This window comes from Mus caroli, unplaced genomic scaffold, assembly GCF_978045245.1.
Source record: "Mus caroli unplaced genomic scaffold, Mus_caroli_1 scaffold_4, whole genome shotgun sequence".
In the NCBI taxonomy this organism is placed as follows: domain Eukaryota; kingdom Metazoa; phylum Chordata; class Mammalia; order Rodentia; family Muridae; genus Mus; species Mus caroli.
The window spans coordinates 115,532,643-115,603,790 of NW_028227259.1; the positions used below are offsets into that span (position 1 = coordinate 115,532,643).

General features: G+C 52.3%; 1 protein-coding gene across 1 annotated transcript; it reads left to right on the forward strand.

Annotated features, from left to right (window-relative positions):
• Positions 1-4,566: 4,566 nt before the first annotated feature.
• Positions 4,567-43,470, forward strand: Mn1 (MN1 proto-oncogene, transcriptional regulator). The gene is made up of 2 exons (XM_021162757.2): positions 4,567-8,322; positions 41,095-43,470. Exons 1-2 carry the CDS (start codon positions 4,590-4,592, stop codon positions 41,268-41,270), a joined length of 3,909 nt encoding a protein of 1,302 aa, XP_021018416.1. The 5' UTR covers positions 4,567-4,589; the 3' UTR covers positions 41,271-43,470.
• Positions 43,471-71,148: the final 27,678 nt, after the last annotated feature.

Below are 71,148 nucleotides of genomic sequence, written 5' to 3' on the forward strand. Positions count from 1 at the left end.
GAGAAGGTAATATTTTGCCCAAGGTAACACAGCCCACGAAGATAAGAGTTAAACCCATAGGTCCACGAAGGACTTCATCTTGGGGCTACTCCGTGGCAAGATGTTGGATAAGCAGGCTCCTCCAGACCTTACAGAGGACAAAGCCAAGTGTCCAAGCTCTAGAGTGCATGGGAGATGCGGGGAAGGGAAAGAACATTTGTTGGGAAAGGATCCAGGGCGGCCATGCTAGCTTAGGCCTGGCAGTAGCCCCAGGATACTGTCTGTGGACTGGAATTTGGGATCTGCTATTACCTTGCTCTGGGCAAATTCCTTGACCAAGAGAGGCATCTGTCAAATAGGTTAGGTCTGGACCTTGAAGGCACCGGGAAGATGAAGTCAGACTTTAGATGGAAAGCCCCCTGTACACAGCCAGATGAGAGGACACCTCACTGGCCTGTCTCTAGGACTGTCTCCTGTCTGTCTACTGTGCGTGTGCTGACAGGCACCCTTTGGATTCGTGTGGGCTGATAGGCAAATACGAGCACTGTGTCTTCTGCTCACAGGGCCGTGCATTTTGAGCATGTGTATTTTTGTATGTGGACTTCAGAAGCTCTTCTTCAGCCCCAGTTGGAGGCTGTTCTGAGCAGCTAAGGGGACATTCCAGGCAGCTCCTCACATGTTACCAGCTCAGAGCACCCCCAAGTAGCCTCAGGGCCCCAGCCCATCTGTGTCCCTTCCTTCCTTTGCTGGTGCCAACATGCTCAGTAGTGGTGGTGTTGGTGGGGTACAGGAAGGGGGAGAGGAAGGAGAAGGCCCAGCTAGATGCCTGAGGCTCTGCAGCTCCTGGCTTGGTGCCGGCAGGGGCTCTGAGTCCGTTTGAGCACTAGGGGGCAATGTGTCTGTTTGAAAGAAACTTAGAAGCCAGCTCCAGAGGTGTGTGCACACACAGGCATATACAGGGGTGCCCACACCACAGAGGGTTTACGCTGCGGTGCAAGAGGCCCCAGGCAGAAGAGCATATCCTCCTGCCAGTAGGACATCAGACACACAAGGGCAGGGGTGAGGGCACCCAAAGGGCAGAGGCAACTGCACAGAGATACATAGTTGCACACCCAGAGAGAGGTGGGGTTGGGAGCAGACAACATCCACTTGAGTGCACACACACACACACACACACACACACACACACACACACCCCACAGTGACCTCCAAAGATGCATGCATCTGCCATATATAGAAACACACAGGTGCAGGCTAGCCTCCTGGGGCAAGGACAAATGTAAGCGTAGTCCATTTATAGTGTTAAGGAAGGGGACCCTATCCACCCTCTTTAGCACCCTCTTTGAGACACACACCCCAAAGTGCTGACTCTGGGAAAGAGCCTGGAAAATATATGCCCACCCCTCCTCCCTTCAGATGTGGGGGCCCTCTACCAAAGAGTATGGAGTGACACTCCAAACCCTCAAACCAGTGCTTCCCAGACAGCAGGCCTGTGAGTCTTTCTTCCCAGCTCCTAACATCTCTTCCCTAGTGCTCCAAACAGGTCCTCCCCCCCACCCCTCCCCTCCAGAATACAAGACATTCCATCTCAACCTACTTAGAAGGCTACTGTCCGCAAGACAGTGGCACAGGACCAGGTGTCCCAGCTCTGCTACCTGGGGTCTCCTCCTCTGGGCCTGGAGGGTTAGTTGGGGGTGTCTAACGGGGTGCTCTTTCCTTTGTGCCTACACAGGCAAAGCCTCTGTCTTCTCGCTGGCTTTCCTTCCCTGTCACTTTGCTAAGTAATAATTTCCATGTCCAATTCCATTTCTTTTCTAGTTCTGAAACCTCTAAGCTATCAGCAAGAGGATAGTTCGCATGAAAACTAATTACACAAAATCAATATTTAATCACAGACCAACAACCTGATCCTGCAGAAAAATCCTTTTAAAACTCCACCACCCTGCACAAATACTTCTTCCCAATGCTTATTTATGGGCCCCGTTTTTTGGTGGGGGTAATTTTCATTTTTAATTTCAAAAGAAAAAAAAATCTGTAGACTGCAGGAAAAACCCGAGCTTGTTGCAGCTTCCTGAAAGCTTTTATTTCGAGTGTGTGAGGGTGGGGGTGGGGTGTGTGGGGGTGGGGGTGAGTGTGGGGGGGATGGGTTTGTGTGTGTGAGAGTGTGTCTTGGGTGAGTGTGTGTGTGTGATTTCTTGAGACGTCTCTTGGGGCTTCCTGGCCCCCCTTCCTAAATCGAGCCCATTTTCCAACGTTTCTTTCCTCAGAAGCTCCGGGGAGTAATGAATCGGCCGCGAATGACACGGTAACTTTTAACTCATGCCCGCGACAGTGGAGTGCTTAATCTGAGGTTTTTAAATAAAAAGGGCTCCGGGTTGGTTTTATTATAACGTTTATTTCATTTCAGATTTCATGCGTAATTTAGCAAACGCTAGACAGACTTGGGCGATAAACACTTTCTTTTGTGGGGGGAAAAGGCATTTTTATACACCGTGCTTAATTTTATTTAGATTTAATAGCGATATCGGGGGCACTTCAACGAAAGTTTTGTTTTTTTTTTTCTTTTCCCCTCTTCTTTTAAGAATCCTGGCTTGCCAGCAAAATTGTCTCGCTTTATTTCATGACAAGGAAAATTAAAAGCCTTTCCGCCCCTCCTCCCCTACTTACACTTTGCGAGGAAAACTCGCACACGCATGCTGGCGCTTGGGTGCGCGCGCGTCCACAGAATAAACACCTCCACCTCCTATCACCTCCAACTTCTAACTTTTAATTGCAAGATAGATTTCAGCCTCTACTCCGTGAGGAGTAGAAAGATCTAAACAATTTTAAGTAAGATTATTAGGATAAATATTCCATATGAAATAGGGTAGGTATTAAATCACTCTTATTGATTTTAGTATCACAATCCAATTCTGTTCTTTGACCTCTTCAGTTTAATTGATCTCTTAAGGAGGCCAACTTCGCGCCCTTCGGGGCCTGGGCCTGCCCGCTTGTGGCCGCAGCAAGGTGTCGCCCCCACCCCCGCCCCCTCCCCGTGCGCCCTTTGCGCGTCGCTCTCCTCAGGGTTTCGCATTGTCTCGCCTCGTCGCTCCCGCGCCGGGCTCACCCGAAGTGGCTCCACAAAGCGGCCGAGGGTGCGTGGCTTCTTCCCGGTGGAGCCAGCGGCAGAGAACCGGAAGCCGCGGACGGTGGGAGACTAGGGAAGGAGCGAGCCAGTCTCTGGTCGCGGAGACAACCTTACTTCGTGTTTCCCCTCGGCGATCACCTCGTGAACTTGCCAGGGCCGGCTCCCTGGGGCGCCGCCCCGGGCTGCAGCACAGGCGACCCTTAGCGACTTTCCCTGGCGCGTCCGGGGACTCTGCCAGGCTACCCCATTGTCTGTGCGCCCCGCACAGCTCACCGCCCACCTCCCCGCCCCCTGCCCACCCGGCAGGTCGCGCTGGCTCCGGTTGGGGGTGGGGAGTTGAGAACAGCGTGAATGGGAAGGGGGCGGACAAAGCCTGGCTCCCGCCGTCGTCCTCGGCTCGCGCCCTCCCCAGTCGGGGGCACCTGGGGCGCACCCCCAACGCCGTAGCGCCGGACCCGGAGTAGCGCGGGTCGGTGGCCGGGCCTGCGCAGCCAGGACCCGGGACCACCTTAAGAGCGAGCCCCGCCCCCGGGCCCGCTCGGGCGGCGCTGATTGGTGCAGATGTAATGGCTGGAATGGATTGCTGAAACGCAAAACTTGTTGCTGCTTCTCCCGGCGCCGGCGAGAGGCAGACGCGGAGCGGAATCCCGGACCTCGCAGCGCCTCGCCCGCCCCGCGCGCCCTGCTCGCCCGCGCGGCCCATTCCCGGGTCCGAGGGGACCCGTGGAGTGCAGAGGCGGGAACCACAGCTTCGGAACCGCCGGCCCCACGCCTCCCCTCCGGCGCGCGGCCCGAGACTCCCGCGAACTCGCGTGGCGACCGGCGATCGAGCCCGAGCCGCGGAGCCGCGCGTCTCCCGCAGCCTGCGTTCCCGCTCCGGCGCCCGCGTCTCCTGCTGCGGAGCCAGCACCGGCGATGAGGAGCGGAGCAGCCCGTCTTCCGAGCCGCTGAAGCTTTCGCCGCCGATCGCCCGCGGCCGACCGGAGTTGCGGGAGCCGGTGCGGCCCGGGAGCGGGGACTCGGGGCAGGGGAAGGACCAAGGGGCTCCGCTACGGCCCCAGCTGCCGCGCCGCGGACTCCAGAGGTGATCATTCTGCTCTTCCGTCCCCTTCCCTCCCCCCTATCTAACTTTTTGTCTCAGCTCGTCGGCCTCCAGGTCTCCTCTCCGCATACCCACCCGCGACCGTGCCATCGGCCCGGGGCATGGGCCCCCCGACAAGGCTCCAGGAGGCGCCGCGGCCTCGCAAGACGTGAGAGGCCCGCTTGGGTCGATTTCGAGGTTCCGAAGAGCAGAGGAGAGAGCTCCTAGCCAGCGCCCGCGCGCTCGGCCGGGCGGCAGTGAGCGCTGCGCCCCGCGGTGCAGAACGTCCCGGAGCGCCGGAACCTCGGCTGAGGCGAGTACCTGGCCGGAGGCGCGCGGCGGAGCAGGCTGTCATGCCCTATTGATCCCCTCCCGCCCCCCGCCCCCCGCCCCCCGCCAAGTATGTTTGGGCTGGACCAATTCGAGCCCCAGATCAACAGCCGGCACGCTGGTCAGGGCGAGGGGAACTTTAACGAAGCCGGACTGAGCATGAACGCCCACTTTAAGGCTCCTGCCTTCCACGCCGGGCCTCCTACTGGTCCCGTGGACCCTGCAATAAGCGCCCTGGGCGAACCCCCGATCTTGGGCTTGAACATGGAGCCCTATGGCTTCCATGCGCGCGGCCACTCCGAGCTGCACGCAGGGGGGCTGCAGGCGCAGCCTGTGCACGGCTTCTTCGGTGGACAGCAGCCTCACCACAGCCATCCCGGAGGCCATCACCCGCACCAGCATCACCCCCACTTTGGGGGCAACTTCGGTGGTCCGGATCCAGGTGCCTCATGTCTGCACGGGGGCCGGCTGCTTGGCTACGGAGGTGCAGCGGGCGGCCTGGGCAGCCAGCCTCCCTTCGCAGAGAGTTATGAGCACATGGCGGAGAGCCAGGGGCCGGAGGGCTTCGGCCCGCAGCGGCCAGGAAACCTCCCGGACTTCCATAGTTCGGGCACCTCGGGCCACGCCGTGCCTGCCCCGTGCCTGCCTCTGGACCAGAGCCCTAACCGGGCTGCCTCTTTTCACGGCCTGTCCGCCTCTAGCGGCTCGGATTCTCACAGCCTGGAGCCCCGGAGGGTGACGAACCAAGGAGCCGTAGATTCCCTGGAATACAATTACCCGAGCGAGCCGCCCTCAGGACATTTTGACATGTTTTCACCCTCTGACTCTGAAGGGCAGCTGCCACATTATGCTGCGGGTCGCCAGGTTCCCGGGGGCGCTTTCCCGGGTGCTTCTGCCATGCCCAGAGCCTCAGGCATGGTGGGTTTGTCCAAAATGCACGGCCAGCCACCACCGCCGCCGCCACAACAGCAGCAACCGCAGCACGGAGTGTTCTTTGAGAGGTTTGGCGGGGCCCGAAAGATGCCTGTGGGTCTGGAGCCTGCAGTGGGCTCCAGGCACCCGCTAATGCAGCCTCCCCAGCAGGCCCCACCACCCCCGCAGCAGCCGACCCCGCAGCAGCAGCCGCCGCCGCCGCCACCGGGGCTTCTGGTTCGACAGAATTCTTGCCCTCCTGCGCTCCCGCGGCCCCAGCAGGGTGAGGCTGGCACACCCAGTGGCAGCCTGCAGGACGGGGGCCCCATGCTGCCCAGTCAACATGCGCAGTTCGAGTATCCCATCCATCGGCTAGAGAACCGGAGCATGCACCCATATTCTGAGCCTGTCTTCAGCATGCAGCATCCCCCTCCTCAGCAGGCGCCCAACCAGAGGCTGCAGCATTTCGATGCGCCCCCTTACATGAACGTGGCCAAGAGGCCGCGTTTTGACTTTCCGGGCAGCGCAGGCGTGGACCGTTGCGCCTCGTGGAATGGCAGCATGCATAACGGTACCCTAGACAACCAACTCTCTCCCTCTGCCTACCCAGGCCTCCCAGGCGAGTTCACACCGCCTGTGCCGGACAGCTTTTCCTCGGGACCACCCTTGCAGCACCCGGGGCCGGACCACCAGTCCCTGCAGCAGCAGCAGCAGCAACAACAACAGCAGCAGCAACAGCAGCAGCAACAGCAGCAGCAACAGCAGCAGCAACAACAGCAACGCCAGAATGCGGCCCTCATGATTAAACAGATGGCGTCCCGGAACCAGCAGCAGCGGTTGCGACAGCCCAACCTGGCCCAGCTAGGCCATCCTGGGGACGTGGGCCAGGGCGGCCTGGTCCACGGAGGTTCCGTGGGCGGCTTGGCCCAGACGAACTTTGAGCGCGAAGGGGGCAGCGCAGGTGCCGGGCGCCTGAGTGGCTTTGAGCAGCAGGCGCCCCACCTGGCGCAGGAGAGCGCGTGGTTCCCGGGTCCACACCCTCCCGGCGACCTGCTGCCCCGGAGGATGGGCGGCGCGGGGTTGCCGACTGACTGCGGCCCGCACGACCCTGCTCTGGCGCCTCCCCCTGCTCCGGGTGGCTCAGGGGTGCTTTTCCGAGGCTCTCTGCAGGAGCCTCTGAGGATGCCTGGAGAAGGCCACGTGCCCGCACTGGCCTCGCCCGGGCTGCAGTTTGGGGGCAGCTTAGCTGGCCTAGGCCAGTTGCAGTCGCCCGGTGCCGGTGTGGGACTGCCAAACGCTCCGTCGGAGCGACGGCCTCCGCCTCCGGACTTCCCCGCGCCAGCTCTCGGGGGCCAGCCGGGCTTTCCATTCGGTTCAGGCAGCCGGCAGGCCACTCCGCACAGCGCTCCAGGCGTGAATTCGCCCCCGAGCGCGGGTGCGGGCAGCGGCAGCTCCGGTGCTGGCGGGGGCGCTTACCCGCCGCAGCCGGATTTCCAACCCAGCCAGCGCAACTCGGCCAGTAAACTGGGCGCACTGTCGTTGGGGTCTTTCAACAAGCCCAGCTCTAAGGACAACCTGTTCGGCCAGAGCTGCCTGGCTGCGCTCTCCACTGCTTGCCAGAACATGATTGCCAGCCTGGGTGCTCCTAACCTCAACGTGACTTTCAACAAGAAGAACCCACCCGAGGGGAAGAGGAAACTGAGCCAGAACGAGCCCGACAGCGCGGTTGCAGCCGGTAACCCGGGCTCGGATTACTTCCCCGGAGGGACTACTCCTGGGGCCCCTGGACCCGGAGGCCCTTCCGGGACCAGTGGTGGTGGCTCCAAAGCCTCAGGACCGCCCAACCCTCCCATCCAGGGGGACGGCACCAGTCTCTCCCCCAATTACACCCTGGAATCAACATCGGGTAACGATGGCAAGCCTGTCCCTGGGGGCAGTGGCCGGGGAAGGGGACGCAGAAAACGGGACAGTGGTCACGTGAGCCCCGGGACCTTCTTCGACAAATATTCCACAGCTCCAGACAGTGGGGGCGCACCAGGGGTGAGCCCAGGGCAGCAGCAGGCTCCTGGCTCAGCTGCTGGGGGAAACTCAGTGAACGAGGCCCGAGGCCCCACACCCCATGAGAAGGCCCTCACGTCCCCATCGTGGGGCAAAGGAGCCGAGCTGCTCCTTGGGGACCAGCCGGACCTCATGGCGTCCCTGGACAGCACAGCCAAATCAGATGGTAGTTCCCCGCACGTAGGTGAGTTCGCCTCTGATGAGGTGAGCACAAGTTATGCGAACGAGGACGAAGTGTCCTCCAGTTCTGACAACACTACAGCCCTGGCCAAAGCCAGCCGAAGTCCCCTGGTGACCAGCTCACCGAAACTCCCTCCTCGAGGGGTGGGCGCTGGGGAACACACACCGAAGGCTTCCGCCCTGGGCCTGGGCATCCTGTCTACCTCTACCTCAACCCCTGACAGCTATGGTGGGGGCGTGGGCACCGGACATCCCGGCACACCAGGCCTGGAGCAGGTCAGGACCCCAACGAGCAGCAGCGGTGTGCAGCCTCCTGACGAGATTCATCCCCTGGAGATCCTCCAAGCCCAGATCCAGCTGCAGAGACAACAATTTAGCATCTCGGAGGACCAGCCCCTGGGGCTCAAGGGCAGCAAAAAAGCCGAGTGTGCTGTAGGGGCCTCGGGAGCACAGAACGGTGACAGCGAGTTGGGTAGCTGCTGCTCCGAAGCAGTCAAGAGCGCCATGAGTACCATCGACTTGGACTCCCTGATGGCAGAACACAGCACTACCTGGTACATGCCACCTGACAAGGCCCTGGTGGATGGTGGAGACGAGGACAAGACGCTGGCGCCCTGGGAGAAGGCCAAGTCCCAGAACCCCAACAACAAAGAAGGTATATGTATGCGCCTTCCTTGTTTTCTGGTGCCATCCCTAGCCTAGGCTGGCCTTCTTCATCGCCACTCAGACTCTCTGGTTGCACCCTGTTGGGCTGTCAGGTAGATTTTGGCTTTCCTGGTGGCAAGAACTTAGATTCCCCCCTTTGGAGAATCATCTATAGTTATGCCTTCTACCTCCTGATTTTTTGAGTTTTTCAGGGTTCAGGTCTTGGAGAAGCTGGGCCCCTCCTATTTCACACCAAGACCCTTGCCCCTCTGCTTGGGACCCCTCTCTGCCAGGACATCTGGAATGCCGTGGGGCTGCCACCCTGTCCTCCTTAGCCTTCAGCTGGAGTTGGCTTGGGTGGTAATACTTTTGCAAAGTCCCCGCCCTGGTGTGGGCAGCGTCACTCGGAGGCCAGGCCTCATTGGACATTTGTTTTTAGAGAATAGCTCTTTGGGTGTTTAAGTTGGAGAGTTTCACCCGGGAAAAGCAAAACACCTGGGGACCTGCCCAGGGTTCTAGGCAACCACCACAGTCTCAGGTGTATCTGTTTGACAGTGAGTATGAAGGCTGGGCTAGGTTCTGCTTGGCAGCAACCACAGCACTCCTTCAAGACATCATTTGTGTTTGGGGTTGTGACTATGTATTCCTAAGGCACAAAGGACTTTCGTTTGTCACTATCTCACTTGGCGTTGGTGACAGATGTCCAGTCCCAGGTCTCATTTGCATTCAGAGCACCCCTTCTCCTCCAGGCCTGGAGGCCTTTAAGGTGGTAAGGACAGGGGCAGGCTAACCGCTTTTAAATCCAGAGATGAATAGGCTGCAGTAAGTTTTTGTTATAATGGGGCTTTTTTTTTTCTCTACAAAACAAAAAAACAAACAAACAAACAAACAACCCCCTCCCAAAAAACAAAACCACCACCACCAACAAAAAAAAAACATAGCTAGTAGCTTTTAAAAATTGGTAACATTGTTTTTTTCTCCTGTCCTTACTTTGTTTCTAAATCCTAGTTAGCTTCTCCAGGTTTTGCTAGGTAGTCTATTACCAGGGTGCCCACGTCTTTCAAAAATGTACCCTTGCTCACTGCTCTCCTCTTCAGTTTTCTGCTCGGGTTGCACCCTCCCAGAGTCTACTATGTCTTGAGTATATCCTCAGGAGGGTAGGTTTTAAGAAAATGTGATAGTCCCATTTAAGGAAAAGGAAGGTGAGAGTTTGGGTGATTTGGAACTCTGTCTGGGTCGTCTTCCTTAGGTTTCTGGTTCATGAGTGTGGCCTGGCTGCTTTTCTCTTTGTTCCTCCCTACTGCCCAGCCTGGGATGCCCAGACGCGCGCTCTCATTTGAAGCTGGGTGTTTAGCATGCACGGCAGACACCAAGCCCCGCATCAGCATTCTACAGACTACTTCCAGGCAAGGCCAGAAATTGGTTAGTTTGGGACCCTCAGCTTCCCCCTCCCCACTCTGGCTCTGAAAATGGAGTTGGATGGGGTATCCTGCCACCCCCTTATTTTCTTGTATATAACATCTCGATCTAGCACAATCGATAGTCAGTTAGCAGAGAACTCAGCCCTATCACTTCTGGCCCAGCCTGCTACCTCCAGCAATTAAGAACATATTGGCCAAAATGGGGTGAGAAAAGTTTTTTTAAAAAATTAGAGAATTAATAAAGAAAACTGGTTAGTATTTCTCCTTGCAGTCTTTGGCAGGACTTTAGTAGATGGAGAAGAGTTGGAGGCTTTATGAGATTTTTTTTTTTTAAATGTAGCTTCACGCCTCATTCTGAACAGGAGAGGCGCAGCCTGGAAGCACTGAAATGTGGATATAGAAATGCTTTTTAGCTTGTTTCAGTGTCCCAGGATCATACATTTATGGATGCATGTGCCAGCTGCTTTTGGGTTGATTCTCCCTGTAAACTGGAGGAAAGCCCACCAGTGTAAGGAGTTAGAGACGTTCTTGGTGTCCAAAGGGCTGGCTGCCTCCCAAGCCTGGGGAGGGGGCACCCACTGGATCTCCTTTGTTCCCAACTCTGATGGAGGAAGGCTAGAACCCTAGATCGCTCTGGGAAGTGAGGTTTTTAAAAATGCAGCTGCATGGGCTGCAAGCTGGGGCTTCATAAGGTCTCTCAGACCCTGTCTCCCTTACTGGCAGTAAATAAGGATGATTAAACTTTTCATTACGATAACACCCCACAGTTCCATCCATACAGGTTGTATAAATAAATAAACACGGCTTTCTGTCAGCCTCTGAGAACCCTAGCTGAAAACCAGTGAAGAGAACCACTTTGAAATAAGTCAGGGGGAATAAAAAGTATGAGAAAAATGTTCTTTTTTTTCTTAAAAGTCCTGTAGCCCCATTAGCTGGAGTGGGCATACCCAGAGGCCTTCACCTTACAGCCCAGAAAGGGCTTCCCTCCACTGCCCTCTGAGGCAAAGGCCATTTCTGTAATGATATTTTATTTTGTCTTGCTGTAAAACACGCCAGCACTAATGTGATTAAATATTAACTCAGTTTCTGAAATTCTCTGCTCAGATGACAAAATACTAAGTCATTGTTTTACAAAGTGATCCCTGCTGGAGAAGTCTCAGGGACATCACAAGTAGGGAGCCGCAGCCATGTATGTGTCCTGCTGCTTCTTTGGGCTGTAGACGGTCCTTGGGAGAAGAGCAAACTTGACTGGTCCATTGCAGTTCTTTAAAAGTCTGGACCAGAAGGTCATGGGGTGATGAGACCAACAAAGCTTCTCTAGATGACTTGGTTCTTACTTCTCTGCCAGCGGGACAAATAACTTTCCGTAAGGAAACGCCATGCCCGCGCGTGAGGCTTCTTCCACGGAGTTGGAGTGGAGGAAAGGTCAGGGTGAGCCAACCTGATTTTGAGGTGATTCAGGCTTCTGTTATGTCAGCAAAGACAACACAGAGTTTAGATAGTTAGCCAGACCTCTACCTATGTGGAATATTGTAGAAATGGGGTATTTCAAGACTCAAAGGAAGGGAAACCGATAGGAGATAGGCCATGGGTACTGACGTGGGGAAAAAATCCGTTTCCCTCTCCCTTTGCTCTGCATGATTATCAAGACGGGAATTATCCTCCCTCCGTACGGAGTCTGTTCCCACTGAACTTTCCTCTTTCTGCTGGCAGCTCTGAATGTCAGACCCTGTGGTCAGAGGGTCTTCTACACACGGTGAGGTTGCAACCGCCTCTGCATGCATTCGCACCCAAACCTTGTCCGGTTCCCCAATCCTTTGGAAATTGCGTGTTTTTACAGAGACTCCGGAGACATTTTTGGAATTTCATGCTCCTCTGTGTTCCCCTAGGAACACAAGCAGGGCTGAGAAATAACCAGGCAGGCGGGAGTGGAACTCTAGATTTTGTTGGACGTAGGGTGGACTTGAGAAGGGAAGGCTTGCCCTGGCTAAGCCCTGGCTTGGGGGCACCATTTGTCTAATCTTCCTGCACTAGAGACAGAAATTTGAAGTCTCATTCGGAACTTCCCTGGGAAAGTCAGCCGGCATTGAGTTGCTTTTCCTCCGAAGTATTACCCAGCACAGTCTGGATGCCTTCTGAGCCTTAGGAAGGTGAACCCACCCGGGCTCCTCAGGTGCTAAGCAAGGGTACTGTAAATTGATAGGGGCCCGCTTTGTGCAGCCAGTGCTCCGGCTGCCCACTCCCTGGCTAGTGGAAGGCCTATAACTACTGTTCTTCTACGCTTGTTTAATATTTCATGGCTGTAATAAACCTGTCTTCCTTGCCCGCCTCCCGACATAAAACCCCAAGTAGCACACATCTGCAATTATACATTTCTACTAAATATTAATAAAGGACAACGGCTTTTTAAGGGGCCAGCGCTCAGTAGAGTTGAACTTCTTGCCATAGACCCTCTTTCTGCACGTTTCTGATATATATATATATATATATATATATATATATTTAAATTTATTTATTATTTTTATTTTAAGGGTCAGTACATTCCAGGAGGCGCCATTTGCTTATAGTTGCACACAACCTAGGCTGATTGAAAAGCCTTCCTCATGATGGCTTTCTCTCATATAAATTCATTTAGATTTCTTGTGGGGCCCCTTCAGACCGGAAGTGAGAGGCTGTTGAAATGCGCTCCTGTTTTATTGAGGGCTCTAGGAAAGGCGCGTGGGTGGCTTAATCTCATTTCTCTTTCTAGCAATGAAATTCTATGATTCCTGATATGATTTTGTTTGCCTGACAGAGGTATTTAAATTTCTACAAAGAATCTTAATAGGTCCTGAGAATACAGCTGCCCTTGCCAACAAGCTGCTCGATCCTCCTCTCCCGATATAAAATATGCGCCTTTAATACACAGTGCTAGAGGGCCAGGTGAATGAGAAGGCTGAAAATCTCCTCTGGGTGGAGGGGCTGGATGAAGGGGATCAGGGACTCTTCAACACGGTGGAATCCAGCAAATCACTAGTGGCCCGTTTCTTTCCACTCAAGTGACAATAACATTGGATTGTGTTCCTTGCCCAGGGAGCAATCTGCCTTGCCAAACCCATTTAGGAGATAAATACTGTCAGTTAGGAATACTGTATTTACCTCTGTTTGGCTAATTTTAGAGATGAAAAGCCTGCAGCTTTGTATAATGGGATCAAATGTCTGGGGACAGGCAGGCAACAGGAGGAACCGCCAACTCCTCCCTTGCCCAAGGGTCCTCAGCTAGCGTGTTTTCCTGTAACCAGCATGCCTATTTGGCTAATTCTCTGTTTGTTCTTTGCCCAGGAGGCGCTGGCAGAGCCCGGCTTCCTCACCTTCAGTCAGGGTCTGTCTGGTGAGGTAGGTTTGGTAGGATATTATCTTTGGTAGATAGAGTTGAGTGTGGGATTTGATTGCTCATGGCAGACAGGTTGATAGATTCCCTCCATGTGTGATGGAGCAGCGTTTGGAGTTCCCTGGCCTCTTCATACATGCTGCAGCCGGAATAAATAGTCCAGGGGCTTGTTGGAGAGCGTGTAGCCCAAATGGTATTCAAGTCCTCTGTCTGGTCTCAGGATGAAAAGCAAAGGAAAGTCCTGGACCACTTCTCCCCACATATAGATGTGTGCGCGTAGCCAAGTGTCCCCCCACCCCCACCCCACCCCACCCCCAGGTCTGTGGCTTCTTGTCTGCCGTCCCAGAAGTGAGCTAATCTACATCTCAGAGGCCACAGACAGGTTCTGATTCCATAACGGGATGGAACGGACACAAATGCCAGAACCATTGGTTTTGAAGGTCCTGATGACAAAGCCCCTGGCTTTCGGGCTACTCTGGCCTGTGGTGGCTTCCAACTGCACTGTCTCAGCAGTAGACACAGCCACTGTTAGCTGGGTTTTGTGTGTGACCATGTGGTGTGGAAATGTCTTCCCAGCCAAGTTCAGCCAGGTCTGGTTTCCTATGAGGGGAGAAACCTTTGAGTTGGTGATTCCCCCTCCCCTAAATGTGGGCATCGGATGCTGCGGGTTGTTTATGGAAATTCCAGTCTTTTATTATAATTCTTTGGTGCCAATGATGTGGCAGAGATGATGCCGGGCTTTCAAATTAGTCATGGTTCAGCTCTCTGGGACCCTCTGTGTCCAAATGCAGCCCTTCACATCGCCAACATCCAGCTGTTGGGGAGACTGCAAAGCTCAGAATGGGGCTCTAAGCTCAAGCAACTGCTGGGATCTGGCGCATCTGTCTGGATGGGTTGCCAGTCCAAGGTGGCAGGCATTTCCTGCCATCTTCCAAGGGCCTGCATATAATACCCAGTCTCATGTGGGGGGCAACTGCATGGCAGTCCAGTTTGGGGACAACTGATTGTTCTGTTGAGTGTGAGTGCAACGAAGCCTCTACAGAGATGTGCCCAGAAGTAGGGAATTGAGTTTACTCTTCTTGGGTGAGGAACGGGTTTGAAAGCCATCATTTTCTTGGGGTATAAGTGTCCAGAGGGAGCTGAGGCTTGCTCCGTTTTCTTGACTGTATTTTAATCAGTGGGCTTGAAGTTTTGGAGGCCAGTAGAGAGAGTCTGCCATAGTGTTTGCCCTACAGGGGTCCCAGGTCCAGGAGGCACCACCCGAATCTTGCAGTTCTTCAGTCATTTCAGCTTGGACCTAGCAGCCTTATTGGTAAATACCCTATATACAAAGTGGGGCTTGGACCTAGTCACAGCGTTCAGGGCTGAGGAAGCTGGGTGGTCTGTGTTATCCCCGTTCCCTTGTGGAGCTAGATCAGAAAGAACTTTATAGCGATTGCCTGTGAATCCTTCCACGATTTATACATCATCGAAGGGACCCAAATGCACTTTAAACAGAAGGCAATGGAGGTCTTAGCACATTCCTTTTCAATCGCTGGCTCTTTCTTAGTGTCCCGGAAGAGACATCTTATATGAAATGAACTGCTCTGAAGGAGGAGGGTTAAAAACACCCAGGCAGTTTAGGCTAGTGCAGACCACGTCGTGGGCAGCAGAAGCTGTCTCCTGACAGTCTTACCCTTAAACCACGGAGGTTCAGCGCGTCTGCTGTGCCGTGTCCCCTCCAGTTTGGGGATGAGCTGTGTGGCTAGAAATCTCCATCTTCCTTTTCATCTTTGACTTCCCCATGGAGAGTTCTGGACTCTTCGCAGAACTCTCATCCCCTAGGACTCAGATGGCTGTCAGACATCGGTTTCGGGTTTGTGGTCTCATCTACCTGGGCTGACACTTGCTCTGGGTGAGATAAACTGGGTCGGAAAAGCATACTGGGGCCAAGTTGCCTTTGAGGGTCTTTGTAAAGCTCGCTGCTTTAAAGACACGTGGAGAATTGTGCTCCAGAACCTGCCCCAAGTCCCCTCAGATAGCAGATGACCTGGGGGAACTGTTAACTGACTCCGAGGGAGTCCCAAGCCTCTTGTCCTTTCCCTCCTCCCTGCACTCCGTATTTGAGCTCCAAGATTTAAAATTACTTTTTCTTCTAATGTGCTGATAGGTATTTAAGGAGTCTTTGGGCTGAAAGGTTTTTTCTTTTTTGACCCTGAGGCATGGGAAAAGCATTTTCCTGGGGCTGACAGACAGGATGTTCTGTTTTTTCTGATGCCTTGGGCTTCACATGGAGTGAATGGGACCATGAGTCTGTTGTGGAGTTGGGGACCCTAGTGTGCTTTGTCTAGCTTTCCTGGTTGGGTTTGGGAGTTCGTGGAACGTGAGGTGATAATTAATGAATTCTTCCATGCATGTGCTCATTTGGTCTCCCCCCCCCCCCAATACACACACACACACACACACACACACACACACACACACACACACACACAGAGTTCTCTAGTCATTCAGGACACAGGGCCTAGGACCTTTCCCAGTTACCATGGCGTCCTTGGATCTTGGGACCCAGCTTTGTTAGATGATTGACAGTGGGCACCAGGAATAAGATACTTGCGAAGATCTCTTAGATCTGAGCGGGTGGGTGAGGCTGCAGAGACCCCCGATCATCCTTGGGAGGAAGCTAGCCAGAGCTGAGATTCTGCTAGAAGTTAGTGGGTCCTCTCCTGTTTGAAACTCTTAACTGCTTTAAGGCTGTGGGGTGCTGAGACAGAGGGGGGGGTGCGGGGGTGAGGAGAAAGCTTTTCCCAGTTTGAAAGACTGTGGTATATAGCATATTTTCTTACAGTGGGAGGAGTGGGGGCCGCAGAGGGATGGTCAGACTGAAGTGCACCCTAAGAGCACAGTGTTATTTACTGCGCCTCAAGATTTAGGTGTGGAAAATAATTTCTAACAGCAGGAGTCATTTCCACCTCCCGGATAGAGGCAAGGGTATAGTGACTGAAGTACCTACCCATCAGGAACGACAGGGCTGAACTTTCCCTACAGGGCCGTGGATGTGGAGGGGCACAGATATGGAAGGTCTTGCTTGGAGGGTCTGTTTGCAGTCGGGAACCACTTTTGTGTGGTTCTCAGCCTCCGGTGGCTTGAGCCACACCACAGAAATATCCCCCTCAGAGATGTCCTACAGATGCAATGAGATGAGAGGATGTGCCGTGGTCTGTCAGTAGTCAGGGACAATGGGATGGGGAGTGGCTTTTCCCCTGGAGACCTGTGGGCTGGCCTTCCCTTCCTCAGTCCCTGAGGCAGGCGCAGGCCTGTCACAGCTCCCACTGACCTCCCACTCAGGAGATATTTTTATCCTTTTTTTCTGAATGGTGAGGCGAGAGGGAATTTAGCAGAAGGGAGATTTCCTGACTTGGGGGTAAAGCAGGTATAGGAAGGGGCCACACCAAAGGGACCAGAAACCCTCACACCCCGGTGAAAGGCCTGGCCGGCTGAAACTGCTTATCATTTTATCTCTGTTGCATAGCTTGCTAGTGGCTGAGAGAAAGGCCAGGATTTGGCTTTTTTTTTTTTTTTTGAAGGGGAGTGATTGCCTGATCCTTACGCTCCAGATATATCTAAATGATTCGGGATCTCTCTCTCTCTCTCTCTCTCTCTCTGTGTGTGTGTGTGTGTGTGTGCATGTGTGTGTATGTACATGCATGTGTGTCCTTCTGAGCTAAGGCCTGAGAACTCTTACTAGGAAATGGAAAGATAATTTTCGCTCCTCAAAGCTCAGACAAAGTTCTGGCCCCCATTCGGTGTGAGGTGGAGGCTCACTGATCTCCGTATGCTCAGGTTTCGCTGAACTGGCTATACTGCTGGGCCTCTGGGAGAGGGCCGGTGAAGTTCCTCGTGTGTTTCAGTATTATTTGGCTCTGTTTAGTGTTCGAGCATGTATTTTGTATTTGAAGTGCGAGATGCATTCGTGAGCACGTGTGAAGTTAGAGGGGTCTGCGCACACACGCACGGGCGCACACATGTCCACACGCACGCGTACATGCATGCATTAGTGAAGGAATCCAGTCATTGGTCACAGAAAAGGACCTCCACGCCCCCATCCCGTCACAGGCCAGGAAGAGGGGACAGTGACCTTTAGCTGTACACTTTTAGAGAAATGGTAGCTATTCTGTTGTACCCACTACCTGGGGGCCTTGGAGGTAGGCATAGAACACAGCCTCTTCTGATGCCCCCATCCTGGGACTCTGGGATGTTCGTGAGCATTAATTCCTAAAAGCCTGGGAGAAAAGTGTCATGACCCCCAAGCCTGGGGCATCTCACAGTGGTTTGGGGCACCCTGCTCATCTCTCACTGTAATGAGCGGTAGGAATGGTGGTATGTGGGCCTCTGTGTGTGTGTGTGTAACTTCAGAAATGTGTGGGTGCACTTCCAAAGAAGGAAGGGAAACCATGCCGGGGCCTCTTAAGCCAGAAGGAAGGAAGGAGATGGCAGACTGACCCAGAGTCCTTCTGAACACAGTCTCCACAGGGTGCACGTGTCACGTTGACGGTGGGCGCTTCAACCACTGCTCCTCTTTGTCTGTGGGCTCCTCATCCGTGCCTGTCTCTGAGGTGGTGCTTGAAAACTCCACTTTCTGAAGCTACTGCCACCATAAAGCTCAATTAGGTGATGACAATTCTTGAGCAAACATCTTCCTGAGACGGCCCCCCTGGACACCCCCCCCTTGCTTTGACTCTCCCATGTTTCCCTCCGAGGCCTCGTCTTTGCACAGCCAGACCCAGTCTGGGTGTTTTTTGGCACTGTACCAACCTTCAGTGAACTTGAGGCTCCAAGGAAGCGGGCGTTTGGAAGGATGAGGACACGATTTCTTTTTTTATGTGGGTCTGTTAAACTCTAATGGACATTGGTGTCTGGCTTTAAATTTGGAGAGGGTCTTTATCTAACCCTTAAAACCGAAGTTATTTCCTGTAATTACAGCGCCCCATCTCCCTTGTTTGGGGTACTTTGGCAGGGTGGGGGCACAGGGGTTACTTTTCTTAACTGTGACTATGACATTTTGAGCTCCTGGTTGGTAATAAGAATTTATGGGCCAGGACGTGCCAGAAGACGGCAGCCAGAGGCACGATAGTGAGGGAGCCCCACGCCCTGCCTCTGCCACAGCCTTGCTTCTTTTTAATGAATTAATTTAGCTTCCCATACTTGGTATTCAGTAGTTATTTTGGGAATCCAAAGGAGAAAACTGGAGATTAAAAAAAAAAAAAGACACTTTGAGAAAAGAGAAAAAGAAAAAAAAGTGCTGTTTTTGAAGTTTGAGCCAACTTGACACGAGATGGCGTGGGGGACGAACACGAAGCCAGAGGTGGCCCCGCTGCCGACCCCACTTCTGGTGAGCTTTCCGTTGTTCCGAGTAGCAGGGTTCAGAACTGCCAGGAGGAACCTCTGTGTGGCATTAGGTGCTACTGTCTGCATGCTGTAGGCTTCCACAGCTAGAGAAACGAGGTTTAGTGGGAAACAGCCGTCTTGCCACCTCACCTTGCTGTTTTTGCTCCGTGTTTAAAAATAGTTTGTTTTGATGTTCTGAATTCCGTCTTACCCTTATTTGCTTGTTTGACGAGGTCGTGCCGTACTGCGTGGATCCTGCACAGGCAGGGTTGGTTGGATGGTTGGAACCACACAACCAAAACTCAATGGGGATTTGGTGTGGCAGCTGGTGAGAGGGGCATTTGATTTTGGTTTTAACTATGGCCTCCTGTCTTCCTCTGATTTCTCTCCTGCTCAGCAATATTTTGTTTCTTCCTTTAAAAAAAAAAAAAGGATCCCGACCCTTTTGCTGAGTCCCCCCTCTGAATAGCATTTGAGGGGTTACAGTAATTTGAGGGTGATCTCAGCTCTCAGCCTGGGTGTCCCGGCACTAATGGTTAGCAGGGCCTATTACAAGAAGCAAAGTACATTGTAAATGGCTTATGCAGAAAAACCATTTAGATAAAAATGCAATTTTCCCCTTCTGCATGTAGTACTAAGAATTAATAGCATATTCCTTCTAAATGGGTATTTTCATATTATATTTTTTCCCCCTAATGAAATTCTTCTCCCAAACAGGAGCAAGTTTCATTTGAACTTGGGGGTAGGATGGATGGGTGTGTTTGGGAGCGGGCAGATGTAGCCGGCACCCCAGCTCCCTGTGGCTGGCTGCAGGGGAGCCCAGGGACTGACCATGCATGTGTAGGCCGAGACAGGCAGAGGGCTGCATCTGCCCCGGTGCGTTTCCTTCCTTTTTTCTTGCTGTAGGCTTGGGGTGTTTTTGATGCATTGAGCAATTAGCCCCTGGGCCCTGGCCCTTCCCTTGAAAGTGGCCTCACCTCTCCAGCGTGGGGAGTTTCCATGATTCTCTCTGATTGTGTCTGCCTGCCTGCAGGCCAGCTCCTTTAGAGGTGACAGCTGGGGGAAGGACCTGCTTTGTCCTGGGTTCACAGCAAGGGGCTGCACTAGGGGGCCAGGTCCAGCAGTGTCTGCCTGAATGACTGTTCTGGGCAGGAGATCAGGTACAGGAGAGACAACAGCACGCAGCCAAAAGTGTTTTGTGCTTGTCTCGGCTTCCCTGGGATTGGCTGGTGGGTTTGCCTTACTCCTCAGGTGATCAGGGTGGGAGGCATCGCTGCCACTGAAGAACACGACAGAACCCCAGAACACAGCTCTGTGTTGTCTCCATGCGTGAAACAGGGTTAAAGCGAATGCTCTAAGATGGGAGAAACTTAATGCTTGTCTTTAATGGCCCTGTTCTAAGACATCTCCCCGCTGAGAGAACTTCCCAGAGAGGCCAGGCAACTCAGATAAGCTCACACAGCATAGCTTCCAGTGAGCCTGTCTGAGGCCTTTTCTTTTTTCACCGGGGTGGGGGTGGGGGGACGGGGGACTACGGACACACAGAATCTCATACAGCTAAGTTTTGTATGGACCAAAGCCAGGTTTCAAACCAGAAATTTCCAAACCTTTCTAGACTGCCCTAGGACGCACTACCCCCTCCCCCCCAGGACCTTTCAACCCATGCTGTGCTCACACTCAAAGATTGGTCTGGATACTGGGGAGGCTATGATGGCGCTCATCCCTCCAGAGGAGAGACTGTGCTTCAGGCCCAGCTCTCAGGCTTTTTCTGAGCTGTGTGGCATCTGACATCCTCTTCCTCACTCTCTGACTGGTGTCTCTGATGTGGAATGTTGGCCCATAGAAGTCCTGTGAAGACTGTATAGTGTTAGGTAACCTTGCAGAGGCATAAGCTCTGAAGCCAGACCTGGGTTCAGACCCTATCAGCTCTTCTTCCTACTGTGTGCCCTTGGGTACTTTACTTAGTCTCTGTGCTTCTATTGAGGCTAGTAATAGTTCTACCTCAGTGAGCCAGCCTTTGGGAGCCCCGAGCACAGCTCCAGCCTTTATTGACGGCCTGCTCTGCCGATCGCCTTCAGAGATGTAAGGCATACGCAAAGCAGTGTTTTCACTGTTTGTCCGATCCGAGGGGTCGGGGAAACCGAGGCACATCACAGTGTCATCCCTGCAATAAGGATTCCGCCTCGCCATCAGGCTGGAGGGTGGGGAGACAAGCTGTGTACAGACCCTCTTGTTTGAGCCTGTTGGACAGACCTCATGCAGGCATCGGCGGGCTGGCGGTGCTGTCAGGCACTGTCAAGCACTGCTGGTCGCTAGCAGCTGGATGCAGGGAGGTGTTTTTCTTCCTCCTGACAGCAATACCCGACTGGGAAGCAGTCCCTGGTGTGTGTAATGGTCACACATTCTCCCCTCCCCCGAGATGGAGGAATTCATGAGTTACCCCCGACCCTAGCCTCCCAGTTCTGGGCAAGGAGCCAGAGCCAGCCATAAACAGTCTGGGAGCTGACACTACACCCGAAAAACTCCAGTGTCTAGCACCTCAGGTGGGGCCTCAGCAACCTGCAGAACGGGGCTGAACAGGGAGAGTGATTGGGGAGGGAGGGGGAGGCAGAGTGTTGACAGACTGAGGTCTCTCTCTGCTGCTGCTGATGGGTGTAAGGAAAGGGGAGGCCTGCGTTGGATCCCCCTGTGCTGTGTGACCTTGGGCAGGAGCTCCGCCTCCCTGATCACTGGTTCCTTCCCCTGTAGACAGGTGGACTCCTGTGATCTTCTCAAGGGTGGGTATTGGCTGAGCAGCGGAGAGGTGGCAGAGAGTTTGGAGTACTGATTTTGGAGGGAAGAGATGGTTCTCTACCCTCAACACAGTTATGAACCCCAGCATTCATGGCTGCCATCTGGGCTGTGGTGACCTCAGGGAGACATCTCCCAGGGGAATTTTGGCAGCATCTAGATACAGCTCTGGTTGTCACCCTGAGTCCAGCTCCTTCTGGAGTCTACTGGATAGAGGACTGGCAGGCTGTTAAATGTTCCACTATGCATGCGGTGTGGCCCCTTTCTACAACAACAATAATAACAACAAAAACCAAAACTCATCCAGCAATACACATCAGTAGTGCCCAAGAAGCTGAAATACCCCCGGACAGCAAAGAGTGGCCTGGGTACAGGATAAACCTCAGATCATTCAACAGGTACACACCAAGCCCTCACCATGCAGTGGGGCCACAGGGAACCACAGGGACAGCCTCTATCCAGTGCAGTCTGCCTTTTAGGGAAGGAGATAGGCCACTGACAGCAAAACCAGACAGAGTCTCGGGATGAACCAGCCTGGAAATGAGGAGGAATAGGCACACTGTATATTACAGGGAGGTCTGCTGGAGATGGAGACACATGCTGAGTTCTGGATGGTGAGAAGGAGTGGACTGTGGCATTCTGGGATATCAGATCAAAGCTGCTGATACCCATGGTGTAAGCACTGGAGCTGATGCTTCATCCACAGACTTTCTGGATCTGTAACACGGATTCCCAAGTCTCCAAGTCAGCCAAGTCCAACAGTGCAGGCTCAAAGTAGTACAGTCCAGAGAGTTTAGAGATGGCTGGGGCAGCAGTATTTCATTGTGGGCGTGATGGGAGCTGGGAGGTTTTGGACTCTGGAAGGTGAGAGCCCGTGTCACCGTAGATTTCCAGTTAACTGGGGCTTATTTGAATCCAAGGTATCCAGAACATTTTCTTCCTTCCAAGCTAGGATATTGATTAGGGAGAGGGAGGGGAGCTGGGGCACCAAGGTAGTCTAGCATGCCTCACCCGGGAAGTCTGGTGTCCTCTGCTCAGGGAAAGGTAGGATTTATGTGCTGGTCCGGGGTGCTGGCCTCTTCTGTTCCGTCCCTCAGCCATTGTTCCTGAGACCCAGGGAGGTCACCAGCAGGAAGGCACAGGCTCCACCCAGGTGGCTGCCCTTGGCTTCCACCTTCTAGAAGCTTCTCTCTCTGTGTCTGGCAAAGGACTGTGAACCTGTGGCCTAAACCTCAGTCTACAGATAGAGAAATCGAGGCTCAGCAGTAGATCATGAGCTGCCCAAGAGCATTCATCTAGGAGGGATGGTAGGCAGACTCACACCGGCTCTTCTGAGCCATGCTTAGGGGAGGGCACAGGAGTGCCGCTCCAAGATCATCCATCCGCCTCTGCCTGGGAGGGAATCTCCATTTTAGCCTGTCCACTTAACCTTCCCCCCCCCCCCCCACATCTCCTGTGATACGCCATGTCTCACCTTCAGCTTCTTACTGGCTTCAGGACCACAATGACTATGGTGGGATTTCTGGGATTTTCCACATAGCTGTTATAGGCTTTGATGGAGGCGTGGTTTACATCATTGATAGGTAGAATCGGGGACCTGCAGGCATTGAGGGATGTTGCAGAGAGACAGGGGAGCCAGAGATCCTGCATAGTGACCTTGGCCAGGACCAAGGGAGAGATTAGTCTGTAGTTTGGGGTTGTGATAATCCCAGGGCTGGGGTGTGGGGCTTCCGAGGTTGGCTGTGTGTTTTCCAGTGTAAGCCAGTACAAAAGTGCATTTGTTGAGGTATGAGTTATTAGTTTTTGTTCACTTATTACTTGTGTAAATATGCGTGCACATTTCACAGTGTATACCTGGAGGTCGGAGGACAACTCGTCGAGGTCAGTTCTCCCCCTCAACTATGTGTCCTGGGGATTGAACTTAGGCCGTCAGGGATCACGGCCAGTGGCTTCACCCGCTGAGCCATTTTGCTGGCCCAAATCCATTTGTTTTTAAAGCCCCTGCTCCGTGCAGCTGCTTCTTCGATCTCTGCTTGTGTGGGCTTTGGAGAACCTGCCCCTTGCTAATGTGAGGGAACTGCTGTAAAAGATCCCCTGGAGGTTGCTAAGAACATCTCACAGGCATTGCTGGCAGTATGCGGGTGTGGGCAGTGAAGACACAAGCCAGACGGCTCTTAGTCACAAGCCCATCTTTGCTGCTTGTCACCCATCCCGGTCACCAAGATGGGATGGGAGAGGCACCATGTAAGTCTTCCCTTTTCTGAGACATAGCCCAGGCTTGCCTCAAACTCACACTCTCAAGGCTGGGGCTGAGCTGACCAGAGATGGATGCTCTCCCTTCTTTAGAAGCCACACCAGCATGTTCTTTCACCCTCCCCTGTCCCCATGAATATGTACTCCAGATAGCCAGGCTTGTGTCATTTTGATTGTCCTGGTGACTTGGAGAGATCAAGGCTATTGAGGAGCCTGGAACGGTACAGTGTCAAGAAAGAACAGCCCGAGCACAGTGATGCACATCCCAGGGACTGAGGCTCCCCCACACCTTTCTCTAGGCCAGCTGTTCTCAACCTGTGGGTTGAGAGCCCTTCGGGGGACAAGTGACCTTTTTCACAGGGGTCACATATCAGATATCCTGCCTCTCAGATATTTACGTTACGATTCATAACAGTAGCAAACTCACAGTTATGAAGTAGCAAGGGAAATAATTTTATGACTGGGGGTGACCCCAACACGAGGAACCGTGTTAAAAGGTCATAATGTTGCTTTAGGCACTGTCCCCTGCCTGCCCTGGTCCTGCTAGGCAGCCTTCCACCTTGTTAGGCTTCCCTGTGCATTCTCTTGGTTTTTATTATCATTTAACAGGGTCGGGTTAGAAATCTATGTGACCAGGCTTGCCTGGCTGCATTTGAAGACAAGCAAGGACCCACAGTTTTTAATCGGGGAGGGGGTCCTGGCAGAAATCACATTAAATACATCATCATCTCTGTCTCCAAATAAAGGTGGCCTCAAGTGGCCCGAGCACCCCCCAGCATGAGGCAGCTCAGTTTCAACCTCAGAGTAGCCACCACCTCTGCCCGGGAAGATGAGGGCCAAGGACCCTGTCAGGGTTAATTAGTCCAAAGCACGCCAGCTCCAGCTGATCCTGGGGATGCCTGAGCCCAGATCTGTCTTAGGTTTGCTTGGGCGGAGCTCTGCGGGAGGAAAGCTAGAGCTGGTCTTCGTTCTGCGGGCCTCTTCCCTTCTCCAGAAAGCCCTGTCTCCTCTGTGATGCCTTCTCTTCGCTTTCAAACAGAATGCTAGCACCCCTGTGGTGGAGCTGAGGCTAGGGGTAGGGGTAGGGATGGGGGTGGGGGTAAGCCTTGGCTGTTCTGAGTGTGCTGGAAGAGAGCTCATCCCTGCCCCTGCCCCGGACTCTGGGATGCGGGATCCCCTCCCGCCCTCCTTATCCTTGGACACTGAGTCAAGCCTGAACTGTGGAAATGGCGGCTTGCCTTAGTGGAAGGTTTTCCCTTCCTGCAGGTACTGATGGTGGCCACCACTCAAACATGATTTTGTAGCACAGGCTAGGCCTCATTCACTGTTTCAAACCGGCAGGCTGGCCAGGCTCAGGTGACGGAGGTCAGTCCTCACTGCAGGCTATCCCGGTAGGGAAACTGAGGTCTGGCAGGCAGTACTGGGCTCAGCCTCCCAGCATCAGATAGGCTGGGTGGAGTTGGGTGCGGCTTCCCTAGGTCTCAGTCCTCAAATCTCTTTGCACGCTCTGCCCACATACCACGCCCACCCAGCAGGCCCCGCCCCACAGCAATACCCCGCTCATAGTCACGCCCACACACTACTACCTCACATGCCCCGCCCCCCCACGCCCTGCCACTCACACCACCGAATCCCATAAGCAGGACTTAGCTATTCTGTAGTCACCTAACGGGGCTATGAGCACGCAGTGCAGTCACCTAACGGGGCTATGAGCACGCAGTGCGGGGCTGCAGGCATATAGTTACTCTCAATGTCCTCATAACCGAGACCCATTTTACAGACGAACAGGCTGACCTAGGCTAGCCTAGGGTAACACAAAGCTCTGGCCCGCAGAGGTCACCAAATCAGAGGTGGGTGGGGTTTCCGGGTGGAGAGCTGCCAGGGCGACTGGTCTGTCTGTAATTATGGGTGTGTGTTGTCTCCAGACCTCAGTTTCCCCATCTGAGCACTGTGAAGATGGTAGTGTCAAGTCTTAGGGGAAGAAGGCCCTGGTAGGGTTATCCATCCTGGGCTACGGGTAGTTGCTACCGCACACGCTTAGCCTTAGTTTCCCATCCATTCAAGGCCTGCACTGAGGCATGGGAAGAACTAGAATGGTGTCTGGGAGCCTGGGTTCGAATCCTATGGAGCCCCATGTAAACCACTTTTTCCCCACTGAACTGGGTAAAGCATGGCATGAACAAGGCTAGCCCGAGCTGTTCCAGGACACAATCCATAGCCCAGTGCAGCCTGGGAAGATTTGCATTGGCAGAATCAGACCCCAGCCTCCCACCCCCAATGTGGTTTCCGGTCCCTCCCACGTGGTTTCTGGTCCTCCGCCCACTGCTGGACACGGTTTCCTGTCCTTTCTCCCTCCCTCTTCAGTTGCTCAGCGATTCCCTGGGATGAGTGTCCCTGGCCTTGGGAAGCGGCTCTGGGACCAAGGTTTCCAAGGGTTCCCTTTTCCTTCTGCTTCCACCATGGAGCTCTGGCAGGGCCGGAAGGGGTCTGCAGCTTGGGCAGGGCAGTCTATTTGGGGTCTCGTTTGGGCTCCACCGTTGTGTGAGGCCTCTTTGGGCAGGCTGGGAAAGCCAGGCCTTCCTCAGTCTCATGATTTCCAGTCTGGCCCTGGACTGGGCCCAGAGTAGTTGGGAAGCCCGAGCTTACGTGACAGTGATGATGATAGTGGTGATGGTGATGAGGGTGATGAGGGTGACAGCTAGCGAGACATCTGCTATTATTATTTCTGACATCACCATAAACATTACTATCACCATCATCATCATCACAGTCACCATCATCATCATCACCACCGTCTCCACCGCCATCACCACCCTTCAGCCCCTGCATCTCTAAGATTCCACTGAGTGATTTTACCACCCAGGGCTTTCACGGGGGAGGGGGCTGTGAGGTTCGTTGTTTTCAGAGGGATAACCTGGACTGACTTTAGGTCAATATGTAGCCCAGGCTGGTCTTCCTCCTCCTGCCTCAGCCTGGTTCAGCATGTGATGTGTACACTTCCTGTGAGCCAACTTTGGCTCTGTGGCTTGTGGTTCTGGGGCTCGGTGAGGTCACATGTTCAGCACCAAGTATTAACTGAGATGGACTGTCATGGCAGCTGGTACCCATGTGGGGCTGAACCCTGAGCCAGGTCCAGTGACTCCAAAGATGTCCTTTGACCCTAAGGGTGTCCTGTGACCCTGAAACAACACCGTGAGGCGAGACTTCTTGTCAGGAGAGACACTTGTCACAAGCCAGCCCTCGGCCGACTGGGATGGTTTATGGATGGTTTATAGCAATTTATCCCGGCCTCGTGGCTGTGGCTTCCATGGGACAGCCTGGTCTAGCCTGGTCGGTTGTAAAGGACTGACTGGGTGGAGTCTCGTGTCTAAATCTCATTTAATTTAGAGGAGTCAGGGACGATGGTGCGCGTGTTCGGGGATGAGAGGTGGGTAACATTGGGACGCCCTGACTCTGGCCTCTAGACAGTTTGCTGGAGACACTGCATGTGTAGACACTATATGTGTAGACACTGTGTGTGCAGACACTGTATGTGCAGACACTGTGTGTGCAGACACTGTGTGTGCAGACACTGTGTGGACACTGTGCAGACACTGCATATGTAGATACTGTATGTGTGGATGCTGTATGTGCAGACACTGTGTGTGCAGACACTGTATGTGCAGACACTGTGTGCACATTGTGTGTGCAGAGTTCTCGCTGACCCCGCAGTCTACACAAGGCACGTGGGAGTGAACACGGCTGGGAAAGTTAGCTCTACCGATGCACTGCCAACCTTCCCACATCCCTCCCCCGTTGACCTCCCATGCCGACCTCTCCCCCAGAGCTGGGGACCCATGCGCCTGTCTGAGGTCAACTTAAATATCGCTCAGAACTCAGATATCTTCCCCGAGATCCATGCTATATCTTCCCCGAGATCCATGCTGTAGCCAGGCAGGGTGGGCAGGGGGGCCTTCTCAGAGCAGAGGACATGGCTACCACCTGCCAGCGATGGCCAGGTCTAGCCTGCGCTCTCTCTTCTCCCTCTCTGGATCTACAGCCCAGGAGAACGTTCTAGGATCCAGGCTCTGAGGCAAGGCTGTTGATGTGTGCGGGGTTCTGGGAAGGGTGTGGGTGTCCCCGACTGTGAGCCTGGGGGAGCACCTGACTGTGAGCGTGAGAGAGCACCCCATCTGTGAGCCTGGGGGAGCACAGTAGGCCCTCAGGAAGTTCTGTGTCTTCAGCCATCATCAGTCTTCTGCAGGTTCCTAGTCATATTGTCTTGGAGGCTCAGAGCGATGGCAAGGCTTCCTGACTGTGGGGCTTTGATGGGACCTGGCAAATTATAAGACCTACTGTGTGCAATACCCGAGCCAGTCCATCCAGCAGAAGACAGGGCCCTTGGTATATAGAAATCCCACTGTTGGGTTATATGGACCAGTATGAGAAATTGGGGAGCTCTGTTACAGTAGAGGGGGCACTGGCTACCACAAGGGGCATAGAGCAGTATTGCTAAAGCTGGAGGGAGAGGGAGAGGAAGGGAGAGAGCGAGAGAGAGCACAAGCTCATACTGCTGTGCTCCTTGGTGACAGAGGACTGTGAAGGCCATGACCATGCCCGTAGAGTGTCCTTTGATGGAGCCGGTCATGCTTGTGCCATGACCTAAAAGGCCTGGCCTTGACTTCTATGCTATACAGCCCCTACCAGCCCTGTCTTCTAGGGTCTTTTTCTGTCTGCTTTGGAAGGTCACAGGGACAAGGAGCTTTGACCTCTGCCCTGGGAGAAGAAGCTCTGGGCTCCAGTCCAGCTCATGTGTCCTAGAGACATAAGCCAAACAGAGAAAACTGCTCCTGAGGTGGAGTATGGGTATTACCAAATGAGCCTTGTTGGGGGAATCTGACAGGAGGTGAGGCCACGCTGACTCAGTCCCTGGCCTCCACCCCTGCACCTGCCTCCTCCCGTGGAGGCCTCTGCTGCTCCAGGAGTCCACACCCTACCTTCCCAGGTTATGCCAGAAGCTGTATTTGGGTGTTACAAGCCCAGTGGGAACTCTCAGAGCTAAGCCAGTCACCAGCAGCTCAATCCTTCAAAGCCTTCTCCCACCCTCAAGGGAGAGATTAAGGAACATTTCCCAGCAGTCCACAGGGCGGTTGGGGGTGGGAAACACCCACCAGGGGCTTCTGCAGGTCATGCTTCTGTCAGCTGACTCTCGCCTTCCAATCACTGAAGGGATAGCAGCCAAGAAACAGGCAAGCCCCTGAGGTCACACAGCCAGGTTCTGGCAGACTTGGCACCTGGTTTTCTGTAATGGGAGAGGAAAGCCTAGTGAGAAGGGCATCAGACTGGGCACTCCTCTTTCCAGAGACTCAGAGGTGGGCTCTCATGGAAGCCTCGGGAGGTGGGACCTGGGGGCTGATCTCCCCACATAGCGTCCAGAGATGTCTGTCCTCACTGCTGGGATGGATGTAAGCAGCGGCCCCTTCTAAGTCCAGCAGCTGGTTAACATGATGTGGACTCTGGACACATACAGTCCTGTGTTTGAATCTAGCCTGTCACTCTCAGTCATGTGGCCTTGGTTCCCACAGGCTGCCAGGAGGATCAGCTGGGGGCTGTGCATGTGGCTCAGTCAGCAGAGTGCCAGCCTTGCGTGCGTGAGGGAAACCCTGGGTTTGAGTCTTAATACAGCAGAAGCAGCCTGGCCATTCACAGATGTAGTCCCAGTCCTGGGGAGGTGGACAGGAGTTCAAGGCTAGCCAGGGCTGTATGAGACCCTGTTTCAAAAAGACATCAGTCAACCTTGAGAGACTTGCAGTTAGCCTGGGCAACCACTCAGCCTTGCATCAGGAGACTTGCAGCTAGCCTGGGCATCCTCTCCCAGGCTATCCCATCTCTGTCTTTGGTAGTTTGAGGCTCAGCTTCCAGGATGCTTCTCTGGCCTGATGTGCCTGGCTTGCTCCATCTCAGAAAATTTATCTTTCTTCTGTGGAGATGACTGGACTGATTTTTTTTTTTGTCTTGTTTTTGTTTTTAATTCAAAGTCCTTTTTTAGTGCAACTCTAGTTCATTGGTTTATTTTTTCCGTTGGAGGTAAGAAGGTGTCCGGTCAGCTAAGAGAAAAGGTTACAGAGACCTCCTAAGCCTTATGGTGTGATATCCTTATGTGTCTAGAGCATGTATTGATGCCTTCCTCCTTGTATAAACTTGAGCCTCAGGTTTGAAGGTTGGCAAACTTTCTCTGCCCAGGGGCCAGTTAATATTTGTGGATTATACAACACAGTGGTTTGTTTGACCTGGGTAATGGTGTGCCCAGATTTTTTTGGTTAGCTATTGTTTGTCTGCAAAGCCCAGACTCAGGTCACAATGACTTGAAAATAGCCGCAAGGAAGCCCACATGCTAATAAAACTTTACTTGTAGGAGTGAGCCAAGGTTAGCTAGCCTGGGGTAAGCATCTCTGTGACTAGCCTGGGGTAAGCATCTTTAAGTCTTACCTGGGCTAAACTTCTCTATGGCTAGCCTGGAGTAAATGTCTCTGTTACGAGATCAGGAGACAAGACAGGGCCCTCAGTGGTGTTGAGGTCTAGACTGGGGTGCTGCTAGCCACAATTGCTGCCTGTCATGAAATATCTGCATGGGTGGTGTCATAGCAGCCCTGTGCCTGTGTCTCTGATCTCACAGAACACACAGGGAAACTGAGTCTTAGCAGCAGGACCCACCTGACCCTACCCATGCACTGTGGGGAAGATCTTAGTATTTCCCTTCCAGGACCTTATAACTTCAGTGAGGACTCCTTGATGTGAGATGCAGGCTATGATCACTGCGTCTGTCTGTCTGTCTGTTGTACAGAGGGGAGGCATAGGTGCAGGGGGTGTGTGGCAGGATGAGGTGAGGCCACCTGGGTCTGGGGACCCAAGCTGTAGGTGTGACTTGGACGCCATCCAGGGTTCCTGGTTATCCTAGTTAGGCAAGAGTTTTTCAGAGTGCCATTCAGGTGTTGTGACAGTGGCTTTGATCTCCAGCTTGCTCAGGGTTGAAAGACACCAGGAACTGTGTGTTCTTCCAAGTCAGGAGTCCTGTGCCAAGACCTGGGTAAGGAAGGTGCAAGCTCTTACCCACCTTGACACATTTATAACACCCTGCCCTTACACTGATTCCTCCTGGGCTCCCCATTGCTTTCAGGAGGACCAAACTCCTTCCTGGATACCCCAAGACTGAGCCCACTGGGCCTTGCAGCTTGCTCTCCTTACCCCTACAACCCCAAGCCTAAATCAGAGTCCAGGCAGGGTTCTGGATGTCCAGGGCTGTATGAGGCTCTTTGTTGTTCAAAAGGAGTCCCCCTCCCCCACACGGCATCAGAAGTATCTCTTCCTCTCCTGAAAAATTCTGTGCTCGGCCTTAAATCTGCCCATACACCTCCCCCAACTCTGAGTCCTCACTGAGACCTGGCTCTTGCCAAGGCCACAGCACAGCCCACAGCACAGCCCATGGTATAGCTCACAGCCCAGCCCATGGCACAGCCCACAGCACAGCCCATGGCATGGCCCACAGCACAGCCCGCAGCACAGCCCACAGCATAGCCCATAGCATAGCCCACAGCCCAGCCCACAGCACAGCTCACAGCCCAGCCTACAGCATAGCCCATGGGATAGCCCATGGCACGGCGCATGGCATAGCCCACAGCACAGCTCATGCCATAGCCCACAGCACAGCTCATGCCACAGCCCACGGCACAGCCCATGGCACAGCCCACAGCACAGCCTTTCACTATTTACTGGCATGTGACAAAATCTCTTCTCTGGCTGCAAGCTCTGAGGACAGGGCATGGGTTGGAGTGACCTCAGAGCCTAGACCCCAGCACACTGTGTTGTACATGTCTCTCTGTCCTATGAGGATCTCCACAGGACCACTGTGAGAGTCACTTGGAAAAAAAGGCTTGTTTGTCCTGATGGACAGAATATTGTTGGGCCAGGGAGACCCTCAGTGAATACAGAAACCTGATGTGTGAAACGTGAGGACCCAAGTTCAAGGCTCAGCACCAGCTGGAGAGCAAGATTGCAACTCTAGCAGCATGCAGAGTGGAGGCAGGGGGATAGATGTGGCTTGCTGCTGGCTGCTTTAGCTCCAAGTCCAGTAAGAGACCCTGCCTCAAGGGAACAAAGCAGAGAGCCATGGCCCAGGACATGGACATTGTCCTCTGGTTCCATAAGTATGCTTACAGGAGCACACACCTGCAGGTACTCCTGACATGTATACCCAACACATGGCCACTCCCCCACCCCCACCAGATATAACCCCCCCACATACATAACACACACACACACTTCTATATACATCATATACACCATACATACATACCACACACACACATTCATACCACGCACAAACACATACACACATCATAAAGTACACACACACATTACATACCACACACATATACACACACACCACACACATACACACACACATTTCATACCACATACACATGCACACACACATCATATACCACACACACACATCACATACCACACATACAATAAATACACACTCTCTTTTACACACATACCATGCACACACACGTACATACCATATTTACACATATCACAAAGCATACACACATTCATGCACAATATACACATCACATACCACACACACATTACATACCACATACTCACACGTGCACACATACATATCACATACCACAATACACCACACACACACCATGCACACACACATACACACCATATACACACATATCACATCACATGCACACACACACACATACACACATCACATACAAACCACACCACATGTATGCACACACATATGCTCACGTCACCCACTCTGTACCCACACTTACTGTTGAAGTTACCACATCCTGGCAGAGCAGAGTACTTGAGGCCTTTAGAGCTCAGAGAGGTTTAGCGTCATGTGTGAGGCGACCCAGCATTCAGTCTCTATTCACTGTACAAAAGTACAATTAAAGTCAGGGCCATTCATCTCCAGGCAGCAGGCAGCAGGCAGCAGGAGCGGTCACGGGTGACAGCTCACCCAACACTCATGAGGCTGGCCTTTGGGACCATGCTCTTTCTGTCCTGCATCCTGGGTGAGGACTGGAGGCTTTGGTGGGAACTTGTGGCTGGAGGAGCTAAGTCCCCAAGAGTCAGGTCAGCCAAGAGACCACTGGGCATGTTTCAGGCCAGGGTCTCCCAGAGGAGGGTCATCAGAGTTGCTTCAGCCTGGAGAGAGGATGCCCAGCCTGTGGACAGTGTCCCTTGTGTCCCCATGTTCCCTCTCCCACAGCCTTCCCTCCCAGCTTTGCCCTTTCCTCCCCTAAGGGCCCATCTGACTGACAGCTACCATTGTCTCAAGGCAATGCGAATTGTTTGCCCAGAGTCCCCACAATGGCCTCCCTCACTTTTCTGGGCCCTGAAAGCTGGGCTCATGGACTCCTGATCTTCAGCGAGGCTTTTATCCAGCCCGGCCCTGTGCTGGGACTGAAGGGCTTGCAGGATTTTCTTTTGGGACCGTGACAAAGGGCGTAGCTGCATGGAGCGGTGTTCGTGAGACAGCTTCCAAGGGGCCCTGTGTCCGTCTACCTTGGGTAATTCTTAGCTCACTGTGTGAATCTGAGCATCCTTCCTAGAGAGCAAGGAGGGTATTGACCAGAGGAAGGTGGTGGAAATAGAGAATCAGGAGAGACCCATGAGGGAGGTACTGGGGCCATAATCCTTATCACCCACACCTACTGGGACATTTTATCTCTGCAAATAACTGCATACCAGACAGTGTAGGTGTGGCTGGCTGTACTGCTCCTCAGCTCTGTGGCTGTAGTACTGTGAGTTTAGTCTCCCTGGACTCATTGTCCATAGCTGTGAAATAGGCTGTATATTTGGCCCCTCTGTGCCCTGGCTGTTTCGGTGATCCAAGGTAAGCCGAGCCTGTGGCTCTTACCACCTGTGGCAGGCGGTACAGAGATGTGGTTAATGTCCCTCCTTTTTCTCTGTAATATGACACTGGAATTGGACATCATAGGGAGAGAGCTGAGGCCACACATGGCAGTGGGCAGGTAGCTGAGGTCAGGTGCTGCCTGTCTTGGTCCATGTGAGATGCCACGTAGGCCTCTGTCTCTTGCTTTGGGGGCCTCAGTCCTGCCCCAACCTTTGCCTGTAAGATGGACTCACTCCCAAGGAACTGGAGAACTGTGACTTGGTCAGTACCCTAGCTAGCTGTCCTGTTGCTGGGGTAAGAAACCCGGGCAGAAGAGGTTTAAGGAAGGGGGTTTTGTTCAGGCTCACAGCCCAGGGATGCAGTCTGTCATGGTGGGGAGACATGGTGTTGGGTGATCACATCACACCAAGACCAGGGAGAGGGAGAGATGGACGTGGTACTTAGCTCACGTTCTCCCTTTTGTTTGGTCCTGGAGCACAGCCCATGTGATGGAGCTACCTGTATTTATGACAGGTCTTTCTTCTGTAATCAGCTCAGTCCAGGCCATCTTCACAGGCATCCTGGAGGCTTGGGTCCTAGGTGGCTCCAGAGCCTATGAAAGTAACCGTACCAACTACAGCTGGCATGGGGTGCATGCCATGGCCCACACTCAGGATGTTGAGGTAGAACTGTAAGTTTAGGATAGCCTGGGCTACACAGAAGGACTGTATAGCACTCCCTCCTATAAAAAGGAAGGCTGGACACCCACCTGCCACACAAGGCCACACAATGGGCAGGGTAGCATGAAGACATTGAGCAGATAGATACCTAAGAGGTTTTTGCTGTGTGCCAGGAGCAAGAGGGGTGAGCTGTGGGCTGTCTCCTGAAACTCCACCCAGACTGTGGAGATGGGGTCTTCCATGCACAGGTGGTCCTCGTGGCTCAGCCTCTGAGTGTTGACAGCCATGCCCCACCCTGTCCAGAAGCAAGTTCATGGAGACAAACCTTAGCACTGTGGTAAAGAGAGTTGAGGGCAGAGGAGATGGTTCAGTCGGTAGAGTGGAATGCAGGGATGGGGACCTGGGCTTGTATCCCCAGCACCCATGTTAAAGTCAGACATGGTAGCGTGTACTTATAATCACTGCACTCGGGGAGTAAAGACAGGAGGGTCCTTGGGGCTGGACAGTCAGAATAGCCAAACTGGTGAGCTTCAGTCTCAGTGAGGGGTCCTGTCTCAAAACCTAAGAATTACAGAGGAAAACACTTTTGTGGACTCTGGCTTCTACATGCTGCACACATGTATACATACATGCACACACACACACACACACAAACATACACTCAGGCACTCAGACACCCAGGTGCATGGGTAGGCATACACACATGCACACATACACATGTACACACACAAACACATGCACACACAGGTACATGTGCACACATGCATGCACACACACAAATGCATATGTGCACACACATACACACACATAGGCACCCTCCCATGCACACACAGGGATATGTGTGCACATATGTGCTCTCACACAAATGCACACACGAATACACACACACACATACACACACAAGCACACGTCTACACCTACACACATATGTATACACAGATACACACAGGCACATGTGCACCTGTGTATGCAAATACTTGTACACATAGCAACATGCATACACACATATGCATGCATATACACACACACAGACACACACTTGATGGCCCTTCCACAGGACTTTAAGCCTTGAACAGTGTAGCCTTTCCTGCTCTTCAGCAAGCCTGAGAGGCCGGTGTTATTGCCTATGGAACTGGGTGACATCATCCCTGTCAGGCCCTGCTGTCAGGAATTCATCCACCTGAGCCTGTGTTTCCAGGTGTTTGATCTTGGCAGCCTGTGGGGAGGAGCCTGGACGTACAACTGCCTCCCTTTGTGTGTGCCAGCAGGGCCTGGGGTCATGTACCCCCCTGTGGATCTGACAGCTGGACAGGATGGTAGGAGTCAGCAGGGGTGCAGAGGGAGGGTGCTCCAGGCAGTGTGGATGTGGCTGGGACAAGGCTTTGTGTAGGGACTGCACACAGAAGGAGAAACACAGAAAAATGACCCACTCCAGAGGCCAAGCAGCAAGTGTGACCAGGAGGCTGTAAAGTCAGGGTTCAGTCCTGGGGACTGGGGAGCTATGGAAGGTTTGAGTAGGAGAGAGGTCTATCCAGGCCTGTGCACAGTAGATTCAGAGAGAGCAAAATGGCTGCAGGCTGGAGCTGGTGTGGGCAGTCTCAAGGAAAGGAGGTCGGTCACCCAACCCTAAAACCCAGCAGCTCTGCCCCAGCAAAGGCCAGAAGTCACAGGAGACAGCATCTTTTCCTCTACCCCTCCTGGGTCCAAATAAAGGAAATTCAAAACATGCTTCCCTTTGTGGGAATTGGGTGAGGTGGATGTTGGGGGCGGCATTAGCTGGTTTTCAGGCCCACACTCCCTCTTACATAAGCCACAAGATAAAAATACCAGCTCAGCCTCAAGCTGGCCGTAGGGAGCCCTCACAGAGATGAAAGTACCGCTATTCTGGGCCTGGTACCCCCAAATCCTGGGCTGTTGAGTAGCACGTGCAGGCCCTGGGCCTTTTGGAGGATTGGTGAATGCACTCAGAGGTAGGATCACACCCTTCCCCTCTGTGCCCACTCTTGATCTGCACAGTAGCTGGATCCCATTCATGTCTCCCATCTTGGCTAGCCCTCTGATAGGCAAAGAACAGAAGGCCAGACCAGAATCCTCATCCCAGGACTCAGAATGGTTTCTGGAGAGCCACCGAGGCATGAGGCTGCCAACAAGGTTGTTGGTGCCTGAACATGGGCCCCAGATGGGATCCTGGCTGGAGATTCTGTGCACAACAGGGACAGCCAGAACTGCTGTGCCAGCCTAGAGGAAGAAGGAAAGGACAGGGCGGAAGCACCCAAAGCAAAGGAGAGAATGAGTCATGGGGCGGGGTGGGGGGAGAGAAGGGAAGAGGAAGGAAGGGGGAGAGGAAGGAATGGGGAGGGAGGAGGAGATAGAGGAGGAGAGAGGATAGAGGAGGAGGGAGAAAAGGATAGAGGAGGGATGAATAGAAGAGGAGAGGGAGGAAGGGATAGAGGGTGAGGGGGGAAGGGTGAAGGAAGGACAGAGGAGGAGGGAGGAGAGGAGGAGGAGGGGTGAATGGGAGAGGAGGGGGAGGAAGAGGGAGGAAAGGAGAAGAAGGGAAGAATGGAAGAGGGAGAAAGGGAGAGAGAAGGAGGGGGGAGGAAGAGGGAGGAAGAGATAGAGGAGGAGAGAGGAAGGGAGGAGGAGGGAGCAAGGGATAGAGGAGGAGGGAGGAAGGGATAGAGGAGGAGAGAGGAAGGGAGGAGGAGGGAGCAAGGGATAGAGGAGGAGGGAGGAAGAGATAGAGGAGGAGAGAGGAAGGGAGGAGGAGGGAGCAAGGGATAGAGGAGGAGGGAGGAAGGGATAGAGGAGGAGGGAGGAAGGGATAGAGGAGGAGGGAGGAAGGGATAGAGGAGGAGAGAGGAAGGGATAGAGGAGGAGGGAGGAAGGGATAGAGGAGGAGGGAGGAAGGGATAGAGGAGGAGGGAGGAAGGGAATAGAGGAGGGATGAAGGAAGGAGGAGGGAGGAAGGGATAGAGGAGGAGGGAGGAAGGGATAGAGGAGGAGGGAGGAAGGGATAGAGGAGGAGGGAGGAAGGGATAGAGGAGGAGGGAGGAAGGGAATAGAGGAGGAGGGAGGAAGGGATAGAGGAGGAGGGAGGAAGGGATAGAGGAGGAGGGAGCAAGGGATAGAGGAGGAGGGAGGAAGGGAGGAGGAGGGAGGAAGGGATAGTAGAGGAAGGAGGGAAGGAGACAGGCAACCAGTGGGCAGTTGGCTCCAGTAGCCTCTCAAGCCAAGTTAGACCCTTCCCAGTCCTGGTTTCTCTGCTCCCTCCCATTTACTTGACTCCAGGGTCTGAAAGCCCAAAGATGAGACACGCACAAATATCCCAGTGCACAGGTGCTGGCTGCCATTGCTGTTGGACCCACAGGAGAAGCAAGGCGACATCAGGCGTCTACCCATTGGCCAGGCTGCACTGCTTCCTCTGTTTCTGTGGCCAGAAGCCTGGCAAACAGAAGCCCACAGGGGTCTTGTGGCTACAGTGGGTGAGTGAGACTAGCTCTGACCCCAGTGCCGTGAGGCAAAGCCATCGGGAATGATGACCGTGTGTGGGGTCTGTGGCGATCGTGTTCGAGGAGGAAGGGCCTTGGAGGTCTTACAGGGGACACCCGGAGCCAGCCTCGATCCTGGCTGTGGGCATGAGAAATCTATCTCATTTCTCATGAGAGCTGTTCAAACTCTCCTGGCCAGTCAGCTTTGGGCCCTGGGATGCCACCGTCAGTGAGGTGCATGCACAGGATATTTAGAGACAATGGTGCCCCTCCCCTCTGGGTGGACCCTGTCAGACCTCACCTATACACACGCATGAGGCCTGCCCTTCTGCTGTGGGAACCTGCCTCTCCTAGCATGGCCCCTCCAGTAGCAAATGGAGAAACAGGTACTGCAGATAGGCCAGCAGCCTAGGTGTGAGGGTTCCTCACCTATCACAAACCCCAGCCTAAAAAGAGAAAGCCAACCTGTGGCATCTGCCAGCAGTGTGTAACCCAGGGATACCAGGTCCCCCTCTACCCTGGGGGCTTGGTGAGGGGACCGTGTTACCTCTGGATTGCTGAAATGGCGGCCTGGGTGTGCCCACCTCCTGAGGCTTAGGGACTCAGAGTCTTCCTGGCTGGGACAAGCTGAGACTTGAACAGCTTCTTTGGGGTAGATTTTTTTCATCCGTGAGTTGACAGCCTGAAGGGCCACCATCCTAAGGCATGATGGGTATCCCCACAGTAAAGACTCTAGGTAGGATGGCTGCAGTCGTGCTTGCATAGTCAAGAGCTGAAGGACAACATTCTCTCCTGACAGGACCGTGTGTAGACACTAGGCTGGGGTTGACTGCCTCGTAAGGTCCCTGCTGAGACTGGGGAGTTCTGTACCCACGCTGTGTGCCATCAGGCCAGACCCTCACCCTCTCTGAGCTACAGGTGCTTCTTGCAAAAATGGAGGCAGAACATTGCTTTGCTGGCTTGTTGGGGGATGGGATTAGAGGGTCCTGGATTCTACCTCAGGTGCAGCAAAGGCCTGACTTTGAGATCCAGACACAGCTTAACAAGTGTCAGGCAGGGGACAAAAGCAGAGAGTGACCGGTGAGTGGCTTTCTTTGAGCCTGCTAGTCACACATGCTTAAGAAATGGGGGGGGACACCCCTATTTCCTATCATCGTCCTGGGGCTTGCAGTCAGAGCTGGGTGGAGGTCTTTCTGCCCTGAGCCCCCGTGGTGCATCCCTGCTTTGATGAGAGGTTCTCTCTCTCTCTCTCTCTCTCTCTCTCTCTCTCTCTCTCTCTCTCTCTCTCTCTCTGTGTGTGTACATCATGGATGCAGGCATGACTTCATGAGTCTTCTGAGCAGATGACCTGTCCCCTTGTGGGATAGTCCACTCTGGAATAATCCAACCTGGGGCAGGAAGCAGGGATTCTTCTGGGAGCAGGGCCTGCATGGGCTCAAGCAGAGTAAGGATTGCAGGACAAGCTGGGGCCTGCATGTGCTAAGGGCTGAGCCTCTGTCTCTGCCATCTTGAGGTGTACTGGATATGGGTCCACCAGCAAAAAACCAACCCATAACCTACTCCTGAAACTTCATTTTCTTTTCCGAGAGGAGTGAAGACTCAGGTGGTGGGCAGACCACCTGACAAAGATTTAGGAAATGAGGGATTTCACAGGCTTCTTTCTGGGTGGCTCCCTTCTGATCTTCCCAAGGTCATGCCAAGCAACCCTACCTGGGACCTCTCTATACCAGGCCATCACAGGAACCTGGGAGAGGAAGCCGTAGAGCTGTCACAGGGTAGTGGAAATGCCGCCTCTGAGCCACCTTAGGCGATCACAGGGTGGTGTTGCTTAGTGTCACTTGGGAGGATCAGGTCTCAGATAAGTGCTTCTTGACTGAATGAGTGAGGGCAGATTCCATTACTCTCCCCACATTGCAGGTCCGGATGTCCTAGAGTGGGGCCCTAAGCCCTAAGGCTTGCCTGGCCCAGGGGATGGAGCTTAGCACTCAGAGACTTTTTTACTTTGCGCGTTAGGGCTAGGCTCTTAATCCTAGGTACTGGGTGGGGTGGGTGGGCAGCTTCTGCCGTATTGATGAGGGTGAGCATGTCAAGGAGTTCAGTATCTGGGTGTGCACCCTTAATCTGAGTTGGGCCCCCACCCAAATGTCATCCTTCTGCCTGTCTACGGAATTCACCATTAATCCGTATTCAAACCTAGCTCTCTGAGCCTTCCTGGCAGAAGGGTAGCCTCAGGTAGGGTATGTTGAGCCAATGGAAAAGGAGATTGGGAAACTGTCATTCAAACATAGTAGAGCAGGGCCCAGAGTTGCTTGTCAGTGTGCTCAGAAAGTTTCCAATCTCTACTTCAAGCAGAGGAGAAGGGCTTTGGCCTAACTCCTACTAACAAGGTAGTGGCTGTTCAATGCCTGTTCCTTGGGGGCCATATCTACCCAGAGACAGCTGTGACCTGTGGTAGTCTGGTTCTGTGTGACCCAGCTGAGTGAGAGCCCACGAACCACCTCAACCACTGGCCTTTCCATAGTGATGGCGGACACAGTCTGGGAGCTGAACCCTGTCTGTTCCCTAGAGCACTTCGAGGCACTTTACAGTTTATACGAATCCCAGAGGACAGTCATAGCCTAGATAGGTGAAGCCCCTGAGGCCTGCGTGTCTGGATCATCCATTTTCAGAGAACTCTATTTACGCTCCTTTGTAGGAGAACCGGGGTTTCAGTTAGAGCTGTATGTGTTCAGGAAAGTTTCCATTCCTCTCTGGGCCACAGATGCCTTGTCAGTGAAGTGCAGGACTGGGAGGGTGAAAGAAATTGATGGGTGCCCCATAGGCTTCTCCCTTGCCAGTCCACTCTCCAAGTCATGTCTTCTGAGCCCACTCCCTGTACCCTAAGGAGAGACAGAAGCCTCTGGATGAAAAGAAGCTATAGAGATGTGGCCACAGAGAAGTCTGGCCTCGGCATCACTTGTCCCCTCTGACCCCCTCCTCCGTTCTGTCAGCCATGTCCCCCGAGGCAGACCATTCCCCTCTCTGGATCTCAGTTTTCTTAGCTATATAAAGTGAGGTGACCACTCTTAGCTCCTGGGGTGTGCTGGGAGGTCATCTACTAAGGAAGTTACAAGCGCGTAGTAGGCCCACAGCAGGTGTCTGTCTAAAGGAATAGACACACCTCACTTCTTCTGAGTCTCTATAAAGCCCTGTGTGCCCTCCGGTATGCTTTTTAGATGGGCTTCTCGCTCTCCTGGTGTCTGGTTAGTCTTTGTCCACCAGAGATGGACAAACCATGATGTCATCCCATCATCCCCTGCTTCCCAGAGGGTGACAGACCTGGATGCTGTGCTGTGTATTGTGGTTGCGCTTTTTTTTTTTTACATCATCTTCACAGCCCAAACTTCTGAGGACCTCTCCAGCCATGGGAGAAGGCCAGATGCTACCTCTCACCAACCCCTACCTCCCTGCTGTCACCCCTGCATGGTCTTCCAGTGGCCACTAACGTGTGTTTTCTTTCTCCACAGCCCATGACCACCCCACCAACAAGGCCTCAGCCACCCAGCCCGGCAGCCACCTGCAGTGCCTGACTGTCCACTGCACAGATGGTGACCCCAAGGCCCGCACCTCCGTACCCACCTGGCGGTCTCTGCACTCTGATATCTCCAACCGATTCGGGACATTTGTGGCCGCCCTGACTTGAGCCCACGGGAGTCGATGCCCTAACCATCACCACGAGGGGCCTCCGTGGCTGAGCAGACTCTTTACGATATTTTTTTTTCTTTTTTTTTTTTTCTTTTTGGGTTTAGGTTGGTACTTTCTTAGTGGCACTCAGAATGGAAAGGGTTCATTGAAAGGGGCCGGAGAAGGTGATCAAAGGAACCTCAAAAAGTTATCTTAAAGAAACCATGTGTGCCACACCGTGACACACCTGTGTCATCCTCCGCAGCAAATGCTGTGCTGGCGGACGCAAACCTTTTTCCTGCTAGAGAACCCCCATTTCCTGTACTCGGCGTGTGTTCTAGAAGGCTCTTGCTTTGTTTAAGCCTGGACAGGGGTACCTGGAACCCCCCCCCCTTTTTAAATTCTTTTCCCTCCCTCTTTTCTGTTTGTTCATCCCCATGGAGATCTTGGAAGATTGTGTCCTGGAGCACTCCCCGGGTGGATGTAGCAGGGTCATGCCAGCATCAACTGGTGACATGGAGCAGCTGGAGGCGCCTTCAGGCACGGGGGAGTTTTCTCTGCTCCCTGAGAACTTGCAGAGAGAGGTCTTTTCCTGATTGGCCCTTAGCATTCACTAAGCTTCCATTCCTCTCACTAGGAGCAAGCAGTCCCTCTGGTCCTTTCTGGGTTGTGAGCTGGATGCTGGTGTCGTGGGCACCTTCTCCTTCACTGAGGCTACTGTTGCTCCCTCTGCCTTCTCTGTGGCCTTGTGACCCTCAAAGGGCACAAGGGAGGGTCTGCCAGTTGTCTAAGGGACTTGCTGGCCCTGTTCTCCCAGATGACAGCCAGGGTGCCTCAGTTCCACCTAGCATAGCATCCCTAAGTGATTCCATCCCTGGGATTGAGGGAGCCAAACTCAGGCTGAGACACTCTTCGGTTCTGCACAGATCCTGGAGGGGAGGAGAGTAAATTGAGTGGCTTTGTGATGCCTGTCCCTGAGACTCACGGTCCCTTTGTAGGATGTCTCCTGCCCTTTGGATTTGGTTTCATTCTGATTTAAAAGCAGAGCCCTGCCCACTGTGTCCCCCTGGGAGAGACGCTTCTGCCTAAGTGGAGGGGAGCAGAGATTGCTGAGCTGATGTGGACAACAGCTTAGGGTGTGGTCTGTACCCCGCCAACCTATGTGGCCCACTGCTATGCTGTAGGGCCCTGCATCTCTGGGAGGGTCAGTCAGGCCAGAGCCAGCTCGGTCTTTGTTGTTAGTGTGTCTCTTCAATTACTCCTTTCTGAGCCCCACCTGAACTTGACAGACACCCTTCCCTTTCTTAGCAAGAGGTCCGAAGGCTTGGCTCTCTCCAGATACCCGTATTGTTTGTGTCAAGGGACTTTCAACTGTGGGAGCCCCTTGCCAAAAGCTGACTATCTCCCTCAAGCCCTCTCCTCCTCCTCGTGGCTAAGTCCTGAGCCCCCAGGATCTGCACTTGTTGCCTGGGCATTGTGATGGGGCTCAGAGGGCAGACACAGGTGGCATGGGCTGGTGGAGCAGGAAGGGCCCTCTGTTCTGTGCCCAAAGCAGTGAAGGGATGGCTTCTCTCCTCCACGGGCCACAGGACCATCCTCCAGGCTTTGGTCTCTCAGAATTGGTGATGTGTAGCTGTCTGAGAGTGCCAGCCTTTCAGTCCCCAAATAAGAATGACAGTTTTCAGTGCTTAAGGCTGGGGATGAGTGTGCTAATGGCTGTCAGCAAACTTCCCAGTATCAACTCACCGTTCAGTGTCCAGTGTTATCTGTTCTCACTCCCCACGACCCCGGGGTGGAGCAGCTTTTAAAATAGCCTTAAGCAAAAGGACATCATTGTGTCATTAAATTTGGTTTAGCGGGAAGAATAAAAGTAGAAGAAAACCACGCCCGAAACGCAGGAGCCTGGGAACACTGTAATCAGTCCGCAGCCAACTCCAGTAGAGAGAAGGAAATCGCTATTGCACATGTATAATATGAACCCTTAACCCTGCGGTGCGGTGCGCGAGCCTGTAAGCTTTTTTTGACTCTTAAAACCATTTCTGAATGCTTGGTTGGAAGACAGTGACTGACAATAGCTCATGAAACTGAGTGGTATTTTTCTTTCTTTCTTTTTTTTTTTAAATATGTAAAGTTGAGTCTTCCGTATTCACGCATACTGTATATACGTGTATATGTTTTGCTGAGCAGCTTAAATAACAATAAATACAACGTTAACGGTGTCTGGGGCATGTTTGTGGGTGGGGCTTGTTTCTTTCCATAGGATTCTTCCTTTGTGTATATGAGTTATGTGTGGTGTGCCTGCGTGTGCATATGCGTGTTCACGTATGTGTTCACATGTGTGTAAATGGGCCTGTGTGTTTTTGTGTGTTCACACACGTGTGCACATGTGTATTCACATGTGGGCATCTGTGTTCACATGGGCCTGTGTGTTCACATGCATGTATACATGCATGTTCATATGTGTGTGCACATGCATGTTCACACCTGCTCTCACCAGTTTGGTTAGTATGGCTAGCCAGGTTGCTCTGAGGATGCTGCCTCATCTTCTGAGCCCGGGACTTACAGATGGTCATCACACCTGACTCTAATCCTCACCCTTGTGCAAGATACACTAAATTCACTGAGCCATGTCCCATTCCCCCGTGGGTGTTTTATGCTCCATGGAATGTTGGAGTGGATGGAGACCCTGAAATCCACCCCCCATGTTCCAGGGATGCAGATACTATCCAATTTGAGGGTCTCCTGCCATCTTCTGTGTCCCAGAATTCCAGGTACAGCTCTGTGGTGTGACAGAGATGACCCTTCTCCCTTTTGCATTTTTAGTGACCTGTCCCCTATAGTATGGGCCATGAAATGTGCCAGTAGAAACCTAGAAGGGCTTGCTGATGTCGACTTGCTGGCTGGAGTCAGACCCTGACCTTGAACTACACACAGTCACGTGCCCGTACTTGTCTCCTAGCCTGCCACGGTCAGCAGTGACACTGGATACTTCATGGGGAGCTCAGAGGCATGCTCCCCACCACATGTAACTCTACTGCCCCTCCCTCCACCTGGTTATTCTACCTAGCTGATGTCCAGATAGGCATGGCCTTCCATGCTGCTCTCTCAGGGGCAAAGAATGCTGTTTCCCACAATGCTTTGGGCCTCACCTGGTTCTCCCTGAGCCCCACTCTCCTCCATGGTACAGTGCACCCAGAGCGCTCACTACTGACCCCACAAAGCTGGTCTGTGGGCACAGAGCCAGATGCAGGGTGATGGCAGATGGGAGACCCGAACCTCCTTACAGAGGACACCAGGAGCATGAGGACATCAGGGTTGTATTTGAACCCAGCCAGTTTATTTCTCCTGCTGTGACCAGGTGACTATCAAGTACCCACAAGCCAGAGGTGGGGTCCTAGGAGGCATGCCCCAGACCAATGTTGTCTCCTTGAGTTTCCATGGCCACTTGTGCCAGATGGGACCAAGGGTTCAGCTTACAAAGCTGCATCAAGTCCTGTTAAAACAGACACCATGGCCTCCCTGTCCATAAATTATCCAGGTCTAGGAAGGGAATGTGGGGAGTTAACTGAGAGTTTAAAGTGGCAAGTCAAGCCACAATACTGGTATAAGCGTCTTCCTCTAGTTGGGCATGTCCAGATAGGGTTTTGAAGGATGAGTAGGAGTTCATCCTACTTTTCTCACCAGATAAATTGACCTTGATGGTTCAGATTTTTGGGGGCGGGGGGCGTGATGTTATCTTTATCAAGATCATAGCGTCTTACCTCAGTAGTTCAAGGACAGACCCTCTGTCTTCAGCTTAAAGATCCTTTAACCTTTAAAAGGCCCGTTCCAGAGTGTCACTGTTTGACGATCATGGTCAGGACCTGGGGAAGGGCACAGATGTGAAGAGTGCTTGTGTCCAGCCTGGAGTGGTCTTCTGGGAATCATTCTGCCAATGGCCTGGGAAGCACATTACCAGGGTGGGAACCCCAGACACAGACAACAGAGAGAGGGGCTGCTCTGGAGAGTGCCGGCTCAGGGACTTGGCTGCAGGCAGGGGTGCCACTCATAGCCTAGCCTTCCCATTCTGGCAGGGGAGCCCCCAACCCACACTGCCTCAGACTGGCTCCCTCCTCCACCCCACCCTGACAGTCTGGGGGTGAGGGGCAGATGGTGTCCAGGGGTCCTGCCCCACTCCAGTCAGGGCTTGGGGAGACTCTGCAGTAGCAGGGGAGAGAGATGCAGAGTCCAGGACGAGTAGGTGTGTCACAGCCCAGCGCCTGCCCTCTGTGCTTCTGTTTGCTTGTCTTTTATGAGGGGAAGAGGAACTCTGGGTTCTAGGTAGTTCAACGTGACAACCTAGAGTCACCGGAGAAGAGGGAGGAACAACTGAAAAATCGCCTCCATTAGGTTGGTTTGGAGGTAAGCCTGTGGGGCGTTTTCTAGATTGGTGATTGATGGGGGAGCGCACAGCCACTGTGGGGGGTACCACCCTAGGCGGTGGGTCTTAGGTGTATACCTAAGCAAGCTGAGCAGGAGCCAATGAGAAAGCTGGGCACAAGCTGGTCCACAGCCTTCTTCATGGCTCCTCTGAGTTCCTGTCCTGACTTCCTTCAAAGATGGTGTTGGGGCAATCGTGGCTCCTATATTTGAAATGCTTGGTCCTAAGTTGGTGGAACTATCTGGTGGGGATTAGGAGGTGTGGCCTTGTTGGAGGAAATGTGTCACTGGAGGTGGGCTTTGAGGCTTCAAAAGCCCAGTCATTCTCCCTTTCTCTCTCTCTCTCTCTCTCTCTCTCTCTCTCTCTCTCTCTCTCTCTCTCTCTCTCTGCCTTTCTCTTGTTCTCTATCTGTTTCTCTGTCTGTCTCTGTTTGTCTCTGTTTCTTTGTCTCTGTTTCTTTGTCTGTCTCTGTCTCTGTCTCTCAGTCTCTGTCTGTCTCTCTATCTCTGTCTCTGTCTCTCTCTCTCTGCCTTGCCCTCTGCCCTCTACCAATGATTCATATGAAAGCTCTCACTACTTCTTCAGTGCCTTGCCTGCCTGCTGCCATACTTCCTTCCATGGTGGTCATGGACACACCCTCTGGGACCATGAGCCCCAAATTAAATGCTTTGTGAGTTATTGGTTATGGTGTTCTATTCCAGCAATAGAAAGGTAACTAAGACAGCGGGACCGTGGCCTGTCTGTAAGCCAAGCAAACCCTTTTCTCCTCTAAGTTGCTTTTGGTTAGACTATCTTATCATGGCAACAGAAGGGGACACAGACAAAAAGCTAACTGCCCTCTGGGACAGGAAATGCTCAGCCTGAACGGCACCAGGACTCACAAGTTCCTGTCAGTCCCCGTTCTGTGCTGGGACTGAGGCAGGAGTGTGCAGCGTGGGGTGGGGGTGGGTTGTGGGAGGCTGCTGCATGCCCATTCCAGTGTTGACTCTGGATGCTGAGACGTTCCTGTTCAAGCCGAGATCTTCTCTAAGTTTAAAATGTGCTTAGCTTTCAGGAACAGAAAGGAAAAGGCCAGGAAAAAGAAAAGATATTAAGTATCTCGCTAATTAAAATTGAGGTTTTTTTTTTTTAACCCATAAAGTTGAAATAACATAATAAAATAATTTCATCTTTTTCTTTCTCAATTAAACTGTGGTAGGGTGGTTTCTTTCACTGCCGTGTCTGTCTGCTTCTAATGGTTATAACAACATAGTCAAACCTTTGAATTTTCTAAAGCAAAGAGGTTTGGAAGCTGGAAGTCCAAGAGGGTTCAGTTGCATCTGCTGTCTAGGTGTGGACGCTGCATACAATGGTTGGGAAAGGAGGGTGGACAGGAGAGGGAAGTGGGTATGGAGAGAGGGGGAGAGGGAGGGGAGGATGGGGGAGGGGGGTGGGAAGGGGAAGAGATATGAGAGAGGGGGAGGGGAGGATGGGGAGGAGGCGATGGAGGGAGGGGGAGAATTGGGGAGGGAAGAGGGAAAGAAGGAGGGAGGAAAGGAGGAATGAGGAAGGCGAGGAAGAACAAGAGAGGGGAAAGGCTGAATTTGCTTCACTGTGGGATTAACCCAGCCTCCGAAATCCATCCATTCTTGGAACACCCAACACAGGCTGCAGAAAGAGAAAGTCCGTTCCCTGGGCTGACTTCCTCAGGACACCAAATGCCTCTTAAATTCTCACCTATGCACAGTGTCACGCATCAGAGAAGGAAACACGTGGGGGTTGGATAAACTGCAACCCACACAGGCTCAGAACAGGGCCTGCCGCTGAGCTCATGGTCTCTGGGGACAGTCCTCTTAGAGAAAATAGCTTGGTGGGCTCTCAGGATACTTGGCCTTCTCGATGGGCTCTGCTGAGCGCTCCTGGGCAAATCACCTCACCTCTCTGAACTTCACTTCCTTTAGCTTCAGCCTTGGGGAAGGTATGCTTCTCCAGTGCTCCTTAACCATGTGTGCTCTGCACTTAGTAGGTGTTCACTAAACAAGAAGCCTTCTGACTATCACACAGTGGGTTTTCACCCCCGAACAGGGAAGGCTGGAGGATTGATGTGAGGTTTAGTTCCCTTTGCTGCTGTGCGGGAGAGGAATTCAACATCCCATCCCCCATCTATGAAACAGAGAGTACAAAGGTGGCGGTTCTTGATTTTCAGCTGTAGTCCTGTGTGTCTCCATCCATTATCTCTTACTAAAAAGCTGGAAGGTCAATGTCAGGGGGTCATGCTCACAGGTAGTGAGCAAGGCTGGGGGTCACTGCAAAGTGTCAGGCTGGGTTTTCCTCTGTCTAAAAAGCCACTAATGCAACTGTGGGGGTCCCACCTCATGATCCTGGGTAACCTGGTTTCACCTGCAGCTCCAGCAACACACGGAGCCTAGGAAGGCCAGAGATTCAGGACCGAGTCATGAGCAGGACTAGATAGGTCTGCAGCCACAATGGCCTCAGGAGCTGTCCTGAGAAGGCCAGGACAGTATTTTCTTGTTGAGAGAACATCTGCTGTATGAAATAAAATTAGCAGTTTGCTGGTTGTGAGGAGAACAGGCGGGGGCCCCAGGGCATTCACAGTGCTGTTCCTTGGAGAAATGATTCACCACCAAAGACCAGGGGCCCCTGAGCAACCACCCCTACATGCCCCAACTAATCTTTCTGTCCCTGTGACATCCCTGCTCTAGTCCCAGAGAACCATGTGCCACATGGCCTTTTGTGCCTGTCTGGCTTCATTCGGCATGATGTGTCCCTTGGAGCGAGCGGGGCAATATTTTCTCCTCGCATGGTTAAATGCTATTCCATTGCATAGCTATACCACAGTGTGTTTATCCACTCATCTGTTCACAAAACTTGGAGCTGTTTTACCCTTCGGACCGTGATGAATTCTGTAACAACTATTTTTGAACAAGTTTTCATCTTGGTATATACTTCCAATAAAAAAATGTACATATTAGCCAATATATTTCTGATAAAGAGCTAACTTCTCTCTCTGTGGTGCTGTGGCATCTGAGTCTCGGAAAGAGTTGTCTGGTTATTATTTTTGTATAGGCCAGGATGTTTTTGAACTCACAGTCCTCCTGCCTCAACTCCTGAGAGCTGGGATTATAGGCATGGAATATATATATATATATATATATATATATATATATATATATATATACACACACACACACACACATATATAGTTGTTGTTGTTGTTGTTTGTGAGTGTGCTGTGTATAGGGATGTTGAGAGTGCTGTGATGTATATGTGATATGCATGTAGTGTGCAAGTGATGTGTGTGTGTATGTGTGTGATATACACCTGATGTACTTGGAATGTGCACATGTGGGGATCAGAGGAGAATAGTAAGGAGTCATTTCTCGACTTCCACCTTTACATGTGATGTACATGTGATGTACAATGTGATGTACATGTGACGTGCATGTGACAGTCACAGGAAAGCTCTAAGGAGGTGTTTATCCCCTTCCACCTTTACATGTGATACGCATGTGATACAAGTGTGGTGTACATGTGGTTTACATGTGACACTCAGAGGAAAACCCTAAGAAGTCATTTCTCTCCTTCCACCTTTACATGGGTTCTGGAGATCAGTCAGGTTGTCCAGGCTCGCATGGTAATCACCTTCACCCTGAGTCTGATTATTAACCTTTGTTTGTTGTTAATCCCAGTGGTGACCCTTGTCACATTTTAGATCTGAGTCTTGACTGGGCACATAGCTCCTCAGGAGAGCACATGCTTGAGTTCAATCCCAGCACTGAGAAGAAAAGTCAGAGTTAAAAGCTGGAGTATGACTTACACAAAACAGAGCACACAGATCCTAAGTGTCTAATTTGTTACTTTCACAAACACCTTTGTAGCCCAGACCTCCATGGGGATGAGCTCTCTACAAAGTTCTTTCCCAACTATCCCTGGATAGATCCCCTCCAACACTGTGCAATGCAGAGCAGCTGAATCTACTCTGGGACCTTTAATGGCATGGACATTGACAGGAACACCCAACTATGCCTACTCCTCTGTATAATGCTTTAAGGTTGTCCTATCCACAATAATTGCTGCCTTTTTATTGCTGAGTAGTATTTCACTGTATGGACATACCACAGTCTGTTTACCTAGTCACTGTTGATCCAGGTTTTCAATGTGTAGTTATCTGGGACAAATACTACTACTCTCGATAGTAATAGTTACTGTTCTAATGCTGTGAAGAGGCACCATGACCAGGGCAGCTTATAAAAGAAAGCATTTAATTGAAGTCCTGCTTAATTTCAGAGGGTGACTGTCATGGTGGTGGGGAGCATGGCAGGAGGCAGGTAAACATGTTGCTGGAGCAGTATAGCTGGGAGCTTAGATCAGATTCATGAGCAGGGAGGGAGGGAGGGAGAGGAGGGAGGGAGAGACAGAGTCAGAGAGACAAAGAAAGAGGGAGAGGGGGAGGGGGAGAGGGAGAGGGAGAGACAGACACAGAGACACAGAGACACACAGAGACAGAAAGACAGAGAGGCAGAGACAGACAGAGAGACAGAGAGATAGACAGACATAGAGACTCGAAGCCTGGTGGTATGGGCTTCTGAAAGCTCAAAGCCAACTCCCAATAACACACCTCCTCCAGCAAGACCACACCTCCTCCAGCAAGACCACACCTCCTAATCCTTCTCAAACAGCTCTGCCAACTGGGGACCAAACATTCAAATCCACCAGCCCTTGGGAGCAATTCTCCAGAAACAGCACGCTTCTCTCCCTGGCTGCCCTGTGGGTTTGCAGCCATAACATAATGCAAAATGCATTTAACTACAAAAGTCCCCATAGTCTTTCACAACCTCAACACTGTTTAAAACTCCAAAGTCTCTTCTGAGACTCCAAACAGTCTCTTAACTGTAACTCTCCACATCAGGCGCTCCAGGGCTGGGCTCCCACGAAGGGAGGAGTGGAAGGAGGTTGTGCCGGCACCGACTACAGGCCCCAGGACTGCCTGCACGTGGCGTGCTTGGAAAGTCTGCTTCTGTCTTCCCAAGAGCCTTGCATGGGTGGGGCGGGGACAGCAGCGTGTCCCTGAGCAGGGCTGCTCCGGTCCCCAGCTCTGGGCCGAGGGAGCACAGGTCCGGCCGTGCCGGCTGCTGTTCCCCAGCTAAAGGTCTGTGCACACAAGCAGCCATTGTCTGGTCCAGGAAATAGGTCCTCCCAACCGACAGGAAGGGGTGGGGGCGGATCCGCATGGGAATGTCTGCTGGAGAAGGAGAAATGATGTCACGGCAGCCATAAAAGGCAAAGGCCCTGAAAGTGCAGGCTTCCTTGCTCAGTGGGGGCAGGAGTCTCTTCCAAGAGGCCTGTCCCTGTCACGTGGCCCCCTGGGAAGCGGGTCCTGAAAGGGAGGTCGCCCTCCGCCGCCTCGTGGGACAGACAGGAGGGATTTTGTGTGCAGCCTTGCTTTTTGTGGCGCTGGGGATGGAACCGAGGGCCTTGCGTGTGGACAACAATGGCTCTCCCACAGGAGATTGCCACACCCCAACCTCTGTGATAATTATTTCCTAATTCCCAAGGGAACCTGAGGCCATCTGGTTCTTCCTGTGCCACTGGGAAGGCACCTCCAGCCTGTGCTAAGGTCTCTTTTGCTCGGCTCCCTTATGTGAACACACCCAAGCCACTGCAGGCCTTCCGGAGCGGGGCATAGCTATGGGTGAAGAAGCCAGCTGGGTTCCCTTCTGCAGGCAGCACCTACGGGAGCTGGAAGACCACAGTGGAATCTCGTCCTGGAGACCCGGGGAGTAGGTGTGTCTGAGAAGGAAGTCCTTGTGTAGGGTGAGAAGTCGGAGGAGATCCTCAGGGGAGTCTTAGCATCACATGATGTATGGGAATCCACTGTATGGGTGGCAGGGACACGGTGAGCAGGAGCAACGGTTTGGCAGACAGAGGGAATAGTGACAGAGTCAGGAAAGAGTCCTCCAGTGTCCCTGCCTAAGGAAGGGTGGCTTTGAGATAAAGTGACCAGTGTCAGTCTGCCAGTCAGGCTCTGTGTATGGCCATTGGTGATGCTGGTGCTGGTGCTGGTGATGACGGTGGTGATGCTGATGGAGATGATGGTGGTGATGGTGATGATGGTGGTGACGATTATGATGGTGATTGTGATGATGGTGGCCGTGCTGCTGGTGGTGATGGTGTGGATGATGGACCCATGGCACCTTGGTGGCTCGGGCTTCTCCTTGTCTCTCGAAGCCAGAGTCAACATCAGTACCTGCTGCTCATCAGAACCACTCCACACGACACAACAGTAGCTGAGCCTCTGGGGCAGCGGTTCTCAACCTTTCTCACGCCTTGACCCTTTACTACAGTGCCTCACAGTACAGCCACCCTCCCCCCATGAGGGGTCGAGACCCACAGGTTGAAAGCCATTGCTCTGGGGTCTTTTACCCCCCCCCCCAGTAGCTCTGGAGAGGGTATTTGTCACCTTCTGTCTCACAAACATACAGAGGCACACTGCTGTTGGACATTCACTCCAGGTCTCCTGGCAGTCATTTTTACCAAAGCCACCTCTGCCGTGAGTTTTCTGGAGTCCCTGGTACCCAAATATTAATGGGATCCTCACCTCAGGAACATTGGCCACTTCCATTTCTTGTAGCTCCTTGGGGCTTCCTGAAGCAGACACTCTTTTTAATCCCCATTTGGCTTGAGAGCTGAGTGACTTGCCAAAGGCCAAATGGTTAGAAGACACAGAGCCTACCCTCCGGTGTTATCTCTCATAGCTGGTGTGTGTGACTTCTGCAATGTAGGTGGACTGAAAGGCCACTGTCCCGCCTCTTTACGCTTTGGCTTTTGGCTCCTCTGTGCGGCACCGGGCTGACTTTCTGTTCCTCGAATCGAGGCACAATCAGTCATGACACCCGCAAGGAGGTGTAGACAACACAAAAGCCTCTCCTTTGACTGGGGGCGGAGGGCTGCACCCCCAAGATCAAGGGGAAGCCCTGCCCTTGCTGAGGCTAACAGAAGCTGAAGGGAGGCATTTTCTTCAGTGTGGAGCCACCAGCAAGCTGTTCGGGCTTCTTTTAGCAACCCCAGTGGAACTCATTGGTTCATAAAACAAAGCTAAACAAAAAAGAAAACCAACCAGAAAAAAACAGACAAACAAAACCAAACCCCAAACAAAATAACCCCCAAACCACAGAAAACCCAAGAACAACAAAGATGTCACACAGTGGGTGTTGCTAAAAGTCACACAGTGGGTGTTGCTAAAATTCTTTCCTTGAGGGAGAAGTAAAACATCTACCCACTCCTCCCAGGGTTCAGTGACAAATGGAGTCCGCCAAAGTTCCCTCTGGGTAACCAATGAGTTTATTGAACTTCCCCACGACCAAAGGTGAGGGGTTACCTACAGGAATGCAGGAGCTCCTCCCCAAGCCGGCTACACTGGAAAGTGTTTACTCAACAGAGAGGGCTTACCCTGGTAGCACAAGAAGGAGCCTCTCTGACCCACAGTCTTTCCTCCCAAGCATTGGCCAGTGGCAGAGCAGCTGGATACCCAGGTGAGGACCTCATTCTCTATGCTAAGATGGGCATAAACCATCAAGCAGCCCACCTGGGATGACTTTTAGTTAGGGGGCAATTCCTCGAGATGAATTCCCTAAGACAGTGTTGCTTGACTTGGAGGATAGCTACTCATTAGTGAGCTTCTGATGAGGACTCCCTTCCAGCTTTCAGCAGCTTGCACATTGCAGCGTACTTCGGCTTCTGCCACCTCCACCGCCTTCCTCCTCCTCCTCCTCCTCCTCCTCCTCCCCTTCCTCCTCCTCCTCTTCCTCTTCTTCCTCCCCCCTTCCTCCCTCCTCCTCCTCTTCCTCCCCCTCCTCTCTCCTCCTTCTCCCCTCCTCCTCTTTCTCCTCCTCCCTCCTCCTCTTCCTCCCCCTCCTCTCTCCTCCTCCCCCTCCTCTTCCTCCCCCTCCTCCTCTTCCTCCTCTTCCTCTTCCTCCTCCCCCTCCTCCTCCTCCTCCTCCTCCTCCTCTTTCTTTCTTTGCTTTTCGAGACAGGGTTTCTCTGTGTAGCCCTGGCTGTCTTGGAACTTACTATATAGTCCAAGCTGGCCTTGAACTCACAGAGATCTGACTGCCTCTGCCTCCCGAGTGCTGGGATTAAAGGTGTGAGCCATCACCATCTGGCAGGCAGCCATTTTCTTACTGTGGTTCTTGAACACCGAAGAGATGAAAATGGAAAGGGAAGGGGGTGGGGGGAGGAGGGGGGGAGGAGGAGGAAGGGAGGAGGGAAGAAAGGGCAGAGGAAAGGGGGGAAGAGGGATCTTTTTCTTAAGGCCACAGCCAAATTTTATCAGGGCCCACCGGTTATGACTTCATCACCTTTATCTCCTAACCCCCTCTCTCCAGATATCCCACTGGGACTTAAGATTAAGTCCCAGTTAACAACACTTAAGGTTAAGTTCCAGTGTGATATCTGGAGAGAAGGGGTTAGGAGATAAAGGGTGGGGGTGGGGGTAGGGGGGCAAGTCTGTTGTGCTGGCTTGGTTGTGTGTTAGCCAAACACATGTGGTAGAAGTGGGCTTGTTCCAGTTCCAAGCAGGACCTTTGAGGGCCTGTAGTCTCTGCTCATTTTCAGAATACTTCACTGCCAAAGGTCAACGTCTACCACACACGTTTGAGTCACCAGCCCCACGGCAGGGGAGGAGAACTGTGAGCTAAATCAACACATTTTGTTTGGGGATGCTCAGTGTCCAGCAAGACTGCACGGATTTTCTTGGGAAAAGTTTAACTGGGGTTGTTTCTAAGAGGTGAGGAAGTGGGGGTCAGGCCCATGGGAGATGGTGGCTGAGTATGCACAGCCACTGTGACATGAACTTTTGGCCCACAAATCAAATAAATGATCGTGACTGATAGCTCACACCTGTAATCTCAGCACTCAGGTAGCAGAGGCAGGACAGACAGCAGAAGCAGGATAGATCGTTGGAGGTAGGACAGACAACAGAGGTAGGACAGACAGCTGGAGGTAGGATAGATAACAGAGGCAGGACAGACAGCAGAAGCAGGATAGATCGTTGGAGGTAGGACAGACAACAGAGGTAGGACAGACAGCTGGAGGCAGGACAGACAACTGGAGGCAGGACAGACAATAGAGGCAGGACAGACAGTAGAGGCAAGATAGACAGTTGGAGGCAGGACAGACAGTAGAAGCAGGACAGACAGCTGGAAGCAGGACAGACAGCTGGAAGCAGGACAGACAGCTGAGGCAGGACAGACAGCTGGAGGCAGGACAGACAGCTGGAGGCCTGAACTATGTAGTGATTGGGATGTCACTATAAATCCTCAATTTGGTGGGATCTAGATTCGTCAGAGCCACAAGCCTCTGAGTATGTCTTCGAGGAAGTTTCTAGATTGGGTTAACTGGGAAGCACACCCAGAAGGTAGAGAGCAGCAGCCCAAGGGCTGTGGTCCAAGGCTGAACTCTGTAGTCATACATTTGACTACTTCCTGCATCAGATTCCTGCAACTAGCAACATGTTGCAATCTGGCAAACAGCAAATGCAGAAGCAGGAACCACCACCACCAGCAGCAGCAGCAGCAGCCCCCTCAGTCTCTCAGCTCTGGCATTTATACCCTCTCGAGAGTCTCCAGAATTCCAACATGTAAACTATCTTTAGCTGGCAGAATCGCACCCCTCCTGGAGCACAGGACAAATCAGTTAGTGCCTGTGGACAATCTGAAGCAGCACCTGGGATTAAAGGAAAAACATACTCACATAACATAACTGCGTTTTTTTTAAAGAAAACAAATCTTCAGTACAGGACACACAAAGGAGAAAGTGAGGGCCAGCATTCGTCTCTCAGCTTCCTCACCAAGATGCTGCCCTGCCTTGAGGAACCGTATCCATAGAGTGTGAGCCAAACACAGGTATCCCTCCCAGTGGCCAGTGGAGTGGTGATCCAGTGGTGTCCTGACAGACAGACCTTCCTCATAGAGTACAGTCCATGTTTGCAAAGCACTGCAGTCACCTGATATCTCATGACTATAGCTCTGCGCCTGGCTGAGCGCTTCAGGTAAAGATGGCAGAGAGGACAGTGTGTGTGTGTGTGTGTGTGTGTGTGTGTGTGGTCAGGCCCTGCAGGGCACAGAATTAGATACCTGTGTTCCCATTCATCTGCTTAGTGGGGAGGCCCAGGCATCCTGGGGAGCCCCCAGCATCCACCCTCCTGAGCACTGGATCCAGCTGCCACCGTGGTCTCAAGTCCCTCGAGGGCACAGAAGCAGCGCTTAGGAGTCTGTTGTGGATGCAGGAAGCTCCTCTTTGCCCTGGAGTCCTTGCATAGGGTAACTGGAGTCTCGATTTTCTGGGTCCCAGGCCCTGACCTCTCTGGTTACTGACATGCTATTAGAGGTGTGGGCTCCTCCACAGATCGTACATAGCAGTGTGAGCCTCGGTACTCCAGAAGAGGGGTTCAGATGACAGTGTCCTAATGTAATGCTGGTTTCCAGCTGTCTGGGATCCTTGGATGGAAATCTCAATACTGTTGGGTGAGTGGGTGGGGGACCAAACCTATGTTTCTCTCTTTTGCTTGTCCTGGGTTTTGGGTTGTCAGTCACTTCTTTCTGGGAGGCTGGGGACACTCACTCTCCTTTCCTAGGGTAGCATGTAGGACCAGAAGTCACTGGGTGAGGGGCTCAGAGTCTACTCCAATAGTGTCTCTTCTGCTTGCTGTGGCTTGGAGAAGATGTCCCTCAAATGATCAGAGCTTGATTGCAGATTTTTTTTTTTTTAACTTTGTGCTTTGAGAGATGAGTGGCACATGTGTGCTACCATCAGAGCTGGGATTACATGTGTACTACCATCAGAGCTGGGATTACATGTGTGCTACCATTAGAGCTGGGAGTACATGTGTACTATCATCAGAGCTGAGGTTACATGTGTGCTACCATCAGAGCTAGGATTACATGCGTGCTACCATCAGAGCTGGGATTATATTTTTAGCTGATGCACACACACATGGAGACTGAACATACGTGGAGATTAGTAAGGCATGGAATCACCCCTCCAAACAAGCTGTGTGTCTCCACCTCTCCTTGCTCTTTCATCTTTGGTGGTCAGTGTTTTATCCCCAGCTTCTGGGAGATCAATGTCCTTGACCTTGAACACATGAGGGAGGCCACATGATGTGTCTCTCTCTGGGCCTGACTTACTCCATCTAATACGGGATCCCACCTCCACCTGTGAGGCTTTCTGATGACAGGATGTCATTTTTTTTTCTTTGTAATGGCTGAGAAGTATTCCAGCTGTACAGCATCACGTTGTCATTTTGCAATCTTCAGTTGACAGACACCAAGGTTGTTTGCAGGTCTCAGCTCACAAGGATCATGTCATCAGCTCTGTGCCAGTCTAGTCTCTTCAGACAGACCATAAAGAGGGACGGTCCGGGGCTTCCCGCAATGGCTGCACTCCTTCCAATATTTCAACCTGGGATGGTTTCACCATGAGGACCCTTGTAAATAGTCACATGGGTTCCCCCCCCCCCGGGGCGTGGCATTCTGGGTACTCTTCTGCCTGGCTCAGCCATGCGATTTGTGTGCAGTGAGGTGACACACTGCATGCCAGACCCTCTGCCATCTCCAAGCAAGGACTTTCTGGGGGTGGAGGCAGATGGGACAGGATCATGGTCCCTAGTGCTACAGCCACTCTGCTCAGGTCACCTAGCAATAGCATCACCCTGGGTAGGAGATGCAGTCCAGTTCTGCTCTGCAGGACTTCCTGACTGATGCCCAGCTCAGCTACAAAGTGTGCCTAGCCCTGGGCGCTCTGAGGATGTGGTATCGCTTTGCATTCAGATCTGTTACAACAAGGAGAGGGAGAGAGAGGGAGAGAGAGAGAGAGAGAGAGAGAGAGAGTCAGCCTCAGCCATATGCTCCTGTGTGGTATTTGCAGAAGTCACAGTGAAGTACCTGCGAGACCATCTTTGTCCCCACGCCTGCTTCTGGCAGGGGTGTTTGTCACCCTAATGTTCTAGGTTACTCTTCTGTACCATTGAGGGACGCTGTCCCAGGGCCCCCCCCCGCCCCACAGTCCCTCACCGAGAGGTGTACAGGAATTGAGTCATGTGTTTTATCATACTAAATGGATCATCAATCAACAAGCCTTAAGGCACTTGGCTGTTCCCCATTGACTCCCCTCTCTGCTGAGTATCTCGCTGTGGGCAGTGGGTGCTCACTGGACCTACATGACAGGTACAGAGCTGTTCCAGAACCAGGTTGGCAGGTGATGTTCCGGAACAAGCCGTTCATCTTTCCTGTATTCTAGACCCTGCTTTTCATCAATGTGGAAATGGAGACACCACGGAGAGGTCATTCAAGATCACGCAGCAAGAAAGAAAGAGGGATAGAATTTGAACAAGAACATAGATATAGAATTTGAATAAGTGTCCCCTGGACTGCCACCCTGACTCTCGGGCATGCTTTCAGTAGCCTGGAGAAGCCATCCGGGAAGGGAGATGGCAGCTGGGAGACACTGCGGCCATGCTGTCTCTCGGAGGTGATGAAGTGGTAGAAAGGCTTCTGAGCAGGGTGTCAGCAAACCCATGAAGCTGAGGTCCTTGCAGCTAGGAGGAGGAGGCAGCAGTGACAGTTCTGGAAGCTTGGGTGACTCCACGTCACTCCTGCGCGTGGAGCGGGGGAGTCTCTCTCTTCCCTGGGCCTCACGTCAAGCCAGCTATTTTTAACTCTGCTTTTTATAGTTAAAGCATGCTCATGTCATAGTCACCAAGAAGGAGCATGGCAGGCTCAGGAATGACGATCAGGCAGAGTGATGTTGCCTCCCTCCCCCAAGTCACCCACCTTCCCTGGAGTTCCTCTGAGTTCCTTGGTGGGAATTTCTTCAGGACAGGAACCCTGGGTTCCAGCAAGAACCGACTGACCTCTTAGTAGCCCAGCCAGAACCTTGGGGACATTGTCCTCAGAGGGCATGCACAGACATCTCCCTCTGCTTTAGTGGCTGAACCTCATAATCCTGCCTGTCCCCAGGCCTGCTGTCACACCCTGGCTGAGGCACTTCTGTTTAAAAGGTCAGATCTGCTGCCTTGCAAGAGAGAGGGCATGACTTTGATCCCTGGAACACACATTTTAAAAGCTGTTTGTGTGAGCTGTAATCCCAGCACCAGAGAGGAGGGCCCTTGGGCCTTGTTGGCCAGTCAGCCTAGCCAGTGAGAGAACCTTCCTCAAAAAGGAGAAGGAGGAAGAGAAGGAAGAGAAAGAGGAGGAGGAGGAGGAGGAAGATGAGCAAGAGGAGAAGGAGGAGGAAGAAGAGAAGGAAGAGGAAGAGGAGGAGGAAGAGGGAAAAGAGGAGGAGATTGGCCTCTCTCTCTCACTCTCCATATGTATGTATGTGTGTATGTATGTATGTATGTATACATATACATATATATATACACACACATACACACACACATATATGCATGCACACTCACACACACATGCAGGTACACACTTATATACACACATGCACACATGCGTGTGCACACACAGACAAAACTTGACCACAGTATTTTTGAAGTTGATACCCTCCTTCCTCCTCAGTATGAGCCCCCTTCCCTCTCCCCAGCTCTGTTCTTCTTGCTGGCCCTGCCGTTCCTGCTCTTGGCCCTGTCTGATGGTCACCTGGCTTAGACCCACCACTCTCTTCACTGTCTGTTATTGTCTTAAACATCTCCAGGCAGACCTGGGGCTAGGGTGGGGTTGATGCCACCAGGAAACAAGACAACAGACCCTAGGACCTGAGAGAAAAATGCTGACCCACTGGGTGAGGGACCAATCTCCCTTCTCACAGGAATGGATGGACTCAGGGAAGTCTTTCACTGGACTTTCAGTCACTTCTTGGAACTTTGAATTCCAGATAGAACCTGGGAGCAGAGCAGGACCTGTCACTTTGCTATTCCTTGTTGCCTGGGGCTGGAGTGGAGACTGTGTTAGCTCAGCCTTCAGTGGACCCTGAGCTTAGTCCACAGTGGAGACTAATGTTATGTTAGTGGAGGAGATGTTATGGCTACAGAATAAGTCTGAAGACAATGGAGTAGTGAAGCCAGACTCCTGTGGGTTTTTTTTTTTTTTCAGGCACTTCACTCTGTGACTTTGGGTAAATGTCCTAACCTCTCTGAGCAACATTGATCAAATGGGAGTGATAATTGACTCCCCTCGCCATTGTTTTGAAGAATACAGCAAGTTGTGTTTTCTGAATATTCCCTCAACAGTATAAACCATCCTCACTGCCTCATAGAACATCAAGGCTCCCCCTACAGGAGCCCACGTCCCTTTACCTTGACTCTGGGGTGTAGAGTTCTGTGTGGCTGCAGACTGTAGGTTTTAGGCTGCTCAGTCTGGGCATGGCTTGTGCTGTATCAGAGCAGGGAACAGACAACATCCCCGCTCCCAGGAGACTCTAAAACACAGAGACAGAAGTGGGTTGTTCCACGCTCACAGAGCACTGGACACACAGCCCAGGTCCTGCTCCTCCCATGTGGCTGTAGCATGGGATCATTGGGTTCTGAGTCCACCAAGGGGTGGTTCTGTCATTCCTCTTCATAACATTTAACCTGTCTCTATTCCTCAGACAGGTATGAATGGGCCAACCTCCACACTGGTGCCTCCAGCCAGATCTGTCAGATAAGTCTTCTTGGCCTCAATGGCAGCCTAGGAGGAGGGGCCAAGGAAACCAGCTGAGTGCTGGCAGAGACCAGGGCTCTTGAAATGGGGAGGGGACATCATCTGGCACCAGCCCTGCTTCCTGGAGGCCTGTGGCTCGGCTCATCCTCAGATCTGGAGCTGTCCCATAGAGGATCTGTGACTTCCCTCTTGGCATTAGTAATATTGTTAATTAAGCAACCAAGGGGGTGGGGGCATGGCTGGCGCCAGGGAGGGACAATGGCCTGAAGAGGGAACAGGGAGCCGTATCCACAGCTTCCCATACAAGGCTTTCAAAAGAGCAGCTGTGGGAAGCCAGTGGGCAGAGCCCAGTCGGCAAGGGCAGGGGATACGGGGTGTTCTGTGCCAGCTGCCTAGCTGCGCCCCATGGCACCCCAGCCCACCTGCTGCAGCAGGACTCTCCCGGAGCTGTCAGTCACGTCAGGCCTCATGGGCTCCCCAGGACAGAGCATCCTACCTTTCTCTTCTATAAAACAGACCAAAGTCACCTCTGTTTCCTCTGTGGATGGAGAGTGCCAAGAGAGTGGTTCTCTGGAATGTTGGCCTGAGAATTTGGGCCTGGAACCAGTGCTTCCTGAAAAAGCATTCAGGGATCAATTGGCAATGTCTGACATGAGTGCAGGGTCGGGCATGTGGGGCAAGGGAACTATCTAGGGATTGGAGTGTCACCTTGCCTGCATGGAGTTGGATTCAGGATTCCCTTGGACACCCAAATCTGAAGGAGGTCTTCATGCTTCTTATGTAGAGTGGGTGGGTGGGCCTGAGAGCCATGCGCAGTCTCCCAATATTTCAACCCACTCTAGATGACTTCCCACACCTAGCATCCAGTAAATGTGTTGGGGGATCAGGGAGTAAAAGAAAACCAGTCTATACCTCAGCGCACAGGCCTTTGGAGATTAACCCTTTCAGTCCCGGGTCAGGAACTGTGGAGGGGCTGGCTGTTTTCCTTCTTCCTGTGCTGTGAATTTTGAGGTAAAGTAGGAAGACTCCGGGGTCAAGTGAGAATTGTACCAGGGGTGGTAATTGACCCTTGACATTTCTCAAGCCACCCAGGGGGTGATAAATATAGCTTCATAAATGCAATTATGAAATGCTTGCCAAGGTGGTCTTTGTTATTCTAGAACCCAGAGCTCTAGTTGGAGGCCAGCCTGGGCTACACAGTGAGATCCTATCTCAAAACCTGAACAGACAAACACAGAGCCAAACAAAGTATTACTGGCCACAACTCTGCGTGCCAGCGTGCCCACCCTGGCAGAGCTTAGAACCCTGAGCAACAGAGAGCACAGGGCCCCTAACCCAGTGCCTGGGCGCCTTGCCTCCAACCGAGTTCTGTTGGTCCCTGCTTCATCAGGTTTCATGTGTTTTCCTATCCTTACCTCCCTTGGTTTCCATGGTGACTCTCTGAGTTTATCAGTGACAGTCAAGCCCCCTTCCAAAGGAGGATGGACAGGTGGACAGGAGAATTCTCAACAGAGATCAGCAACAAAAGCTGCTGGCTCTGTCTTTCAAATCCTTACACAATTCCCAGTCCCCAGGGTGCTGGCCTGTCATCCCCAGGGGGCTTCTTCTACAGGGCCCTACTGAGGTTTAGGAAGAACATTCTGGTGACCAGAGAGAAAAGTCTGGGTGTGTGTGTGATGTGTATGGTGGGTTACAGGTATTGCAGCTGACCAACCAGGTGGAGATCATGTGGTAGATAGGGAGGTGGTGTGGGCAGGGGGGAGAGGCCAAGAGATGTGAGGAGAGGCTTGCCAGTGTTGTTTAGTGTGTGTGAACATGTGTGTGGTATGTGTGTGTGAACGTGTGTGTGGTATGTGTGTGTGAACGTGTGTATGTGCATGCATGCGTATGTGTCTCCAGTGTGTGTGCGCATGTGCATATGTGCCTCCTATGTTTGTGTTTCTGGTATGTGTATGTGTGTGTGCATGTGCATATGTGCCTCTGGTGTGTGTCTTCAGATGGTGTGTCTCCAGTGTGTATGTCTCCAGTATGTATCTCCAGTGTGCATGTGTGCACATGTGTGCATGTGCATATGTGTCTCCAGTTGTGTGTGTGTGTGCACATGTGTGCATGTCCATATGTGTCTCCTATGTGTATGTCTCCAATGTGTATCTCCAGTGTGTGTGTGCACATGTGTGCGTGTGCATATGTGCCTTTGGTGTATGTCATCAGTGTATGTGTATCTCCAGTGTGTGTGTGCACATGTGTGCATGTGCATATGTGTCTCCTATGTGTGTCTCTCTGGTGTGTGTGTGCATTCATGTGTGTACATGTGTGTGTGCGTGTGCATATGTGCCTTTGGTGTATGTCATCAGTGTATGTGTGTCTCCAGTGTGTATCTCCAGTGTGCATGTGTGTATGTGCATACATGTCTCCAGTGTGTTGTGTGTCTCCAGTTGTGTGTGTCTCCTGTGTGCGTGTGCATATGTGTCTCCAGTGTGTGTGCATCTGCGTGTGTGTGTATTTGCCCAGCACAATCACCATCCAGGGCCCTGGAAACATCAGGCTTGGGACAAGGGTCCACTTGAAGCTCCCAATCCCTTCCTCAGACTCCTCTTACCTCCACTCACATCCTCACACACACTCTCATGCACATGCACACTAACACTTACCTTCACACCTCCCTCAGCCACAGAGACTCACACTCCTACATCAGTTAGCACAGGCTGGGATGTGCTCAGTAACAAACATCCCCACACAGCACGGTACAGGACATTTCGCTTAGGCTCTGATTTATTCTCTTCCTCCTGCTCCCTCTTCTCCTCACTCTCTGGACTCACAATCTCTGTATCAGTCAGTGAAGGATGTGCTGTGTTTCAGTAACAAGCAGCCCCAGGCTCAGCATAGCTCAGCATGCACACACACTGGGGCTTGTTCCTGCCCGCTCTGGATGCATGTGTTCCCTTTCATCTTCTGCACACAGGCTCTGTAAGCTCTGTAGGGAAGCCACCCGTGTCCTTTCACATTGGTGACACTGACCATGGTGGATGTTGAGGGGTGGCCCTTCTGTAAGGAAGCATAGGACATCTGTATCTATGTGCATAGAGACCCAACTGTCCTCTAGCAGGACCCTCATGGCTACACAGTTCTGCTGAGAGCTATACCCCTACCCTTACAGGCACCCACATCCACTTCAGCAGGCTATAGATAAATGCTGCTATATGTGGACACAGTGGACAGTGACAGCATCAAGAGATGGAGCCTTTGGAGGTGACAAGGTTGGGATGGCCAGCCTCTGAGGGGAACTGGTGTCTAAGCGCACCTTTGACCCTTCTGACACGCAGGGACACTAGGCCAGCAGCTTTGAGGAACTGGCAGCACCTGGGACTGCTGGGGCTTAGACCTTGGACTTGGCAGCCTAAAGAGCTGTGACTGATGCTTGTCTGTGGCTCTTCAGCTCCCATTCATGGTGGACGGTTCTGAGACACAGCCAGAGTCACGCTGCCCAGCTCTCAGCCAGGGCCACCTGTCCTGGCAAGTTTTATGTCATCTTGACACAAGGTAGAGTCATTTGGGAAAAGGAAACTTCAACTGAGAAAAAAATAAAAACCAACCACGGTGCTTTTCTTACTTAATGATGGATAAATTTGAGTCCAGCCCATTGTAGTTGTGGCCATCCCGGTTGTGGACAGGGCCATCCCTGAGCTGGTGGTCCTGGGTTCTATAAGAAAGCAGGTTGAGCAAGCCATTGTGAGCAAGCCAGTAAGCAGCACCCCTCCATGGCCTCTATCAGTTCCTGCCTCCAAACCCTGGCACCTGTAGAGCTCCTGGTACCGGCCCCACCTTGGTTGGTATATGTTCTCTGAATGAATATGCAAGAGGAAACTTTCTCAAGTGACATAAACTTATCAGTAGTGAGACAAGAAAGACCAGAGCAGGGCTGTGCATGAGGTTGTGTGTATATATGTATGTGTGAATGTGTATGCAAGTGTGTGCGTATATATGTGAGTTTGTGCAAGTACACACACATGTGTGTATATTATTATGAGCCTATGTATGTGTGCATGTTACTGTGTGTGCATGTGGGTGTACATGTATATGCATGTATGGGTGTGTGCACATGTGTGTGACTGTACGTATGAGTCTGTGTGCATAATTCGAGTGTGTGCATGTGTTTGTGTGCATGTGTGTATGTGAGTGTGTGTGGCCTGTGTGTGTGTGTACATGTGTGAGTTTGTGTGTGCAGACATATGTATATGTATTCATGGGGATGTGCACACGAGTGAGTGTGTGCATGCATGCATGTGTATGTATGTGTGTGTGCACACATGCATGGGTGTGGATTCGTGACACCATGTAGAGACCTGGGAAGCACATTTCTAGGAGTCAGCAAATGGGAGTCCGTGTACACGTGGTGGGGGCAGAGTGGGTGATGAGTGATGGGGTTGGCTTGCATGGATTTCGCCAGGCTATGGTTTGAATACGAACCCCAAGTCCTCAGGAGAAACCCAGCCGCTGACATTCAGAGGCAGAGCCTTTGGGAAGTGGGCAGGTCAGGAGACAGCACACATCAGCATCATTCCAGAGGCTCCTGGGGGAGGGGCTATCCTGCCCTCTGTCAGGCCCGGTGGGTGGGTGCGTGCTCTGTGGCCAAGGAGAGGGGTTCTCAGCTGATGTCTGGGACACCAGTGTGCACCACAATCTTCCCTTGATTTTCAAATCCCCACTCTGGGTCTTCATCACCGCAGTCTGAGTGACCCTAACTTGCCTGTGGCCGGCCACACATCTCTGGCTGCAAATTTGTGGGTCTGGGTTGGACTTGGGTTTTTTTTTTTTTTTTTCTTTCTTTCTACCTGTGTCTGTGGAGCTGCTGGCACCAGGATAGACCTCAGATCTATCCCAACTCCTCAGAGAGTGGCCTTCTCATGGGAACAGCCTCGGGCCTGCTTCATGCTATTCTATTTACAGGCTCTAAAAGGGCAGCTCCAGCGCTGAAGGGTGTCTGGGGTGGGTTTAATGTGACCGGCAATTCTCATTGCCCCCCGTGCCAGCCGGCATAATTCACTCCTAAATTATGGCCATAAATTCTTTCAAAGAGATGGGTCCCCAGGCCTGTGGGGGGTTGATGCCAGTGTTGCTGAAGGGAGCTCACACTTCTGCTGAAAATAACAGGGACAGCAAGCTAGCTTGTGCCCAGAGCCCTGCTTCTGTTGGCTGGCATCTCTGTCTCTTCATGGGGCAGGGAGTGGGTTCTGGGTGTTCCTGTGTGCAAGGAGATGAGCAAGACTTCCATTTGAATTCACCTGTAGTACTCTCTTTCCATAGTCTTCAGGCATCTACGTAAAGTAGGAGGGGCTTGGGTCCATCTGGTCTGCAGTGAAGTGCAGTAGGCTAACCCTATGCCCCTCCTACAACCAGATCCCACCCCAGACCCACACAGGTCACTCACAAGAAATCCCTCCTAGGACCCGGTTCCAGATGCTGGTCTACAAGGTCAGCTTGGCGCTGCTATCTTTAACGGCTTCTGACAGGACAAGGAGAGGGGTAGCGTTAGGCTCAGCTCAGCAGGACAGTGCACAGGCCGGGGCAGTGTCAGGCCTACTAGCACACTTCTCCCATCTTCTGTAAGGTCTCCGTTTCTCCTTCCTTTTGTTCTTTTTTGGAGGGTAGGGGGTTCATGTAGCCCAGGCTGACCTCTAACTCACTGTGTAGTCCAGGAGGATCTTGCACTTCCGGTCCTCCTGCTTCTGCCTTTCCATGCACCACTGTGCCAGGTTTATGCAGTACTGGAGATTGAACTCAGGGTTGCAGGCATACAGGCAAGAGCTCTACCCACTGGCCTACACCGCCACAAGCTACGCCCCCACTGGGGCCGTGCCCCACGGAGCCACACCCCCACTGGGCCATGCGCCGCCAAGCCACGCCCTACAGAAACTCGCCCCCATGGGTCACGTCGCCATGGGCCACGTTCCCATGAATCTACGTCCCCCTTTATTTGGGCGTGTTGTGTGCCCTCTCTATTTTTCTTCAATGATACTACACTTCCTCATAAAAACACTCTTTAAGGGAATGGATCTAAAGACATCATGATGCCCAGAAATGGATCCTTCAGGCTCCTGTTTTAGCTCGGGACTAAAGTCAGTGCCAGGAGGTAGATTGGCATTTGGGGGAGCCATTAACAGTCCGTGAGCAGGGAGGTGCTGACCTTGGCTGTTTCCCTGGAGGTCCTGGGTATCCTCCTTCAGGGCTATCTTGGGTCCGATACACCCCAGGCCCCCAACTTCTGCACTGATGGAGAAATACAGAGACAATCAGGCAGTGAACCGTAGCAGAGGGTTTATGAGGTGGCCATGCTCGAATGGTCGAAAGTTAGGGAAAATGTATTTATTACGCTTTTCATGGGCAAGTTATCATTTTGTCAAACTTTATTAGAGGGACTAATTAATGGGTTGTAAAAAGTACTAGTGCGTGGCCGGAGAAAGAGCCGGTCTCGGGGACATTGGCAGCCCCGGGATTTATGAGCCCTCGGTTCCCCATTTATTAATGTGGGGAAGGTGCGCAAGAAGGGTTATATATGGGCCAGTACAGAGCGAGGCTGCCTACCCTCCTTCCCATGAGGCGTTGGTCCGTGGACCTGGGAGGGGAAGCAAAGGACTCCTGGGGAGGCAGAGAACTTGGGCTGCCTGCGTGACCTTGGATGACCTTTTACTCTCTAAGCTTTTCTGAGCTCCGGCCTGCTTGTTCTTGAACCTGGAGGCAGATGTGGGGAGAAAGAATGTGCTCAGTTGCACCCGTTGCTGAACCAGGCACGAGCCAGGGAAGATGGAGGAAGAAGGACAGAGGACCCCAATCCACACCCTAATCCAGATATATCCACCCGTGTCTGGCTTGGCGTGAAAGTCCCAGCACTCATGCACAGAGGTAGAAGGATCGAAAGTTTGAGGCTGGCCAGGGCCACATAGTGAGGCCCTGATTTAAAACCAAACAAAAGGACACAGAGAGAGCCAGTTGCTTTTTACTCAGCTCCCTTCCTATGCTTCTCTGTACCTTTCTTTGTCCCTGGCTCCTCTTCTGCTCTGAGCTCAGGGTCACCTGCAGGAGGTCCTCCAGGCTGATGTATGGATGTACTGGCTATTCCACAGAATCCACCAAAATCCAGCGGCTGTTCCCTGCACTGGGCACAGCTGGGTGTGTTCTGCTTTCTTCTGCATTGGACTCACTAGCAGCTCCATTAATGACTGCTGAGTTGGGGACCGGCCTGCAAGTGAGACCACAGGGTCCTGAGAGGTAACAAAAGCCCTTTCCTATGGGTGGAGCCTTGTGGCCTCTACACAGACATCTTCTTTGGCTAGGAAACAGGTTCTTTTAGTCTATTGACCAGCTAGAGTGATAACCTAGCAGGGTCAGCTCCCTTCACAGGACGGGGTTGGGAATAGGAGGAGAAGGGGACTTTGAGCTGCAGGGAATAAATGTCTATCGGTTTCCCTTCAACTTTCTGCTTTTTCCTGTGATGCTCTGGAAGGGGCTGACACTGTGGTGCCTCCAGATCAGCCGCAAGGGAGAGCTGGGCATTGCTCTCATCCCATGGGTCTTCCCACAGTTCTCCAAGTGTCTCTCCTCAGGCCTGGGAGTTCGGCATGGTGATCCTGTTATTTAGCCAGCCCAAGCTCCAGATGGCTGCCTGTTACTGATGGCTAGCACACTGGTTAGTAGAAGACATCCAATCCTCACTCACAGGAACCTTCCAGTCCAGTGTGGGAAGGCTCAGGATGACAGAACAGAGTCAGAGATGCACATGGGGCTGGAAGAGGTCTCAGGAGGGAGAGGATATTTTAGCTGGGTATTCCTACAGGAGATGCAGGAAGCCAAGGATATTTTAGCTGGGTATTTCTATAGGAGATGCCAGGAATCAAGTGATGGATTCCTGTGTGCAGAGCTGAAGAGTGTGAAAGGGAAATGCCGGCTGCTATGATGCACAGTAAGGACACCCACACAGAGGAGGAGAGAGGCCAAGATCAGCAGGCACACAACAGAGGGAAGCTCCCATAGCAAACCCAGGAATTTGTGTAGGAGAAGTCTGGTGTAGACACCATGTGTCAGAGTCAGAACATCTGATAAGAACACTCCAGAACAAGCTTGCTCACCCAGAACAGAGCATGGAACAACTCTTGTCTTTGTTACGAAGATATGGCAGCCACTCGCATGCCCACAACTCATGACAATGTGTGTGTGTGTGTAGAGGAGGGGACCTCAAATTTTGTTTTGTTTTGTTTTGAGACAGAGTCTTACCATGTAACCTAGGTTGGCTTGATCCTCCTGCCCCAGCCTCCCGAGTGCTGAGATGACAGGTGCACACCAGCATACTGACGAGTCTTTAACCTTTGATTAGGTTCCTGTCCCTGCTGGCTCCCCATTTTCCAATGGTCATGTCAGGAACTCAGGGTTAAGATGAGTGGAAGCAGAAGATGATGGAGTGAATGGGCTCATCTCTTGTGGAGCAGCCCTCAGTTCATAGCACAGCAGCTGGAGGTAAGGAAGGGCTGTTGCCTTGACACTTGACTTCAGTGTTTTGAGTGAATCAGCCCTTCCCAGGGAAGGGCTGGGAAGTGTGTGTGTGTGTTCCTGGGGGTTTTCAAATGTACCAGAGTATTCTAATGTTGACATCACCGATGTGAACAGGGATGTGTGTGCAGGGATGATGCAGCAAAAACAGAATACTGGTGGAGGCCAGAGGATCCAGACTTGCTGGGGGTCCTCTGGAAGACAGCGCATAGCTTTCTCTATTAAATGAAAGCTTCTCTGCTGTGTGCCAGGCTCTGGAGTTCTGCTCTGCCAACCTGCAGCTGTGGTTTGTTTCTTTTTCCTCTATCTCAGTCACCAGGTATGGAGGGGTCTGGCACACAGTAGGTGCTCATGGCCCTGGCACACAGTGGGAGCTCCTTAGGTCCTCAGGTACATACTGTCTGGAAGGCTAAGTGGGATGAGGTTCTGCAGTGGTGAAGAGGCAAAGGAGAGGTTGTATATGACTGCCCATCTCTTCCCATCACGTCCTGCTCACCAGACTTGTCTGGAGGCTCTGACCTTCTTCCTCAATCTAGAACCCAGGCTTTTCATCTTTATCTACTCACTCAGCAACTCAGAGAACCACCCTATTCTCCCTAAATCCTGCCACTCTGGAGATGCTGACAAACAGGGTGGCTCCCTGCATGTTGGAGGAAGGCAAGGTTGAGGGAGGCAGGGATGAGGGAGGCAGCAGTGAAGGAGGCAGGATGAGAGAGCGAGGCAGGGGTGAGAGAGGCAGGGGTGAGGGAGGGAGGCAGGGTGAGGGAGGGAGGCAGGGTGAGGGAGGCAGGGCGAGGGAACCCTTGGGCTCAGGTTCTGGTTCATTCTGGCCAGGATCCTGTCTGGGGACACCTGTAGAAACTGTGGAGCCCTAAAATCTGGTTGCTAGCACAGGCGGCAGGGAGCTCCTTTCCTTGGTTTTCCGATCAGTCCCAGGAGGTCCACGTTCCTTCGCTTGTGGCCTCTTCCTGTTGTACACAGTAAGTCGTATTCAGATCAGTCTTTATGTGAAAGGCAGGGCTGTCATGAGGGTCCAGTCCTGTTCATGAAGCACCCCGCAGCCTGTGGTAGGGCTGGATGGGGCGGCTCTGGAGGCCACCAGGGATACAGAGTGAGCTGTTCTCCCCCCTCTCCTCGTTCTGTTTTATTTTTCCTTTCCAAGCAGTGATTTCTTATTTTACTACTGAAGAAGGAACATGGATTTGCCTAAACCACCTCAGCAATGTAAGAAAATACGAGTATGGCTGGAGAAATGGCTCTGTGAGAAACTGCACTGGCTGATTGTGTAGAAGACCTGGGATCTATTCTCAGCACCCATGTGGCAGATCATAACCACCAATAACTCCAGTTCCACCTTTCTAGCTTCTGAGTGCACTGCACCCATGTGACACACAAACATACTTACAGGCAAAACACCCCAATGTATGTATGTATGCATTATATATGTATATGTGTATGTATATATATATGCATATATGCATGTGTATATGTATGTGTGTATATGTATATATGCATATGGGTATATATTTATGTATATATGTGTGTATATGTATATACGCACACATGTATGCATGTATGTATGTGCATATTTGTATATATGTATATATGTGTGTATGTATATATGTGTGTATGTTTATTTATGTATATATGCATGTATATGTGTGTATGTATGTGTATATGTGTATGCATATATGTATGTATGTATGTATAGGTGTATGCATACTTGTATCCATGCATATATGTATATATCTATATTAGTTTATGTACATATGTATATAGTCATATGTATTGTGTTTATGCATGTATATATGCATATCTTATACATGCATATATATAAAAATCAATGAAAGTTTTTCTTTTAATATGAGTAGATACTGTTCTACCCTACTCCAGCTGCACTCCTCCTCAGCACACATGGTCTTTCCTAAGATCTTCCAGGCTTTTTTATGGCAGCTTGATTGCCCACATGTCTTCTGATAGGTGGCCATATCTCCAGAGAAACTGGTGCCTTGGTCGGCGTGTGCTGACTTTGGCAGGAGAGTTGGTATTTGGTTTGCAGAGATAGAGGGTCACTGCTCTGGGCTTATGTTTTTATTAGTTTAGCACCTCATTGTATTCAAATAGTATAAACTAAAACATCAGACCTCTGTGAAAATGGGTCTACAGTACAAACTAAAACATCAAACCTCTGTGAAAAAAGGCCTACAGTTTTAGGGGGAGTTTTCTTAGCCCAAGCGCCTGTCATGACACACACAATTCTAGTTGCCACCTCTTATTTTCTTTCC

Coding starts and splice junctions, on each gene's coding strand:
- Mn1 (XM_021162757.2), top strand. CDS start 4,590: ATGTTTGGGCTGGACCAATTCGAGCCCCAGATCAACAGCCGGCACGCT. Junction 8,323..41,094: donor GAACCCCAACAACAAAGAAG/GTATATGTATGC, acceptor CTTTCTCCACAG/CCCATGACCACCCCACCAAC.